We start from the raw sequence: 66,577 nt of genomic DNA, 5'->3' as shown, positions 1-66,577 counted from the left end.
TATGTGATAAAAAATAGTATTACAAGTGACAGCCAGCACGGTTTTACTTAGGACAGAAGTTGTCAAACCAACCTGATTTGTTTTTATGAAGAGGTGAGCAGAAGCTTAGACAGAGGGGTCGCTGTGGTATAGTGTACAGTATAGTTTGTAATTCGATTGAAAATTGGCTCAAGGACCGTATCCAGAGAGTTGTGCTCAATGATTCCTACTCTGTATGGTCCCCGGTTATACAATTAGGTCCAGAATTATTTGGACAGTGACACAATCTTCATTATTTGGGCTCTGCATTCCACCACATTGGATTTGAAATGAAACAACTGAAATGCAAGTGAAGTATAGACTTTCAGATTTAATTCAAGGGGTTGAACAAAAATATACTGTGAAACGTTTAGGAATTGCAACCATTTTTCTAAACAGAATCCTCATTTAGGGGGCTCAAAAGTAATTGGACAAATTAACATTACCATAAATAAAATAGTTTTTTTTAATACTTTGTAGAGAATTCTTTGCAGGCAATGACTGCTTGAAGTCTGGAACCCATGGTCATCACCAAACGCTGGGTTTGGTGATTCTTTGCCAGGCCTTTACTGCAGCTGTCTTCAGTTGTTTCTTGTTTGTGGGTCTTTCTGCCTTAGGTTTTGTCTTAAGCAAGTGAAATGCATGCTCGATGGGTTTGAGATCTGGTGATTTACTTGGCCATTGCAGAATATTCCACTTCTTTGCCTTAAAAAAAACTCCTGGATTGGTTTCACAGTATGTTTTGGGTCATTGTCCATCTGTACTGTGAAGCGACATCCAATAAACCTTGCTGCATTTGGTTGAATCTGTGTAGAAAGTATATCCCTGAACACTTCAGAATTCATCCGGCTGCTTCTGTCGTCAGTCATATCATCAATAAAATCTAGTGACCCAGTGCCTTTGGCATGTTTTACAGAGGATGTGGTGTGCTTTGGATCATGAGCCGTTCCAAGCCTTCTCCATACTTTCTTCCTCCCATCATTCTTGTTCAGGTTGATCTTAGTTTCATCTGTCCAAAGAATGCTGTTCCAGAACTGGGCTGGTTTCTTTAGATTTTGTTTGGCAAAGTCTAATCTGTACTTTCTATTTTTGTGGCTGATTAATGGTTTGCACCTTGTGTGAACCCTCTGTATTTTCTCTCATGAAGTCTTCTCTTTATGGTAAACTTAGATACTAATACACCTACTTCCAGGAGAACATTCTTCACTTGGATAGATGTTGTAAAGGGATTTTTATTCACCATGGAAAAGATCATCCTCCACTGTTGTCTTCCGTGGACGTGCAGGCCTTTTGGAGTTCACAAGATCACCAGTGCGCTCTGTTTTTTGTTTTGTTTTTTTCAAAATTGCACCAAACTGTTGATTTGGCCACTCCTAACATTTGTGCTATCTCTCTGATGGATTTCTTAATTTTTTTCAGCCTAACGATGGTCTGTTTCATTGCATTGAGAGCTTCTTTGACCTCATGTGGGTTCACAGCAACAGCTCCAAATGCAAATGCAACACCTGGAATCAACTCCAAACCTGCTTAATTGATGATTGATTAACGAGGGAATAGCCCATGCAGCCCATTAAATAGCTTTTGAGATAATTGAAAAAGAGGCAGCTACATATATTATAGACTGTAATTCCTAAACCCTTCCTCAAATTAGGATGTGAATACTTTCGAGTTAATGCTGAGAGTCTGCACTTTAAGCTCATATTGAGTATATACCGTAACTGTATATTCAATATGTTTTGGTAAACTGCTAAAATGCCAAAACTTGTGTCACTGTCCAAATAATTTTGGACCTAACTGTAAGTGGTGTACCCCAGGGTTCAGTGCTGGGACCACTATTTTTCAGCTTATTTATTAATGATATAAAGGATGGGATTAATAGCACTATTTCTATTTTTGCAGATGACACCAAGCTATGTAGTATTGTTCAGTCTATGGAAGATGTTCGTAAATTGCAAGCGGATTTGGACAAACTGAGTGTTTGGGCATCCACTTGGCAAATGAGGTTTAATGTAGATATATGTAAAGTTATGCATCTGTGTACTAACAACCTGCATGCATCATATGTCCTAGGGGGAGCTACACTGGGAGAGTCATTTGTTGACAAGGATCTGGGTGTACTTGTAAATCATAAACTAAATAACAGCATGCAATGTCAGACAGCTCCTTCTAAGGCCAGCAAGATATTGTCGTGTATTAAAAGAGGCATGGACTCACGGGACAGGGATGTAATATTACCACTTTACAAAGCATTAGTGAGGCCTCATCTAGAATATGAAGTTGAGTTCTGGGCTCCAGTTCATAGAAAGGATGCCCGGGAGATGAAAAAAATACAAAGAAGAGCAACGAAGCTAATAAGGGGCATGGAGAATCTAAGTTACAAGGAAAGATTAAAAGAATTAAACCTATTTAGCGTTAAAGAGAGACCACTAAGGAGGGACATGATTAATTTGTATAAATATATAAATCGCACATACAAAAAATATGGTGAAATCCTGTTCCATGTAAAACCCCCTCAAAAAAGAAGGGGGCACTCCCTCCGTCTGGAGAAAAAAAGGTTCAACCTGCAGAGGCGACAAGCCTTCTTTACTGTGAGAACTGTGAATCTATGGAATAGTCTACCGCAGGAGCTGGTCACAGCAGGGACAATAGATGGCCTTAAAAAAGGCTTAGATAATTTCCTAGAACAAAAAAAATATTAGCTCCTATGTCAATGTGTAGAATTTTTGTTTCATCCCTTCCCTTTTTCCCATCCCTTGGTTGATCTTGATGAACATATGTCTATTTTCGACCGTACTAACTATGTAACTATGTTACCAACAAATTTATTATAATTTCCGCCAGAAGGTGGCCAGGATCTGGTGTAGATTTCACTCTATGTGGTGTAGCAAGGCAGAGGTCCGTTCTGGGCCTATACCTGGCTGCCCACCGATCAGACTACTATTTTATGGGTGATGGGGGAATGGATGGCGCATGGCTGCAGTCCTTGCACCCCAAAAGTGGCCCATGGCCCGGTCGAAAGATATGACACATTCATTAACAGGCTTTTGCTTCCTAATAAATGTGTTGCACTTTACTCCTAGCAAATAAAAACGCCAGTCTTAATAAATTGCCCCCATTGTGTTTCTCTGATTTAATGACTATTTATTTCTAAATGCCAAAGGCAGATGTGCTTAGCTGAGCTAGGTCGAAAAAACCTCTGAGTAACTCATCAGTCCTATAGCCACCTTCACACTGCAGTATTTTGTTCAGTATTTTATATCAGTATTTGGAAGCCAAAACCGGAGTGAGTCCGAAACATGGAAGAAGTGCAAATCTTTCCATTATACTTTTTCATATAGATTTTTCATTGTCATTGTATATTAAGTAGCACCAAGAAGAGTTGCAACATTTCTGTCTCACACCCCATAACAGGTAAATCTTTTATTAACCCCCTCCAGACATTTGATGTAACTATAAAGGGAAAGTATGGAGTGGGTTCACAGGCTGACCGTGCTCCCTACCTAGCAGACACTTCACTGTAATAGCAGGATCAGAGATAACTGCGATCCAAGCCATTTAACCACTTAGATGTAGTCATCTCACCACCCTGTGACGTGATCGCGCGGTGAAGATGGTTATTATGGTAGCTTAAAGAGGCTCTGTCACCAGATTTTGCAACCCCTATCTGCTATTGCAGCAGATAGGCGCTGCAATGTAGATTACAGTAACGTTTTTATTTTTAAAAAACGAGCATTTTTGGCCAAGTTATGACCATTTTTGTATTTATGCAAATGAGGCTTGCAAAAGTACAACTGGGCGTGTTGAAAAGTAAAAGTACAAGTGGGCGTGTATTATGTGCGTACATCGGGGTGTGTTTACTACTTTTGCTAGCTGGGCGTTGTGATGAGAAGTATCATCCACTTCTCTTCAGAACGCCCAGCTTCTGGCAGTGCAGATCTGTGACGTCACTCACAGGTCCTGCATCGTGTCAGACGAGCGAGGACACATCGGCACCAGAGGCTACAGTTGATTCTGCAGCAGCATCAGCGTTTGCAGGTAAGTAGCTACATCGATTTACCTGCAAACGCCGATGCTGCTGCAGAATCATCTGTAGCCTCTGGTGCCGGCTCGTCTGACACGATGCAGGACCTGTGAGTGACGTCACAGCGTGATCTCTCGAGAACACGCTGTGTCTGCACTGCCAGAAGCTGGGCGTTCTGAAGAGAAGTGGATGATACTTCTCGTCAGAAAGCCCAGCTAGTAAAAGTAGTAAACACGCCCCGATGTAACGAACATAATACACGCCCAGTTGTACTTTTACTTTTCAACACGCACAGTTGTACTTTTGCAAGCCTCATTTGCATAAATACAAAAATGGCCATAACTTGGCCAAAAATGCTCGTTTTTTAAAAATAAAAACGTTACTGTAATCTACATTTCAGCGCCGATCTGCTGCAATAGCAGATAGGGGTTGCAAAATCTGGTGACAGAGCCTCTTTAATGAAGATTTGCCATTTTTGTCCTATTTAGCTATATATATAGCTATATATGCTATAAAAAAAAGTTCCCAATGTGAAAAAAAAGCTTTGCCCATTTTTTCTCTAAAGTAATGTAAAACCAATTCTAAATAAACATAATTGGTCTCGCTGCATCTGTTAAATTCTGAACGGTGAACACCATAATAAAATAAAAAACAATCGCAGAATTGATAGTTTTTTTTTTATCACTTCACCGCACCAAAAAATGGAATGAGAAGTGATCAAAAAGTCGTATGCACTTTAAAATGGTACCATTAAAAGCTACAGCTTGCCCCACAAAATTGAATCCTTCACACCGCTCCATTGATGGAAATATTACTCATTTAGGTTCTCAGAACATGGCAACACAAAAGGAATTGTTTTTTAACAAATTGCTTTTATTTTGTAAAAGTGATAAAAATATATATATAAATTTGGTATAGCAGTAATCGCATTGACCCGCAGAATAAAATTAACATGTAATTTTTCCACCCCACAAATAAGTTTTTTTCCAGTTTGTCAGTACATTATATGGCACAATAAATGGTGCCATTAAAAACTACAACTTGTTCCACAAAAAACAAGCTATTTACGGCTATATTCACTGAAAAATAAAAAAATTATGGCTCTTGGAATGCAGGTACGAAAAAAACAAAATGCAAAAAAAAAGAATGGCTGCGGAGGGGTTAATATATATATTTTTTTCCAATTCAAAATTTTTATTGTTTTCAATACAGACAGTTACAAAAACAGACAGAAGAATGGTGTCCTCATAAAAAAGGAACATGACAAATAGGGCGCAGCCCAAACAGTAGGGTAAACATAACATCCCATGAAGGGCACATACCACAACAGCCAGCTGGGCATCATAACGGGAGGGATTGATACTGAAAAGTAAACGGTAAGCAAAACAAAATAGTGTGCTATATGTTACTTCCCGTACATCTTGAAACGCCCAGGACATAGCATGTGAACATCAGCACAGGAAGCAAGTCACCCCTTACAATAGACACAAGAAAAAAGAAAACAACCAACCAAAATAAAATAGAAGACAGACAAGGTATGGGAAAAACCGGGGTAGTTTGCGGTGAGCCTGGACTCCAGCTCTGGATAACCATGGTTACGTAGAAGCAGGAAAAGGCAACCATATACTTAAGAACTTAAGAAACACCTGAGTGAGTCAAGCAAGCCAGCACTCCCCTCCACCCCCGTATGCAATCTCCTCACAGACTAAATCCCGTGGGGAGGCAGGGGCATCGGGCCTCAGGCTACTACAGTGTGGTAGGTGGGAGAGGAGAGAAAGGAAAGCCATGGAGACCATGTATGTATATATCGTGCAGAGGCCGCCGGGGTCTGAGCCAGGAAGTGTTCCATACGTTGTATTAAGGCAACCTCCTGAAACCAATCATCCAGGAGTGGTGGAGCCACCGTCTTCCACTTGCGGGGAATAACTGATTTAGCAGCCTGAAGGAGGTGCCTAATTAGGGAGCGCTTGTAGATGGATAGTGGCACAGGGAACATAAATAGAAGGGCCACCTCGGGGGATCTAGGAACAGAGACCCCCGAGACTTCCAGTATGATTTGAAGAATTGCCTCCCAAAAATTCCGTAGGGAGGGGCAACTCCACCAAATATGGGCCATGGAGCCCCCCGCCGCCCCACAACGCCAACACGTGTCAGGTACAGACGAGTACCATTTGTGTAAGGCAGAAGGGACCCAATACCACCTAGAGATCATTTTATAGCTGGGATCGTGTGGCAATCGAGGCTTTCTGGGACAAGTGAAAAGATCGTCTCCACTGTGCGTCAGTAAAGGTCATGTTCAATTCAGCCTCCCAAGCTTATAGAAGGATGGAAGGTGCGGGGATCGCTGGAAGAGGAGTAATTTATAGAGTATGGAGATGGTATGGGCAGGGGGCCGGGAGGAAACACACAAACCCTCAAAGTCCGTAAGTGGACGATGAAGGTGCGCCCGGCGTTTAGTAGCACCATAGAAATGTTTTAATTGGGCATGCTGAAATATATGGCGGGGGGAGGATGTTTCGACCGGACAAATAGCAGTTTAAGGGAGCAAAGAAGAATCGGAGAGGACCTGAGCGAAATACATGGGATTAGTGGAAGACCTGCCTAAGAAGGAGAGACGCGCCACCCCAGCAGGAAATGCTGGGTTGTCGGTAACAGGTAGCAGTGGGTCCACGTGCGAAACCCCCTTCCCAGAAGAGCGTAGCGCCAAGAGGGTATGAAAAACCACAAAGGAGTCAGGTCTCGGACTGTTCCCAGGCAGGGTCCACGGTAAGGTAGAAAGGGTACGAGCACAGAGCCCCTGGGCCAACTGAACCCAGAGTTTGGAATCACGATTATGAAAAAAGTCGAGAACACGGGCATGTATCGACACCAAGTAATAGAGGCGACAGTCCGGCAGACCAACCCCACCTGCGTCCCTGGAGCGAGTGAGAATTGTCTTACTCAGACGGGGACGACCCGTTGGCCAGATGAAGGATCCAAAACACTGTTGGATACGCAACCAATAAGAAGAGGGGACGGAGATGGGGATCGTCTGCAGGAGATACAACAACCTGGGGAGGAGTGACATTTTAATGATATTAATACGGCCAAACCAGGAGAATTCCTTTTTATGCCATGAAGCGAGATCAGTGCGGAACTTGCTTAGTAAAGGGGCAAAGTTATTAGCAAATAGCTGGGAGAGGTCAGAACTTATGCGCACTCCTAAATATGTGATACCTCTAGAAGGCCAAGAAAATGGGAAGTTACTTTGAAGGAGTGACAGTGTCGAGGGCGGAAGAGACACATTCAGAGCCTCGGACTTGGAAAAGTTAATCCTAAAGTTGGACCATGAACCAAAACGGGCCAGCTCGGACATCAACGATGGGAGAGATACATGCGGGTTCGTAAGATAGACCAAAAGGTCATCAGCAAATGCAGAGCACTTATATTCCGTCCCACCTATGAGAATACCCTTAATATTCGAGCTGCTCAGAATGGAGGCCATAAGATGCTCCATGACGAGGACGTACAGCAATGGAGAGAGAGGGCATCCCTGTCCGGTGCCATTATGAATGTTTATTTTTAATTGGGCAGATGGGGAGTGATAGAGGGCCATAATTTTACCTATGAAGGAGGGACCGAGACCTATTTGTTGGAGAGTCTGGTGAAGGGCGGGCCAGGATATTCTATCGAATGCCTTTTTGGCATCCAGGGACAGGATCATGAGAGGGATGTGATAGGACTGGGCATAATGAATAATATCTAGGGTTTTCAGGGTATTATCATGCGCTTCCCGGCCAGGCACAAAGCCCACCTGGTCAGCATGAATTAAATGGGGAAGATGCTTATTTAGCCGGTTAGCGAGCAGTTTGGCGTATATTTTAAAATCTACGTTGAGTAAGGAAATGGGGCGATAGCTGGAGCAGAGCTTCGGGTCCTTACCCGGTTTAGGGATGACCGTAACACGTAACATTACGTGTGCCAAGGTGAAACCCGTGGGGAACAAGACTGCAGGGGAGATGGAGTTAAAGGCGAGGAGAAGAAGCGGCGTCAAAGCCTTATAAAATTTGCCAGTATAGCCATCCGGTCCCGGACTCTCCCCCCCCCCGGGAAATCCTTAATAACTGCGAGGAGTTCCGATAAAGTAAAGTCAGCCTCCATCTCCTCAGTCACCGCACCAGATAAGGACGAGAGGGGAGAGAGATTCGACCCGGGGATGAAGAGCCCGCAGAGGGTGTAAGGTTGTAGAGATCAGAGTAAAAGGTATGAAAGCAATCTGCAATCTCGGGGGTCGCGTGGACGACCTGGCCAGAGGGGGATTTAATGTTTAGTATATGGGATTGGGCCAACTGAGCCTTTAACGCCCTGGCCAACATGCGTCCGCTTTTGTTCCCAAACTCATAAAACTTACTCTTACAAACTTGGAGGGCACTCTGCTGGGCCAAGTCTAACAGACGTCTAGCCTCTTGGCGGGCTCTCTGTAATTCCCGTAGGAGTGGGAGAGAAAGCGCATGCTTGTAAGCCAATTCAAGGGAGCACATTTTTTGGAGGGCAAGTTTTAGGGAGTGAGCCCGTTCCCTTTTAAGGCATGCGCCGTGTTTAATAAGAACCCCGCGGAGCACACATTTGAGCGCCTCCCACTGCATCATAGGAGAAGTGGTATCATGGGTGTGGTCGGACATAAAATTCTCAACCGTCTGCAACAGTTCAGTACCACAAACCCCATCAAGCAGCAGGGAGTCGTTAAGTCTCCAGGACCCGGGACCTTTAGTGAGAAAGGGGAGATGTAGGGTACAAAAACACTGGGGCATGGTCCGACCACAATATATTGCCTATAGATGTGGAAACCGCCCAAGGGAGGGCATGATGTTGGAGGAGGATGTAGTCCAAGCGACTGTAGGTACCATGCGGGTTAGAGTAGAAGCTTAAGTCTTTATCAGAGCGGTGTTGAAGACGCCAAACATCGCATAGTTGGAGTTGTGAGAGCGCACGCCGCACCCGTTTGATAGCGCCATAGGCAACACTGGAGCGACCAGTAGAATTATCTAGTGTAGGGTAAGATTAAAATCACCGCATAGCACCACAGTCCCCTGCACAACCGGTATGGCAGTGTCTATGAGCTGAAGGAGGAAAGGGACCTGACCAGTATTAGGGGTGTAGGCATTGATCACTGTGAACTCACGTCCACCAATGTTCAAGACTAGGATGACATATCTCGCGTCAGTGTCGGCTACGACATCAAGGACCTGATGGGTGAGGGATTTATGCAGAGCAGTGGCTACCCCACATGACTTGGAGTGTGGGTTGTTACTAAAGTGCCAGTGTGTATAAAATTTGTGTCTAATGGGCGGGGAGTGACCCTCCTTAAAGTGTGTTTCCTGGAAACAAGCAATGTGTACCTTATGCTTATGGAGATGGTGTAGAATCTGCGCTCTTTTCTCAGGTATATTCAACCCCTTCACATTGAAGGAGGCTACAGTGAGGTCAGCCATTAATGCTAGCGGAACCGCATGTTGAAGTAATCCGGAGAAAACAGGAGAGGCAGGAGTCCAGGATCACCACAAGGAAAGGGACAAGAAGAGCGGGGAACAATCTAGGCAAAGAAAAAATTGCATGAGAGAAAACCAAAAACAACAAAACAAAAGGCAGCAATACCGAAACTGCCGCATAAGCTAAACACATAAATATAAGGGACCATTGAGCGCCGACTGCGCTCTGAAGTGGTCCAGTACCTATGGGGGGGGGGAAATAACAGTTATTCATGAGAGCGACCCGCTCTCCCAGCATATAATAACAGAAGCATAAATATCACAGCTATTGTTATAGGTACAATGAGACTAGAGGGGAAGGCATATGGCAGCAGCAATAAACACAATTGCTAAGGCATAAAACAGATTAGGCATCTCACAATAAGAACTAAGTGGACTTGCAGGATCATAAAGAGAAAAAATCTTGGAAGGCACATCAAGTCCTGAGGTAGACACAGGAGGTTCCTGTAAGCCCAGATCCTCATGCCGAGGGGGCAGTGTCATTCAACGGACGTGTTCCCAGCCACATCCGCGACCGGGTCGTCTTCTAGGGCCTCTCGGGTGGGGGGGTGGCCCACCGTGGAATCCTGGCGCGATAAAGGAGGGCGTCCTAGCTGGGGTCCTCTGCCCGCAGAGGACAACAACGAGGGCCACTCTTGAATAGAAACAGACAGAAGGCCGAGTTCTCTGAGAAAGTCAGGCGGGTCAGTAGGAGACCTCAAAGTATAGGTATCGCCATCACGTCTGACCATGAGGGCAAAGGGGAAGTCCCATCTATAAATGATGCCTCGATTCCGGAGAACCTCCAAAAGGGGCTTCAGAGCTGCTCTTTGTGCCAAGGTGTGTCTGGATAAATCTGACAATATGCGTATCTGCGTCCCTTGGTGATAGATGGATGGTTGTCTGACTTTCTGCAGAATAGCATCTTTGATGGCATAGAAATGTATCCGGCAAATAACATCTCGGGGCCGTTGATCATCAAGACTCATTGGGTGGAGGGCCCTATGAGCTCGGTCAAGCTCAATATGGGTATTAGGCTGGCGTCCCAATAGGTTGTTGAAAATGGTGGACAGCGTGGAAAAAAGATCAGATGTTAGGACCGATTCAGGCAGACCCCGGATACGTATGTTGTTCCTCCGGTTGCGTTTCTCAATGTCGTCCAGATGTTGTTGCATGGTGAATAGTTGAGCGGAATGATGCTGCAGAGTGGATTGCACAGTGGCCAGTGTTGCATTGTCAGCGGCCCGGTCATGAACAAGGGTATCCACCCTAGTGGAAAGTGAGTGAAGTTCCGCTCAGAACTGAGAAAACTCCCGTTTACATTCGTCCACTATCTGTCTGGCGAAGGCAGTCATATCAGCCCTAGTGGGTAGCAATTGGGCCATCTGACGTATGTCCAAGAGAGTTGCTGGTCTATCTTCACAGGCAGCTCCAGATGAGAAGTCAGTATGATTTAATCCGGAAACAACCGGAATACCCTCCGGATTGTGAGCAGAGTCGTGGAGATGGTAGCTAGAGGAGAGACTGGCAAAGCCCTGCCGGTGAGCATGGGAGGAGGATGATGAGTGCTGATGGGACTGGATGGACCCTTTGGGCATTGAGGCCGAGGGGTTCTGGTGAGCGCGCGGGGGGCTACCCCAGGAGGAGTCAGAAGACCATGCAGGGGAGTCCCCCAATGGACCACTGTCCTGGGAAGGTCGGTGGGGCACGGGGGCCTGGGCACCACACACAAGGACATGGGGTCCAGGACCCCCATACTCACGATTAAGTCCCAGCAGCAGCGGTGTAGAGGCAGCCAGGAGATGACTGGCCGAACGGTGGAGCATCTCCATGGCCCCAGGGATGTCGCCGTCGGAGACCTCACATGCCCCAGCCCGGCGGATCCCAGGAGGTGCCCTGCTCTCACCAGGGGCCGTCCGAGGTACTTCCAGTCCAGGAGATGACGTCAGCAGTACTTCCGGGGTCGAAGGAACAACTTCCGGTCCTCGCTCCGTAGTGCAGCACATGGCGGCGGCCATCTTGGAGGGCCATGCGCGTGCCAGGACTCCTCAGCCCGCCCTCGACAGCGGCAGCGGCGACATCGGCAGCAGCAGTGGGATGCGGAGGGGTCCTCCCCGGCACGACCCCTCCAGGTAAGACGAGCCCGGGCCGGGAGGCAGTGCAGACAGGTCGGGGCGGACATCTTGGAGGGCCGCGGGATTGTCGGTCAGTCCATCAGGAGGCGAGACCGGCCGGGTCCGAGTAGCGGCACCGTCAGAGCCGGGAGCCGCCTCGCCGAGGTCACGGCGGCCATCTTGGGCGGCAGATCCACGGGGAACAGGGGGTTCCCGCATCCTCCTCACTCCCGCCCTGGAGCAAGAAATCAATGGACCCCACAGGTGACAACCAATGGGGTAGGGGGCCGTCAGGATGAGACGATGTGGAGCCCTCAGGGCATTGAATCGGCCCAGGTGGCCATCTTGACCTCGGGCCAGGCCTCGCAACTGCATAGGGGTCTGCTTCCCGAACAATGCCTCAATGTCAGTCTGGGGAGATGGAGGTTGAGTAGAGGAGGCCACTCGTCCTTTTTTTGTCGCCTTTCCCATCGTAAAAGCTGGATGGCAGCTGATTTAGGAGATGCTGATGGAGGAGCTCAGAGAGACACGTCTTCACACAATCATAGCTGGCCACGCCCCCCGGGGTTAATATATTTTAATCATTTTATATCTACTGTAAACTCAATTTCTTTTAAATCCTTTTTTTCATACCCTCTCTGTACATGACTTAATACTACTGTTAACGTTTATCAAAACATTATGTTCTAATTGCACATTAAAGAACAGATGTGGGTTTTTTTTATTTGATGTTTTAATATATTGGCATATTTTATCTAATTATATTTTCTATTTTCCCTAATGTTACTTTATCTATTTCTATTATTTTCTTACTGTGGGGGCAACCATCTTATTAGCATTTATATATGTGTCCCTGCACAACACATACACAGGTGCTATTCGACCCACACAGGGCATAGGAGAGTAGTGGCGGGAGCCAACCCTAATCTCCTAATCTGGAGCCATTGTAGATGTGAACTGCGCATGATCTGACATGCGCAGTTCACAGTGACCCACAGTGACCCTCCCTTCTAGGGGGAAGTCCAGCAGCATATTATTGAAGAGCGGAGGCCGCTACCGAAACAGCTATGCTGACTTCCTCTAGGTCTTCTGTGCACAGGTCCCGCCATGAACGTCCTACCACTATTCAGTCACTCATATAATGGCATTGCACAGTGGTAAGTCGTTTAAATGCACCCCCTCCCCTCCTTGCTAGTAGCCAAAAAATGGGAGAGGTGTTGGGTGTCCCTCTCACGGTTACAGCAACCGTGAGTCAGGTTGCTTTGCCTGATGCACCTTTCTGTAATTACGGGAAGGGCACCCTCTGGTGGCCAACATAGCAAAACAGTAAAAATTATTATTTCATTTTTAATATTTCCTACCTTGCAGAAAAAAAAAGAATACACCAAAAACGTAAAAAAGATATAATAAAAATAAATAACTTAATAAAAAAAAGTAACGTTTGCGACACATTCCTTTTAAGTGCTTACCATATTTTTCGGACTATAGGACGCACTGGAACATAAGACGCACCCATAATTTGTATCATAAAAGAGGAGAAATAGGGTTTTGTCTTTAACTACATTTCCTGGGTAATTTTCAGACATTAGGGTATATATACAGTACCACAGTGCTCCAATACAATGCCAGCCACAGTGTCCCAATACAATGCCAGCCACAGTGCGTCAATACAATGCCAACCAAAGTGCTCCAATGCCAGCCACAGTGCCTCAATACAATGTCAGCCACAGAGATACAGGATATTGGCACCTCTATCATTTCTAGGTTTTCGGAAGTATCATATTATAAGCTAAATGTTTCCAAGTCCATGATGTTACCAATATATATAGATCCGCAATTGAAACACAATTTGTCCACTTTTCATATGACGTGGGCAGAGTCAGGGTTGGTTTACTTGGAGATAAAACTGTACCCCTCGTTGCCTATCATTTTACAGGAAAATTACTTGGAGCTGCTTGCAGATATGAGATCAGAATGTAAGAGATTGAGTGCTTTCCAACTGTCCTGGATTGCTAGAATCAATTTAGTTAAAATGTTATTGCTTCCCAAATACTTATACTTTTGTAGGACTATTCCGCTGTTGATTCCTACTTCTATCTCGTCGCAAATTCAGAACTTATTTCTCAAGTTTATCTGGAATAACAAAAGAGCGAGAGTAGCTAAACATTTATTATTTCGCAAGGTTAGGGAGGGGGGTATGGGAGTTCCAGATGTGAAAGCATACAACATAGCTGCCATCATGTATCAATTGGGTTGGTTATGGAGTTCCCCTGCTTTGTCTCTTTGGTTCCAGTTGCATAATGAAATGTTTCCTCGCTCTTCTTTAGGCATTCTGCTGGCTGCATCTTATGTGGGGGTCGGTTTGCCTATAGTGACCTTACGTACCACCTCTGATTCATTGCGATGTTGAAAACTACAAGTATGTGCAAATCGCTGGGTGTATCTATCACATGAACATATACCGCTGTTGGCTTTTCAGTCCTTAATACCACATGTAGATCTGTTGACCTGGGAGATGTTGAGTATAAAGGCCCTTTCAGACCTGTATGAAGGGAAGCACCATGCGATCTTTTGAACAATTAATGTCAAAATATAGGAAATAGAGCAAGGTATATTCCAGCGCAAAAATAATTCTTTAGAAGATGAAGGGTTTAAAATGGAAACATGTTCCAATTTTATTTGGAATATAGTAAAACAGGGAAACAATGTCCCACGAAGAAAGGTGGATGTAAAAGGTATACGCTGCCAACGCGTTTCAGACGTCTTCCGCGTCCTTAATCATGGCTAAAGTGAGAGTGTGACAGCATGGTAGGGGTTTATAACCGGTCAGTGACAGGTGAAAGTTAATTGCGTCTCACAGTAATTGGTTTGGAGCGCACAGCGGGGAAAGTCCGCGCAATCCATGTCAGATAGATGTTTCTGGACATCAGGCAAAACTAGAACCTGTGATCGTACTAAATAAGATGGTTCCTCGTGAGTAATGCGTTTTGTCATGAATTACAATGTGTAACTATGTTAAATACCTTTAAAAAGAATTCAATAATATTATGTAACTGTTACTTTTTGACCGGATGTAAGCCCTTTCAAGTTATTAAAAAATATATACATATGAAAGACAAATATATAAATATAAGAACTTGTAGAAATATAGAATATATCGTAAAACTGTGTGAAAAATGTTTAAAAATATGAACATAGACCGATATTGACATTTTTCTTGAACATTTGTTTATATTTGTGTTTTGCATATTGCTCTGCCAGAGAGAGTATATGTATTGCATAGTCGAAGATATATGTTAATTTCTAGAATGAAACCACAGCAAGGATTGATGATAGCAAATAAGGTGTTCATTTTTATATTAATCACCAAATGGGGAACAAAACTTGAGACGTGCTTTATTTTATAGGGACAAAAGAGCGTCTTCATAGCCCATATTGCCCTGCAATGATATGTATTTATTTATATTTCTTTTATGGGGAAACTACAAAAACGTAGATGTAGTTCTCACCATGAATATATTTAAAGTAACTTTTGCTTGTGAGAAGGAAAAGAAAAAGGTAGAATTTAGCCAATATAGATTGGAGCTATGAGTTGGGTATATGTAATAGTAATATTTTAGTAATGAAACATAACTATGTTTATATTTTGTGGGGACAAAAGAGTGTCCTCCTAGCCCGTATTGCTTTATAATTATATATATTTATTTATTTTTCTTTTATGGGGAAACCACAGACCTATAGATGTAATTCTCGCCTTAAATATATTTAAACTGACATTTGGCTTACGAGAAAAAAGGGGTACATGTACCTTTTCAATGGCATAGCATGTCAAAGTATTGGTGGTTCTGTTGTGATAATTGATGAAGTGTTTGGCTGCACTAGATGTGTTAATAATATTGGGATTTCTAATATAACTTAGGTGTTCTAATACCCTGATTTTGAATTTGCGGCTTGTACAGCCTATGTATTTTAAGTTGCAAGCTGTACATTCTAAGATATAAATTATACCCTCACTATTACAATTAATGTAATTTTTGATGGAAAAATTAATTGTACCCATGGAATCAGTAAAGGTTTTTTTGGGGGAAACGTAGGAGCATATTTTGCACGGATATGTACCGCATTTGAAAAAACCCTTTTCTTCCAGCCAAGTGGTTTTACGTTCCTCTGGCTGTAACATGGAAGGAGACAGGGAGTTGCCTATGGTGGGAGCTTTACGAACCACAATCCTGCATCCGTCCCTCAGAATGTCTTCCAGTATCTGATCTTCCGTAAGAATTAGTGTTTAGAAATAATATTTTTTATTTCCTGAAATTGGTTACTATGTTGTAGTATTACAGTCGGTTTGTTTAAGTTGGGCACTATATGATGTTTTGTGTCAATGAGTTTTTATCTGAGAAGATGTATGTTTCTTCCCACCACGCCATTACCAGGTTGGCCAGAGAAGGCGAAAACTTGGCCCCCATGGAAACTCCTTTACGTTGTAGGCAAAACGTAACTGTAATACACAAATCAGTTATGAAACAGAACAACAAACAATTTCAAAAAGATTACATAACAGGGGATATCCTGATTGGATGCTCAAAAGAGCAATTTCAATCACCTCAAAAAAAAGCAGAGAAAATATACTCATTGACACCAAACATCATATAGTGCCCAACTTAAACAAACCGACTGTATTACTACAACATAGTAACCTATTTCGGGAAATAAAAAATATTATTTCTAAACACTTACCAATTCTTACGGAAGATCAGATACTGGAAGACATTCTGAGGGACGGATGCAGGATTGTGGCTCGTAAAGCTCCCACCATAGGCAACTCCTTGTCTCCTTCCATGTTACAGCCAGAGGAATGTAAAACCACTTGGTTTACCCTGGACCCTCTATCTCTGATGTTCCATATCTTTCCCGATCTTCCTCGTGTACCACAAGCCCTTCATGTATTTTTGCTGATTGCTAAAACATGCTTATTGGCACAATGGCTTACGCCCCTTATACCTCCACTTTCAGATCTAATGTACCAGATGAAGAAGGGTATACATATGGATAAGTTAGATATAGAGCGTACCCCGGAGGCCAAAGCTTCCAAATTTTTCCAGAAATGGAAGATCTTTATCTGCAAACACTATCAACAAAGCGAGATTGTGGAATTGATGGCACCATTTCATTACACGTCCTGGTATTTGACCAGAGCGGTTGCAGGGACGCTAGGTAACTTGGGGCCTCAGTGAAGGTCTACTGCAAGGAGAGGGGGTACACGAAGCTTGAAGATGTAGTTACATATGACTATTAGATCTGATGTCCTATTTTCGTCTATTGGTTTCTATTGAAGATTAATTGAAAACTGATGGGTCCTTGAGCTATGGTGGGGGGGGGGGGGGGGGTTACGCTTGATTGTTTAGTTACTTTGTTCTAATGTTATTTGTAACAACAAGTATCTTAATGCACATTTGTAATACTGTAAATGATGTAGAATACTGTATACTCTGTCATCTCCTATGCAATATGTTGCTGTTATTGTACATCTCCTTTTCTCATGTATCAATTTTGATATACTATATTTGTTTTTTTTGTAATAATGTTATAAAACTCAATAAAATTTGTTTACAAAAAAAAACAAAACACTTGGCTGGAAGAAAAGGGTTTTTTCAAGTGCGGTACAATTGTAATAGTGAGGGTATAATTTATATCTTAGAATGTACAGCTTGCAACTTAAAATACATAGGCTGTACAAGCCGCAAATTCAAAATCAGGGTATTAGAACACCTAAGTTATATTAGAAATCCCAGTATTATTAACACATCTAGTGCAGCCAAACACTTCATCAATTATCACCACAGAACCACCAATACTTTGACATGCTATGCCATTGAAAAGGTAAATGTACCCAAACGAGGAGGAAATTTAAAGCATAAGATACTGGGCATGGAAGCGTATTGGATCTATCGTCGACATCCCCATGGATTAAATTTGAAAAAAGAACTTATGTTTCATTATTAAAATATTACTATTATATATATCTAACTCATAGCTCCAATCTATATTTGCGAAATGTTACCCCCCCCCCCTTTTTTCTCGTAAGCCAAATGTCAATTTAAATATATTTAAGGCGAGAATTACATCTATAGGTCTGTGGTTTCCCCATAAAAGAAAAATAAATAAATATATATAATTATAAAGCAATACGGGCTAGGAGGACACTCTTTTGTCCCCACAAAATATAAACATAGTTATGTTTCATTACTAAAATATTACTATTACATATACCCAACTCATAGCTCCAATCTATATTGGCTAAATGCTACCTTTTTCTTTTCCTTCTCACAAGCAAAAGTTACTTTAAATATATTCATGGTGAGAACTACATCTACGTTTTTGTAGTTTCTCCATAAAAGAAAAATAAATACATATCATTGCAGGGCAATATGGGCTATGAAGACGCTCTTTTGTCCCTATAAAATAAAGCACGTCTCAAGTTTTGTTCCCCATTTGGTGATTAATATAAAAATGAACACCTTATTTGCTATCATCAATCCTTGCTGTGGTTTCATTCTAGAAATTAACATATATCTTCGACTATGCAATACATATACTCTCTCTGGCAGAGCAATATGCAAAACACAAATATAAACAAATGTTCAAGAAAAATGTCAATATCGGTCTATGTTCATATTTTTAAACATTTTTCACACAGTTTTACGATATATTCTATATTTCTACAAGTTCTTATATTTATATATTTGTCTTTCATATGTATATATTTTTTAATAACTTGAAAGGGCTTACATCCGGTCAAAAAGTAACAGTTACATAATATTATTGAATTCTTTTCAAAGATATTTAACATAGTTACACATTGTAATTCATGACAAAACGCATTACTCACGATGGACCATCTTATTTAGTACGATCACAGATTCTAGCTTTGCCTGATGTCCAGAAACATCTATCTGACATGGATTGCGTGGACTTTCCCCGTTGTGCGCTCCAAACCAATTACTGTGAGACGCAATTAACTTTCACCTGTCACTGACCGGTTATAAACCCCTACCATGCTGTCACACTCTCACTTCAGCCATGATTAAGGACGCGGAAGACGTCTGAAACGCGTTGGCAGCGTATACCTTTTACATCCACCTTTCTTCGTGGGACATTGTTTCCCTGTTTTACTATATTCCAAATAAAATTGGAACATGTTTCCATTTTAAACCCTTCATCTTCTAAAGAATTATTTTTGCGCTGGAATCTACCTTGCTCTATTTCCTGTCTACATATACCGTGTGCCGACACGACGATCCAGGCGCAGTCAGCAGCAGGACCCTGCCTAAGGTCAGCTGGTGGTTTTTCTTCACATATAATGTCGAAATATAGCTTGTCTAAAAAGATGTTCTACCAATGTCTCCAGATAAGACATATGCTTCAATCAATATCTGTACCTGCTAAACCTAGCACTCTTTCCTCCTTTCATAAATTTTTGTTTCAATGGCAAGGACACAGTAAGGGTCTGTCTTGTAGTTATGACCTTCTCCTGAATAGACAGAACGTAGGAAAGTCTGCGCACATGCTGAGATGGGAACGAGAGTTGGGAGCTACATTTTCTAATGAACAATGGTTGAAGGCCTCTAGTTGGATTATTAGGCATTCTAAATGTGTTAATCATATAGTACTCACCCATAAAATTCATCTTAGATGGTACCTGACTCCGTCAAGATTTGCTCATATTTATACAGGCAGTTCTAATTGCTGCTGGAGGGGATGTGGTTCCCGTGGCTACACTCTGCATATGTGGTGGTCCTGTCCCACGGTTGGAGTTTTATGGAAGGAGGTTTTTCGCCTAATTTTAGACCTTACAGGATTATCCTTTCCATATAGCCCGGAATTGGCCATCCTCGATATTGGATTGGAGGAAATTCCTATCAATTTTAGAGTACTCATGCAGCACATCTTTATTGCCGCTAGAATGGCTATTGCCAAAGCATGGAAGTCTCCCATATCTCCTTCCTTGTCAGGAGTGATAGGCAGGGTGAATGTTACCTGTCACCATGAAACCCTTCTATTACAAAATTCATCTGTCCATATAAGGAATTTACGTTCTTGGGAACTGTGGGTAAATTCAAAATATTATGTCTAAATCCCAATCTTTCTCTATAAGTGTACTGGCATATTTGATTGTATTTAGTATGTACATGGCACAGCATGGTTGTTTATGTGGTTGTATGTTGATGTATAGTTTTTTCCAACACATGTGAGTACTCCTTTCCATATGGGTCCGTGTTCTAGGACCAAAATATGTTTTATTTTGTTGAAAAATGTTGTAAAATTTCAATAAAAATCTATTGATTTAACATAGGAGGGGGCGTGGCTAGAAGGCCCTTGCAGATCAGTACCTGCACAGATTTACTGTGCTGTGTGACAAATGTTTATGTTATTCGCTTACTGAACAGTCAGATTTGAGAGAATTCTGTGTGTAAGATGTGACTGTTAGTGAGCAGATAACCCAGAGTTTTTTTTACACACGGCACAGGACACTCTGCTGCCATAACAGTGAACTGCCAGGAACTATGAATCATGGAGCTAAGTCTCATGCTTCTTCATAAACTGGCAGCTGTCTGCATTCGGAACTATTAGGGTATGTTCACACGAGGGCGTCCGTAACGGCTGAAATTACGGGGATGTTTCAGCCTGAAAACATCCCCGTAAATTCAGCCGTACCGGCATGTGCAGGCGCTTGAACGCCGCGTCAATTACGGCTGTAATTAGCGCTGCTATTCATTGGAGTCAATGAATAGCGGCTCCAATTACGGCCAAAGAAGTGACAGGTCACTTCTTCTACGCGGGCGTCTATTTACGCGCCGTCATTTGACAGCGGCGCGTAAATATACGCCTCGTGTGAACAGACAAACGTCTGCCCATTGCTTTCAATGGGCAGATGTTTGTCAGCGCTATTGAGGCGCTATTTTCGGGCGTAATTCGGGGCAAAAACGCCCGATTTACGTCCGTAAATAGGCCGTGTGAACATACCCTCAGACACACAAGAAGATTACAGCACAGTTTTTAGAACAAAAAGTGTCTAATAGTCTGAAAAATACGCTACTTTATTTATGTTTTACAACATACATTGTGCCTTGCTCCAATAATGGGACAAAGAATATACTTCTGGGCATATTACACAGAAAAGGGGGCAGGACCAGTGTGCCACAATAAATGTAATATACGCTATAAAGCTGGCATAAATTAAAGCGTAAATCTATGCCAGCTTCTTGTTTTCCCTATAGGGTGAACAAGGTAGCGGCCAGTTCTGGCCTCGTACCTTTCCCACCCGATCAGACTACTCCCCCTTTCCTATCGGACAATAAAAAAATGTATGCTCACCTCACCGTTTCTTCCATCCAGGAAGCGTCAGGACGTTGTATGTGATGCAGCACTCAGGATGTTGAATGCTGTGTCGCATATAAGGTCCTGACGCTTACCATCGTTCTGGCTATACTGGGAGCTCTAGTTTTATTCCGTACAAACTTATATGGCAGGGGTTAAACTAAATTTGTAAATTATCTCTGTACTGAGCTATATTTGTTCTGGTGCTGTATATACTGTATGTACACCACGTTCCAAATTATTATCAAATATTATTTTTCGCTGATTATCCTAAATAGTCGATGCAAATGACAGTCAGTATAATCTTCAAGCCATCAACCGTTGGAGTATAATGCGAATTTTATTGAACAAATCTCCTAATGATAACAGATTTTTTTTTAGAAGTAAAAAAACTCAAAATGCACTGTTTCAAATTATTATGCACAACAGAGCTCAAAACATTTTAAAGGTTGTAAAGAGAACTAAAATGGTAATTTGTTGAATTTGCAGCATCAGGAGGTCATATTTACAGAAATAAAAAGCTCTTTCAATCGAAAAAAACTTAACAGGCCAAGTTACATGTTAACATAGGACCCCTTCTTTGATATCACCTTCACAATTCTTTTTTTTTTTAAATATCTTTTTTATTATCAGTTTTCACATTTTCTTACAGACATTTCACGTAACAGTTACATCATGAGTGCGCAGCACTCTACTGTCATGGAATTAACTTTGAATTAAATTCAACATAACACATAAACATATAAACACATGAACATGGCATAATTGTCTATCTTCAGATGGACCGAAAGCATGACTTCCCCCAACCCCGACACGACCTAGGTCATCAATAAGTTTCTACTCATCCTTTTTCCCCCAGCTGATTCAGAGTTGCAACCCCCCTAAAGTGCCTGCCAAGAGCTGTGTACAATACCACTTTGTGTACTGGAAGGGCCTAACAATTTCCGCTATTTCGGCTGCTGTACATTGCGATTCTATGAATGTTTGCCACTTATCAAATAGCTTCTTGGTTCCCGTTTCCTTCCTCCTTTCCACCTCCACCCTCTCAAGAACCAATAACTGTTTCAGCCGCGACACAATCATTTCTAAACCCGGCATGTCTGCCTCTAGCCATTTACTCAGGAGGCATCTCAAGGCTACCAGTAGAATCGTGTGCACCAGCACGGGAGGTGATCTCACTCCTCGAGCACCCTCTTCCTCCGGCGGCCGCGCCTGATGGAATAGTAGCGCTTGCGGCGTCATTGGGAGATTCGTTTTCCAATGGTCCTCAATATATTTCTGTATCATCCCCCAAAATCGTTTAGTGTGTACACACCCCCATGCCACAAATTCGTCAGTGGTGTATTGCACTTGGGACAACTTGTAATGCAGTCAGGGAAAGATTGTGAAGGCAGAATATTAAAGCCATATATAGCTGCATGCATCAACTTAAAATAGGTTTCCCTCCAGCTCTCATTTATCACACTCTTCCGTACCGTCTCCCAACCCCCCAGTATGATCTCTCCTATACCTGGATCCTGAGTCCACCGTTTCCAGCTTTTAAAACTAATCCTTGATTGCGGCCGAACAAAACCATCTCTCAATGCTCCATACAGTCCCGAAATGGTCGCCCTCCCAGTTCTTGGACCCATGACCTCATCCAGAGTGTGCGAGGTAGCTTCCTTACTCACATCCCTGAGCCTGGAGGTGCAGAATGCTCGTACCTGAAGTACTTGCAAAAAATTGACCCTCCCTGCTATGTGTCTGAGTTTAGTGGTGATTTCCTCCCCAGTTAACCACCTCTTTTCCTCTGTGTGCATAAGATCCCCTGCATTGCCGATGCCTACCCTCCCCCATGAGGCAATTCCGTCCCCCTTGTCTATTCCCGGTAAGAACTCTGGATGTCCGCTTAACGGCATATATTTCGAGACCAGGTGAGGTAGCCCAAACTGTTTGCGTACCACTTTCCAAGCTAGAACTGTATCTCTCAATACAATGGAGGTTTTGAGACGGCACGGAAGAGAAGCAACTCTACAATGTAAGAAAGCTTTTAGGTTCCAGGGTGAGGCATACTCCCCTTCCAGATCTAAGTTGGAATAATTGCTTGTCTCATGAAGCCAATCTACTACATGGCGAAAAAGACAGACCACGTTATAACCTCTGACATTCGGAAAGTTCACACCCCCTTCTTGTTTACCCATCATGAGCTTGGTAAGTGCTATGCGCGGCCTTTTTCCTGCCCATATAAATTTAGTGAATGAAGCCGTCAGTTTCGAGACATCCACATGCTTCAATAATAGAGGAAGTGTTTGAAAGGGGTATAGCAATCTGAGGAAACTAACCATCTTAATCAGATGGCATCTTCCCAGGAGGGACAACGGCAATTGGCCCCATCTAGTGAGTTCCGCTTGTATTTTTTTAATTAACGGGGGATAATTTAGGCCATACAGAGTGTCTGGTGCCCTCCCTATTTTGATACCCAGATAAGTAATGCAGTGCTCAACCGGTGATATCCCGCAACCCAATGATTACCAAAAGGTCTTAGGCAATGGCCTGCCCAACTCCAGCAGTTCGCTCTTAGCTATGTTGACTTTATATCCCGAGCATTGCACAAATTCCTGTAAAAATTGAAAAACCTTCCCTAAATGCTCTTGAGGATTCGACATAAAAAGTATGACATCATCAGCGAACAGGGCTAATTTCACTGCACAAGACCCTACTTGAATGCCTCTGAACATATCCGATTCCTCCAGGTATCTAGCCATAGGTTCCAATGCCAGATTGAATAACAGGGGTGATAGGGGGCAACCCTGTCGTGTTCCTTTATGTAATTGGAAGGGATCTGATAGGAACCCTGAGGAGTGAACACGTGCTTGCGGGCTATTGTAGACTCCCTTCAGGAAGACCCGGAAGTCTCCCTGAATGTTCATTTTGTCTAGCACCATCCCCAGCCATTCCCATTGTATGTTATCAAAGGCTTTCTCTGCGTCTAGCGCTAAAAGTGCCGGCCTGGTACCTGGCTGGGGATCATGCCTGACTGTTTCTAGCACCGTCAACACCTTGTGTAGATTTGTCACTGCTGCCCTGCCCTTTACAAAGCCTACTTGGGACTTTCCCACCAGTATGGGTAGATACATAGCCAGCCGATTGGTCAAAATTTTTGTGAGTAATTTCTGATCTTGGTCTATCATCGAAATGGAACGGTACGACCCCGGGTCAAGAGGATTCTTCCCCTTCTTGGGTAGCACCTTTATATGCGCTACTTTAGCCTCTGCTGGTAAAGCCCCCGTGCTTAGTAAAATATTATAGTATGCCACCAAGGTAGGGCTGATTTCTTCTCTCAGAGATTTAAAAAACTCCCCTGTGAATCCATCCGGACCCGGGGCCTTTCCATTAGATAAGGTCTTAATGGCGCTCCAGACTTCCTCTAATGTAATCTCTGCGCTCAAGTGACCATTTTGCTCCTGGGTGAGCCCAGGCAACTTCACCTTCTCCAAAAATTCCCTCCCTTTTTGGAGATCTATGGGTGTTTCTGAGTAAAGGGCTTGGTAGTATTTACTTAATATGGTATTGATTTTTTTTGGGTCTGAGGTAGAAGTCCCATTTGACTCGTTAAGTGTTGATATGTGCGATGGTGCATACCTCCCTTTTGCTAATCGCGCTAATAATTTGCCCGCTTTATTGCCGAAACGCATTAAATCGGCATCAAATTGGGACCGGTAAATACTCTCTCTTTTGTCTAACCATTGATCAAACTGTCGCTTGGCTTCCCTCCTTTCCTCCCCCAATGGCAGTGATGGAGAGTGTAGAAATGCTGTGTATGCACACCGTAATCTGTCGCTCGCTGCCTTGTATCCTTCGGTCGTCTTACGTTTAAGATTAGACATATATTGCATGATTTTTCCTCGTATTACCGCTTTAGCTGTACGCCAATACAATGACGGTTCCGAGCAATGTGATACATTATCCCCATCAAATTCCATCCACCACCCCTTAAGCTTCTGTATAAAGCCCTCGTCCTTTGCCAGAAAGGCGGGAAACCTCCAGATAAAATCAGTTCCTCTAGCTACTGTGTCGGCCAAGGTAATAGTAACCGGAGCATGGTCCGAAATGACTAGATCTTCAATTGTCGCTTCACGTAAACGCCGCGATAATGCGTCACTAACTAGCAAGTAATCAATACGCGACCATGACTGATGAACATGGGAGAAATGTGTATACTCCCGCGCATCTGGGTGTAGACTCCTCCACGCATCTATTAGGGCCGTGTGTCTTAAAAAGTCGGGCAAGATCTTATCTCTATTTCTCTGCGAACTAGTCCCTGCGCTCCTATCTTCCTTTGAAGATCTTACAGTGTTAAGGTCTCCCCCTAGAATCAAAAACCTAGTGCGATCCTGCTGGAGTTGGGTTTCCAAATGACCAAAAAAACCAGTGTTAACCGTATTTGGGCCATACACATTATGAATACTGATGGTTTCCCCTGCATGCTCCATCACTAGATGGATCCAACGGCCCTCGTCATCCCGCTCCTGAGACACCAGTGTAAACACAAAATTTTTATGTACCAAAATTATAACTCCCGCCTTACCCTCCCTTGCCGACGAGCCAAAAACCTGCCCCACCCAGAATTTTTGCAAATACTTAAACTCCGGCTCGGTAAGGTGAGTTTCCTGCAATAGGGCCACATCTGGGTGCAATCTTTTCATGTGTCTTAAAAGTTTGGTCCGTTTCTGTGGGGATCTCAGCCCTTTAACGTTCCAAGAGACTATTTTCATGTTATTGGGCCATGTATAAGATGAGCTAAAGTGCCTAAAAGTCGTGCTAAGTTCGGGGATTCAGATCCGTCTTTTTCCAAGAGCCATGTATAAACATTAACAACATAACCAAAACCCGGCTTATAAGCCAGAACCAACAAGGCCAACCGGCCCTTATCTAACGAAACCCTCAAATCACCTGCGGCAAGGGTTAGCAGCCCCTTCATACCCACTGGTGTACGTGACTTCACTTTTTTCTGTTATGTCAGAACACGCCCCTCCCTCCCCCTCCCCCCCAGCCTGCACCTATGACTCCTTCCCTAAAGAAGTAACACCAGCCCTTGCCCCCTCATTACCTCTTTGTCGCCTGTGCACACTCTTATACATTTCCATATCATCAATTTTAACATCCTAGCGTCCATTTGGATTATATCTTCATGACTTTTATGCAAACAGACTTATCACATATCCACATGAATCTTGCTTCGCCTCAAGGTTTCCCTACCTCCTTTTCCCATATCTTCTATCACAATTTCCCCCAGTCTGCCATCTGTGACAGATACAGCTAATCCCTTGCGTGGAGGAGGCATTATCTCATTCCCGGTCAGTTCCACCCACAAGGAAAAATCTCAGAGCCTGATCTAACTCCCTCACTAATCTCCTGTAGTGAAAACGCAGGGAAATACCAGAGTGCATACATTTCAACCTTATAACATTGTAACATTATAACAATAGGCCAGCTGTTGACCGGTACAGAGTGCCATATACTACCGCCAAATATCTCCCTCAAAACTTTCAAATTATCTGTAAACTTATCTGTATCTGGTCGGAATCTGCAATTGGTCTACAGCGTCCACAAAATCATCATCACATCAGCTTAAATAAAATGTGCTGAAAATAAAATGTGCTGAAAAGCTCTTCGTCCTTCAATCAGGAGACGTGGATCGGGTGCGGTCCCGCGTACGCCTCTGCGGTTTCGGAGAGTCCCCTCCATTTCCGGCTCGGCCCCCCCGGGATCTTCCAGGTGTGGGCATTAAAGCTTCTGTCCAGGTTCGCTCCATATTTAGTCGGTTCCGTTTGGCTTCTCTCGACTTGCGATTCGGACTGTGTACTGGACTGTGACTCTCCTCTTGCTGTGGTCTGCGCCTACAAAGCTCCGTAAGTGCGTCCTCCGCTTCCTGTGGCGTGGTGAAAACCTTGTTCCGTCCATTCTCTTGAAACACCCGCAAGATTGCTGGGTACTGCAGGTTAAAACGTATTTTCGCTTGGAACAGCGCGGTGCAAATTTTGCTGAAAGCCCGCCTTCGTTTTGCAACTTCCGCCAAGAAATCCTCAAAAAGTAGCACTTTCATGCCCAGTATTTCCAAGGGACGCGATCTGCTGCGGAAAGCTTTCATAAGTGCCACCTTATCATTGTAATCCAACAGCTTAAAGATTACTTGTCTGGGACGAAGCGAACTGTGGTCGTCTGTTGCTGGGAGGTTTCTGGGGTCCGGCCCCACTCTGTGCACCCTCTCCACCCGGCAGGGACGGGGAAGACCTAAAGCTTCTGGCAATGTCCTCTCACACACTCGTTGCAAATCAGAAGATATCACCGCTTCTTTCAGCCCCACCAGTCGCAGGTTGCTCCTCCTGGAGCGGTTTTCCAGATCCTCCACCTTGTCCCCCAACTGCGTAGTAACAGACAGCACCCCTCTGAGTTTGGATTGCAGACGCTCATTTTCCTCCTCCAGCAGCGTCATACGCTGCTCTAACTCATCAGCTCTGATAGTGACTTGTGCCAGCTCCGCATGCACGCGGTTTAGGGAATCTTGCACCGTTTTTTCCAGCGCTTTTTGCAGGTCTGGCGCTATCTGTTTGGCTACTTCTCAGGCCAGGGCTACATAATCAATGGCTGCAGGAAGAGCGGACATTATGTGCTCTGTCGGGCTTGAAAGCTGGGACTGATGGTGCTGCAGCTCATCTTCCTGTGTGTATAGCAGGGTCGCAGTGGCGGGAAGCGCCGCCATCTTACCTCCCTTTACCACGGCCGCGGCTGAGTCTTCCATGGCTGGCTTCTGCGCGCTTCTGAGGAGGTACCTGTCCATACAGGCACCACCTGTGATGATTCCGTGTGCAGGGCTGGTGACTTCACCGCTGATTGTCGCCGCCGAAGCGACTATTATAAGCAAATAGGCTGGACGGGAGCGGGAGCTCAGTCACTCGCGTCCTGCATCTCCAGCGCCAGAACCGGAAGTCACCTTCACAATTCTTGCATCCATTAAACTTGTGAGTATTTGGAAAGTTTCTGCTTGAATATCTTTGCAGGATGTCAGAATAGCCTCCCAGAGCTTCTGTTTTGATGTGAACTGCCTCCCACCATCATAGATATTTTGCTTGAGGATGCTCCAAAGGTTCTCAATAGGGTTGAGGTCAGGGGAACATGGGGGCCACACCATGAGTTTCTCTCATTTTATGCCCATAGCAACTAATGACACAGAGGTATTCTTTGCAGCATGAGATGGTGCATTGTCATGCATGAAGATAATTTTGCTACGGAAGGCACGTTTCTTTTTGTACCACGGAAGAAAGTGGTCAGTCATAAACTCGACGTACTTTGCAGAGGTCATTTTCACACCGTTAGGGACCCTAAAGGGGCCTACCAGCTCTCTGCCCATGATTCCAGCCCAAAACATGACTCCGCCACCTCCTTGCTGACGTCGCAGCCTTGTTGGGACATGGTGGCCATTCACCAACCATCCACTACTCCATCCATCTGAACCATCCAGGGTTGCACAGCACTCATCAGTAAACAACACGGTTTGAAAATTAGTCTTCATGTATTTCTGAGCCCACTGCAACCGTTTCTGCTTGTGAGCATTGTTTAGGGGTGGGCGAATAATAGCTTTATGCACACTTGCAAACCTCTGGAGGATCCTACACCTTGAGCTTCGCGGGACTCCAGAGGCACCAGCGGCTTCAAATACCTGTTTGCTGCTTTGCAATGCCATTTTAGCAGCTGCTCTCCTAATCCTATTAATCTGGCAGAAACCTTCCTCATTATGCCTTTATCTGAACTAACCCGTCTGTGCTCTGAATCAGCCACAAATCTTTTCACAGTACGATGATCACGCTTAAGTTTTCTTGAAATATCCAATGTTTTCATACCTTGTCCAAGGTATTGCACTATTTCACGCTTTTCGGCAGCAGAGAGATCCTTTTTCTTTCCCATATTGCTTGAAACCTGTGGCCTGCTTAATAATGTAGAACGTCCTTCTTAAAGTAGTTTTCCTTTGATTAGGCACACCTGGCAAACTAATTATCACAGGTGTCTGAGATTGATTACAATGATCCAAAGAGCCCTAATACACAATACCATCCATGAGTTTCATTGAAAAACTAATAATTAAATGTTTATGACACTTAAATCCAATGTGCATAATAATTTGGAACACGGTGTAGTGTGGCAATCCACACTAAATCATTCTGGACAGGGAATGTCTTTATTTGGAGCCCACTTTAATGTAGGGGGTATTTGGAATATCGTAATTGTTTTATTTTATTATTAGAATCATTTTCAATGGCGCGATACACCACATAACACAGTGACACCCCCCCCCCGGTGTGTATGTCCTTGTCCGAAAAACGGAACCTGTTAAAAAATTTAATCCCACCCCTGTGTATAGCATGTGATGTATAAGGCATAAATACTCCATCCTTGTAACTATTAGGGTATGTGCACACACACTAATTACGTCCGTAATTGACGGACGTATTTCGGCCGCAAGTCCCGGACCGAACACAGTGCAGGGAGCCGGGCTCCTAGCATCATACTTATGTACGATGCTAGGAGTCCCTGCCTCGCTGCAGGACCACTGTCACGTACTGAAAACATGATTACAGTACGGGACAGTTGTCCTGCAGCGAGGCAGAGACTCCTAGCATCGTACATAAGTATGATGCTAGGAGCCCGGCACCCTGCACTGTGTTCGGTCCGGGACTTGCGGCCGAAATACGTCCGTCAATTACGGACGTAATTAGTGTGTGTGCACATACCCTTAGGGTATGTTCACACGCAAAATCAAAAACGGCTGAGAATGATGCAGCTGTTTTCAAGGGAATACAGCCTCTGATTTTCAGCCGCATATTTCGCCCAAAAAGTTTTTTGAGCCGTTTTTTGGAGCCATATTTGGAGCTGTTTTTCAATTGACCCTATGAAAAACCCAGCTCCAAAAACGGCTCAAGAGGTGACATGCTCCTTTTTTTTATGCAGCGTTTTTTTAAAAAGCGGCGTAAAAAAACACCGTCTGAACTAAACGCAGTTTTTCCCATTGAATTCAATGGGCCGATGTTTGTAGGAGTTTAGCTAGCGTTTTTCAAGGCGTATTCCGAAATACGCCTGAACACACTGCGTGTGAACATAACTTATTATTAACTTTGTTCTAATGGTGCTTTTATTCTGTAAACCTGTTCAGGACTGGGCTGCTTTGAGCCTTCAGGATCAGACATCGTTAAGCCATTTTTAGCACGCGTTAGTTAAACGGCTACAACTTTTGTATTTGTTGGAATAGCGAAGTGATTTTTGTGACATTTTCATGAACATTTTCACACTACACTTTACAGTGTAACTGGGGCTGCACATTTTATGAAGTTTAGGGCCATATATGCCCTGGGTAAAAGTTGGACTTGTCTCTGAAGAGTAACAATTTTGTGATAGGCAGTGACTTAATTGCCTTTTACACCAGCCAATGATCGGGGGGAGCAGAACGCTCGTTTGTCGGTTGATCACATCTTTAATTCAGCCCAAAAAGTAATCATTGTCGGCAGCACATTTTCCGGTGTAAACAGGGGATGTGCTGCAAACAATGATGCAAACTGTATGGGTACATCCCCATATTGACAATGATTGCACCATGTAAATGGAGCTACACGAGCGCCCATTGTTGTGCTAAATCGTCGATCGGTTACCAGCATATATCTGCCAGTGTAAAAGGGCCCTTATCCACCTTTACCTTTTGAAAAACAAACAAGCACGCTCAGCCAATCCGCGCATGTCTATAGTGGAGTTGACACAAAGACAGTGGCCTACCGTATAAGCCTTTGCCCAACAGCTATCTTATGGCCATGGCTAGCAGAAGGGATAGTTCAATTGAGAGCTTATGTTTATTATAAAGAATCCAAGAAAGTGTTTCTGCCATATTGTTTATTTTTTTCAAAAGTATAAAGACAGTGAATTAAACAGCTGGCCTGATATTAATTTACAAAAGTTCCGTATCACATTTTTTGGATTATTTTTCCATAAACTAGACATGCCACAGAAAACCATATTCAGGAATAAAATATGAAAAAAACAAACGAACAATTGCCCCGGGGCCTCTACCTTTCAGGGAGCTCCACTACCCACTCCTTAGTGGACCACGAGGAAACAAACATCCAGATTAGGGGGGGGGGGGGTGACTAAATACAATATGGCTATTTCCTCTCCAGATCCTGTTTCAAAGTACCAAGCACGAACTTAAAGTTCTCCTCACTGTGCCAGTGATCAGATCTCCACTTTGTATATTATGGTGTGGTTACAGAGGATCAGTTAACTTCTAAATGTGGCTGTTAAGGATCTGCCAGGCACAGCTTCTGTATCTACGCCCATAGGTAATCAGTCTGCGCCTGATTCTATGTCTGTGAGACTGACTCCATCTTCCACCACTCAGGATGGCAGGCTTAGGAGTGGGAGAGCCTATCACAGCCTGGCCAGACGGAGCTAGCTCCCGCCCTCTGTCTATTTATACCTGCCTTTCCTGTTCCTCCTTGCTTGTGATTCTTCTCGTTTGGTTTCCTGGCCCTGCTGCAGCTTCTTGAACTATTTGACCCTGCTCCATATTGACCCTGGCTTACTGACTACTCTCCTGCTCTGCGTTTGGTACCTCGTACACTCCTGGTTTGACTCGGCTTGTTCACTACTCTCCTGCTCTGTGTTTGGTACTTCGTACACTCCTGGTTTGACTCGGCTCGTTCACCACTCTTGTTGCTCACGGTGTTGCCGTGGGCAACTGCCCCTTTTCCCTTGCTTCTGTGTACCCTTGTCTGTTTGTCTGTCGTGCACTTATTGAGCATAGGGACCGTCGCCCAGTTGTACCCCGTCGCCTAGGGTGGGTCGTTGCAAGTAGGCAGGGACTGAGTGGCGGGTAGATTAGGGCTCACTTGTCTGTTTCCTTACCCCCATCATTACAGTCAAACGTGGGATTATGCAACTGCAACCAGGGAAGGCCTAAAACCAAATCGGACGATAATCCCTGCATCAACAGTACAGAGCACTGCTCCAAATGCATGGAGCCAACAAGGAGTTCAAAAACAGGGGTATGCTGTGTAAAATAACCATTAGCAAGAGGAGTGGAGTCGATACCCACTACCGGGACAGGTTTAGGCAAATCAATCAAAGGCATAGCTAGAGAAATAGCAAATTCCACAGACATGATATTAGCAGACCTACCACCAAAAGAGACCTGAAAGGGAAGCAAGATTTTATTACGTTTCATATTTACGGGAAATACCTGTGCGACCAAGCGCCCAAGTGACGCGTAAGTTTTCCGGCTGCTTATTCTTACGCATAGGACAGGTGTTCACTTGATGCTTGTCATCCCGACAATAGAAGCAGAGACCATCCTTCCTGCGGAACTCTGCGTTGTTGGGGGGACACGGAGGCCCCGAGTTGCATAGGTACCTCCGAGTCTTCCGTGGAAGAACGAAGCAACGGAACCTCGGGATGCATCATGGGGGAGTCAGAGGAGAAAACACAAACACGTTCACGTTGTCGTTCCCTGAGACGTCGGTCAAGTCGTACCGCTAAAGCCATAACCTGGTCTAGGGAGTCAGAAGAGGGATAGCTAACTAGCAGGTCTTTCAGGGCGTTCGACAGACCCAACCTAAACTGGCACCTTAAGGCAGGGTCATTCCACCGAGAAGCTACGCACCACTTCCTAAAGTCAGAGCAATACTCCTCCACAGGTCTCTTACCCTGACGTAAGGTCACCAGCTGACTCTCGGCAAAGGCAGTCCTGTCAGTCTCGTCATAAATGAGTCCGAGAGCAGAAAAGAAAAGATCAACGGAGGAAAGTTCAGGGGTATCAGGAGCCAAGGAGAAGGCCCATTCTTGGGGCCCTTCCTGGAGCCGGGACATAATTATACCCACCCGCTGACTCTCAGAAACTGAGGAGTGGGGCTTTAAGCGAAAATAGAGCTTACAACTCTCCCGAAAGGAGAGAAAAGTCTTCCGGTCCCCTGAGAACCGGTCAGGCAACTTGAGGTGGGGTTCAAGAGGTGAGGGGCACTACCATGGTAGCGTCAGGCTGGTTGACCCTCTGAGCCAGGGCCTGGACCTGTAAGGAGAGACCCTGCATTTGCTGAGCCAGGGTCTCAAGGGGGTCCATAGTAATGTGAGGGACCAGGGTAGACTAGGTATAAGGGCTTGTGATTATGTAATGATGGGGGTAAGGAAACAGACAAGTGAGCCCTAATCTACCCGACACTCAGTCCCTGCCTACTTGCAACAACCCGCCCTAGGCGACGTGGTACAACTGGGCGACGGTCCCTACGCTCAATAAGTGCACGACAGACAAGGGTACACAGAAGCAAGGGAAAAGGGGCAGTTGCCCAGTTGTACCACGTCGCCTAGGGCGGGTTGTTGCAAGTAGGCAGGGACTGAGTGTCGGGTAGATTAGGGCTCACTTGTCTGCTCACCATGAGCAACAAGAGTGGTGAACGAGCCGAGTCAAACCAGGAGTGTACGAAGTACCAAACGCAGAGCAGGAGAGTAATGAACAAGCCGAGTCAAACCAGGAGTGTACGAGGTACCAAACGCAGAGCAGGAGAGTAGTCAGTAAGCCAGGGTCAATATGGAGCAGGGTCAAATAGTTAAAGAAGCTGCGGCAGGGCCAGGAAACCAAACGAGAAGAATCACAAGCAAGGAGGAACAGGAAAGGCAGGTATAAATAGACAGAGGGCGGGAGCTAGCTCCGTCTGGCCAGGCTGTGATAGGCTCTCCCACTCCTAAGCCTGCCATCCTGAGTGGTGGAAGATGGAGTCAGTCTCACAGACATAGAAGCAGGTGCAGACTGATTACCTATGGGCGTAGATACAGAAGCTGTGCCTGGCAGATCCTTAGCAGTGGCACTATTATTTGAGATGATGAACCTTGAAAAAAAATAGGATTTCTCAATACTCTGTCACGAGATGTCTATAAGTGGCCACCTAATGGTTTAGATGTGGATTGCAGTCTGTTAAGGGTTTTGCTAGCATATTGTGATATTCTATTGAATTTGTTTAATGAGAAATTGGAGTCCTTACCAAATTCAAGCAAACGTAAGGGTGGACAAATCTGTATATGGTGGTGTTATATGGCCACTGTATGGTCCTATTATTTTGATGATGTTTCTGAGCTATTCTTTCAGCGAACATACTCTACTTTGCACCACTTCAATGCCAGTTAAAGCCTAAGATACAAGTAACCTGAGACAGACTGGTTGGTAGGGATATTCTTCCTGACAACCCCATATACAAGACTGTAGCTGTTAGTCAGGGTATATCTAGCAACCAGTTTGTTTCACGTGATTTAGCTGGATTGGCACCATGCTGATGCAGAGAAGTGGCAGTGGCCACACCGTGTCATTCTCTATTATGTTATTAATCAGATACTTTTAGGTAGAGAACCACTTTAACTATCTATTGCAGTCATCTGAAATACGTTCCAGGCACTTTAGGGCATATTTATCAATGCAATGACGCAATTTTTCATGCATAATTGCATTTAAAAAGATGGAGCTCATACTGACCACCATATTTATCAATGCCCACCTACCAAACTTTTGTATATGTTGGCAAAAAAGTGTGTGCAAATTTTAGATCATACTATATGCGAAAAGTGTTGATGAATTTCAGCAGGTGCGATCATAGCTGAGATCTATTCTTCAATGGTCTACACTATCATTTCATACTAGCATTACAGATAAAATGATGCCAGTATCAGTAAATGCACCCTAATGTCTAATCTCAAAAGAGTTTTGTTTTTTTTAACCCCGTCTTCAGGTAAGTAACTTAAAATGAATTTGGAAAGTTTATTAACTGATTATTCAATTTATATGGCCTTGATATCAGGGATGTAGCTATAGAAAATGTAACGGTATGTGGTGGAACATGTAGCTTCATGTGTCCCTCTGCTTGGTATTGAATGTATCTCAACAAGCTCTTCTCCTTTTACAAATAAAATCCAATTTTTCAACACAGCTTCGATCATTCCAAGGTCCGGATAAGGTTTCTCCACAGTGCTCAAGATTCGAGTAATAGTTGGGCTCATTCACTCCCCAGTTGCTGTAAATGAATGAGAACAATCAATCCATTCTCCAGGAATTAAGGAAAGTAACATAAGCCAATGGATTCCAAAGATTCAATCCAATAAAATGTCTGACCTGGTCTATCGCTCTTCTCATTGAGATACTGAATTTAGGATGAGGAGAAGCTTTCCCCAGTTTCAGTGTAATCAATGACTGATCATAGGGGAGTATAGATGATTCTGATGGTAAAATGTGTCTTTTGGGTGCCGATCAAGGAATAATTGCATACAGAGGTCTATATACTGTATGTGATGGCATGATCCTACCCTTTTTCTCATAAACAATGGTGGCCAAGGATCATGGTGGTTCTTGGTTGGTAAGAAGATGGACAAATCTTTCACTAGCTGCTGTAGGTGAACATTTTTTCAGAACTTTTTTAACTTCACCTTTACCCTTTTACTTTATGTCGAAGCCTTGGGTTTCTCATACAAATACAGGACTTACGTAAAGGTGACTTGTGTCCCATCCAGCCACTTCCAGATGTGAAGTTCTTGAGGGTCTCGCCTCAGTCCGATCCAGTATCTCTTGTTCGGCTTAAATAATTTCTTCAAAGAATCCTAGGAACATCAATAAATGTAAGAAGCTGAATTTGGTTTGGAAAGCTGGTGTTTATGTGAAGTTTTTCTATTCAAGGACCACTTTCTGACAATAGTCACCACAGGAACGAATACCTTCAAGATAAGTTTAGGCGTTTTATAATATTCACTTAAATGTTGATTCAATATGACCGCCACTAGGATTCAGGATGGAATTTATCTATTAGGCCATGTTCAGAGGTGGTGGAACTGCAGCGAATTTGTGGGGTAGATTTTGCACCGCAAATCCACGACAATGCACAGTACAATACGTTTGAGTGGGGTTGTCAAAACCACATCAACACATAGCAGAAAAATTATGCACAGAATTATAAGCATGCTGTGGACTTTAAATTCCTCAGAATGCACATTACGTTGCGGAAAAGCCATGTTTTTTTACTGCAGATTTCACCTTTTCAATGTATAGGGTAAAATCCACAGTGAATTTATATGTAACACACATGGATTTTGCTGTGAAATTGCTATGGATTTGCCAAGGATTAGCAGCAAAATCCACTGCGGATTTCTTCCGCTACATCAGGATGTAGCCTATGGGCAAATAAGACCACGTCTTTCTCTGGATCAACCAGGGTTAATTCCTGTAAAATTTATTTTATTGCCAGTCCCTGCACCCACCTAGTTTAATTTTATGGACATTTGTAATTTTTTAACCATATTAACACCTTGGAAAAATAAATACAACACTATGATGGCAGGGGCTCAAGAGCTGAGTTCATGCCATCACTTGCAGTTCTCGGGTCCTGTACAACCGACACGATAACTCAGATCCTGACCGTTTAACCCTTCAGAAGTTGTCACTGTCAATGAATTGGATGAATGTAGATATGGTGCAAGCTAAATTAAATAAATGTACACAAGGCCCCGGGACCAGATGGGTTACACCCTAGAGTTCTTAAGGAGCTTAGTTCAGTTATTTCTGTCCCCCTCTTCATAATATTTAGAGAGTCTCTCATGACTGGTATAGTGCCAAGGGACTGGCGCAGGGCAAATGTGGTGCCTATTTTCAAAAAGGGCTCTAGGTCTTCGCCGGGTAATTATAGACCAGTAAGCTTAACATCAATTGTGGGGAAAATGTTTGAGGGGCTATTGAGGGACTATATACAGAATTATGTGACAATAAATAGTATTATAAGTGATAGCCAGCACGATTTTACAAAGGACAGAAGCTGTCAAACCAACCTGATTTGTTTTTATGAAGAGGTAAGCAGAAGCCTAGACAGGGCCCCTCTGTCTAGGCTGTGGATATAGTGTTTTTGGACTTTGCAAAGGCATTTGACACTGTCCCTCATAGACATCTAATGGGTAAATTAAGGACTATAGGTTTAGAAAGTATAGTTTGTAATTGGATTGAGAATTGGCTCAAGGACCGTATCCAAAGAGTTGTGGTCAATGATTCCTACTCTGAATGGTCCCCAGTTATAAGTGGTGTACCCCAGGGTTCAGTGCTGGGACCACTATTATTCAACTTATTTATTAATGATATAGAGGATGGGATTAATAGCACTATTTCTATTTTTGCAGATGACACCAAGCTATGTAATATAGTTCAGACTATGGAAGATGTTTGTGAATTGCAAGCAGATTTAAACAAACTAAGTGTTTGGGCGTCCACTTGGCAAATTAAGTTTAATGTAGATAAATGTAAAGTTATGCATCTGGGTACGAACAACCTGCATGCATCATATGTCCTAGGGGGAGCTACATTGGGGGAGCCACTTGTTGAGAAGGATCTGGGTGTACTTGTAAATCATAAACTAAATAACAGCATGCAGTGTCAATCAGCTGCTTCAAAGGCCAGCAAAATATTGTCGTGTATCAAAAGAGGCATGGACTCGCGGGACAGGGATGTAATATTACCACTTTACAAAGCATTAGTGAGGCCTCATCTAGAATATGCAGTCCAGTTCTGGGCTCCAGTTCATAGAAAGGATGCCCTGGAGTTGGAAAAAATACAAAGAAGAGCAACGAAGCTAATAAGGGGCATGGAGAATCTAAGTTATGAGGAAAGATTAAAAGAACTAAACCTATTTAGCCTTGAGAAAAGACGACTAAGGCTGGGTTCACACGACCTATTTTCAGACGTAAACGAGGCGTATTATGCCTCGTTTTACGTCTGAAAATAGGGGTACAATACGTCGGCAAACATCTGCCCATTCATTTGAATGGGTTTGCCGACGTATTGTGCAGACGACCTGTAATTTACAGCGAGGCTGTTATGAAAAATGGGGGGGACCCCACGTCATTTTAAAAAAAGAATTTGAAAGAACGATATGGGGTCCCCCCCAATTTTCATAACCAACCAGATACAACACAGCAGCAGCAGCCTAGCATTACGAGGGTGGGAAGGGCCATTGTTTTTGGCCTTCCCCAGCCTAATAATACCAGCCTGCGGCCACCCCGGTGCCTGACCGTCACTACAGATGGTCGGGTACTAGTTCGTACCCGACTCTTCCCAGTACCCCTGGTGGCGGTGGGTACCCGGGTAATAATGGGGGTTAGTGTTAGCTTCTTCATGTCTAACATTAAACCCCGCCTTAGTAATGGACGTTGTCAATCAGCCAGCAGCTATTACTAAGGCAGTAATAATAAAGTTTAAAAAAATACAAGCACATAGAAAAAATATTTTATTGAAATAAAAATACACAACCCCCATTAACCATTTTATTGAGAATAAAAAAACGCTGTAATTGAAGTAGTCCTCGAATCCGAAGTAGTCCAACAACTGAACTTAGTAATAATTAGTAACACATAAAGAAGCGAAACAATTATTATTCTTACCTTTCCTGGGTCCAGCGCTGGAGCCGCAATGTCAGCGAGCTGGGCCCTATATCTAATCCAATCATGTGTGATACTGTCTGCTGAGCCACTGTATCTAATCCTATCATGTGTGATACTGTCTGCTGAGCCAATGCATCTAATCCAATCATGTGTGATACTGTCTGCTGGGCCCTATATCTAATCCAATCATGTGTGATACAGTCTGCTGCGCTACTGTATCTAATCCCATCATGTGTGATACTGTCTGCTGGGCCCTATCTCTAATCCTATCATGTGTAATACTGTCTGCTGGGCCTTATATCTAATCCTATCATGCGTGTTACTGTCTGCTGAGCCGCTGTATCTAATCCTATCATGTGTGATACTGTCTGCTGGGCCTTATATCTAATCCTATCTTGTGTGATACTGTCTGCTGAGCCGTTGTATCTAATCCTATCATGTGTGATAATGTCTGCTGAGCTGTGTATCTAATCCCATCATGTGTGAAACTGTCTGCTGGGCCTTATATCTAATCCTATCATGTGTAATACTGTCTGCTGGGCCTTATATCTAATCCTATCATGCGTGTTACTGTCTGCTGAGCAGCTGTATCTAATCCTATCATGTGTGATACTGTCTGCTGGGCCTTATATCTAATCCTATCATGTGTGATACTGTCTGCTGAGCCGTTGTATCTAATCCTATCATGTGTGATAATGTCTGCTGAGCTGTGTATCTAATCCCATCATGTGTGAAACTGTCTGCTGGGCCTTATATCTAATCCTATCATGTGTGATACTGTCTGCTGAGCCAGTTTATCTAATCCTATCATGTGTGATACTGTCTGCTGAGCCAGTGTATCTAATCCTATCATGTGTGATACTGTCTGCTGGGCCACTGTATCTAATCCTATCATGTGTGATACTGTTTGCTGAGCCAATGTATCTAATCCTATCCATAGTTGATAGGGTCGTAGTGCTATAGATATGCTATGCTGTCTCCTATACACACATACATTTTTTTGGGGAGGACACATATGTACTGGGGCTATTTCCCCTGACATTTTAAGCCCTTAGTGACGCCCCTGGCTGCTAGTGCTGCATTGTTGGGTCACTTAGGAGACCCAGCGATGCAGCTGAAAGCTGCGGACTGTCGGCCATGAGAAGTTTGCGGGGGGGCCCAATAAGAACTTTTGCATCGGGGCCCATGAACCTTTCGCTACGCCCCTGATCCCCCTATGATTGTGGGGTGCCAATTGATTGCTATGGCAGACTAGGGCCTAATAATAGTCCCCAGGTCTGCCATCTTACTGCACCTATTAGGCCCTGCCGTTCAGACATGTATAATAAACTGCAATACAAAGTGAACAACCGGTTGCATAGCCTAGCCTCCTAGTGAAACTGAAAAAATAAAACATTTTCAAAAAGATTTAATAAAATGTTTCAAAATATAAAAAAGACATAAACACATGACCGTGAAAAAAATTTGGATAGTGGCCCGATCTGAACTATTGCACTGGAGCCTAATCGAAGATCCTTTGATTCCGCCCATTTAACCCTTTAGATTCTGCGGTCAATCATGATCCCTGCATCTAAGGCGTTAGAATGAGGGAGGCGGCCCCCTCTGACGTGCCATCAGCACCATGCAATGCGATTGCTGGGTGCTAATAGTCGTCATAGCGGCCTGGTGGCCTAATAAAGGCCCTCAGGTCTGCCATCTTTGTACACCTTTTTATGGCTTAATAGGAGTCTGTCAAAATCGGTATATACTGTAATACATTAGTATTGCAGTATATAGTGCAAGCGATCCAAAGATCGCTAGTTCAAGTCTCCTAGGGGGACTTCTAAAAAAAACAGTTCAATAAAAAAAAGTTTAATGTACAAAATAAAATATAAAGGTTTAAAAAAAAAACCTTTTAACAGTTTTTTCACTTAAGTAATGTTAACAAAAATAAAAGCTAACATAACTGGTATTGCCGCGTCTGTAAAAGTCTGAACTATCACAATATAACGTTATTTAAACCACTCAGTGAACGCTGTAAAAAAAAAAAATGAAAACACCCAAATTGCTGTTTTTTAGTGACCTTAACTCCCCCAAAAAAATGTAATGAAAAGTGATCAAAAAGTCACATGTCATCCAAAATGGTACCAATAAAAGCTAAAGCTCGCCTCGCAAAAAAAATAAGCCGTCACACTGTTTAATCAACATAAAAATAAAAAAGGTATGGCTCTCAGAATATGGCGACACAAAATTATTTTTTTTAACAAATATTTTTTTTTATAAAAGTGGTAAAACATAAAAAAATAAAAATAATTTGATATCGCCATAATTGTATCAACCCGTAGAATATAGTGAACATGTCGTTTTTACTGTACGATGAACGATGTAAAAACGAAACCCCAAATCCTGTATTTTGCCTATTTTACCCCACAAATATTTATTTTCAGTTTCTTTCTAATAGCAAGAATAACTATAAGGTAAATGTTGTTTCCTGTATACAGCTCTTACCGATTGAGTCTTGTCCTTTATCATCACAAGCTCGGAGTTCACTTTGTAGCATTCATCTCGCGCCATATCCCAGGATAATATTTCTCCAGAGACATAATAACATGAGGAACCAATCATATTCCAGCCACCAGGGCACAGGGTACAAATATTCTCTATATGAATGGGGATATATATAGCAGTTAGACAGCAGTAGTGTGGGAATGGTGAATATATATTTTTTGTTTCTTGGTTATAACACCTCCAGTCAAACATACAACTTTTAGTTTGAGCAATGTTATCATATATCCCGCATCCTCCTCAAGTTATACTTATAGAATTTACATATCAAATACATGTGGGAAGATCACATTGGCGAAATCTCTTTACGGAAACAGAGTAGCTCAGCGAGTTACGCTGTTTCCGTAACTCCCGACCATGTAGTCAGGAAGTGGACAGGAGTCAGCTCGAGCACAAAAAACTAAAACCGGGTATAGGGGGCCCCATTCTAGAGATAGGTGCAGGTTCCAGATGTGGGACCCGCATTTATCTGACATTTATGACATATCCTGTGGATATCAAGTAAAATAGTCGAACAACAGCACACGTCTCCAGATGATCAAAGTGGTTTTATTGTCAAAACATCCACGACAAACAGGCAACGTTTCGACCCATAGTGAGTGTGGGGTCTTTGTCAAGCCTAACATTACATCTAAAAACATCATACTAAATAGGTGAATTCAAATAATCACATGGTACATTGCAGCCAGTGAGAATCGTGATCCCGGTCTCCCAGGTGAATCATACATTGGTCTTGATGACAACCAACAACTTGTTACATAATACAAAAAGTGTATAAATCCGACATACAATACATCTTCAATCCGTAGTAAGTATTTAAGACATCAATTGTTAATCTTGGAGTAGAAAACGAAGAAGGGAAGTCCACCACACTCCAGGTTCCAGCTCCGATCCCAGGACGCCACCGCGCATGCTCCGCAATCAGTGCATCGCAACGGCATAATAAAAACAGAAGTATTACAAAAACATCTCTTTCACGCAGGTGCCTATAGAGGGTATAATGTCCTCAATCTCACATTATGTGGTTCAGAAGTAACAGTCCACACAATGTGATAGCAATCACATGGGAAAAACGCTATAGAATGTAATCTCATGTTGTCAAGGACGCCATCACTACGTGACGACAAGTCACCTGTGTCCAGGCGTCCGCTACAAATGAGAGAGGGGTCCAATGTGGCCCCAACGTATGCCAACATCTTTATGTCCACTTTTGAGGAGGAGCATGTCTACACCTCCCCACACATGGGTCACATCCGCTGCTGGTGGAGATTCATTGATTACATTTTTGTCATCTGGGAGGGGGATAGATTGTGTTTAGATCAATTCTTGTTGGAGTTAAATAGCCATATTCCAGCACTGCAGTTCACTATGGTTTGCTCTGACCAGGAATTGCAGTTCTTGGATACATTGGTACAACTGAAAGATGGAGTATTCTCCACGGATTTATTTGTGAAAACCACAGACAGAAACAATCTCCTCTTATGTAACAGTAACCATCCTAGACACATGATAGAGTCTCTTCCATGGAGTCAACTGTTACAAGTTGATAGAATTGTATCACACACAACACAGAAACAAATTAGGTTGACACAGATGTGTAATAAATTTAAAAAGAGAGGTTACCCTAGAAATCTTGTACAGAAACATAGAGATAGACTAGATACTGATATCTTAGAATCTAAAACCAAGACTAAACAGGTTAAACGTATACCGTTTATTTCAACCTTTGGCAACCTGAGTGGCCATATGGCAACATTTTGCGAAAAAATTGGTCGATAGTATCGAAGGGACATAGTGAGATTGACACATTGAGTGTACCACCTATTATGTCCTATCGGAGGACCAAAAATATTAGAGATACATTGGTTAAATCAGATGTGGGCAGCAGAAAGAAGAACACACAACTATTGCTCTGCCCCCCTAAAAATGGAAATTTTCCGTGTTTAAATTGCTGCAATTGTAACAACATCCTGAAGGGTAACAAATTCCAGCACCCCTACACTGGGAAGACTTTTAACATCAGAAATAGGTTCACATGTAATTCAGATTTTGTCATGTACATGATCACATGCCCCTGCTCATTAATTTACATAGGAGAAACGACTATGCCCATCAAATTAAGAATTAATAAGCATAAGAGCACAATCAGGAAGAAAATGATTGAATTACCAATACCTAGACATTTTATTGAGAAAAACCACCAGTTGAATCAATTAAGATTAAGGATAATAGATTGTGTCCCAACACTTAGAAGGGGAGGGGATAGACAGAAATTACTAAAAAGGAAGGAATTACGTTGGATCTTTGAACTTGATACCTTAAACCCAAGAGGTTTGAATCTAGAATTTAAGATAACACCTGGACTCTGAAACTTCATTGCTGTTTTTAAAAAAAATGTATTACTATTGTACACTTTATGGGTGACCATCGAGATATGTTCATCTTCTTTTCCCCTTTTTTGAAATAATAAAAAAAGTTTTTTATAAAAATATCTTGGATATTAAGAAAAATTTTTTTGTATATCTTTTACAGTTGGGGACTACTCTGCTTGGAGGTTCGTTCACCACACACCAGCAGGCATACGACCAGGACGAGGACTATACATTTTTTCTCTTCTCTTGTTTATTGCGAGTGTTTGTGCATTCATTATGGAGAACATAGAGGTCTCAATGGGGACATTATAAGTGATGATCGATAATTTACTAGAAGTCTAGTGTATTATGCAGTATAAATATTCAATGTATTCCATCGAATGTATGTTACGAGCATTCCCTGTAATTATTTTCTGACCACTTTTGGTGATCTAATTCATATAGGCGATTTAACACAACTGATGACTTCAAGATCTTACCACTTTTTGACCCGTATAATTGGTTAGGTACAGGTTAAATTTACCTTTTCCATCTCTCATTTGTAGCGGACGCCTGGACACAGGTGACTTGTCATCACGTAGTGATGGCGTCCTTGACAACATGAGATTACATTCTATAGCGTTTTTCCCATTTGATTGCTATCACATTGTGTGGACTGTTACTTCTGAACCACATAATGTGAGATTGAGGACATTATACCCTCTATAGGCACCTGCGTGAAAGAGATGTTTTTGTAATACTTCTGTTTTTATTATGCCGTTGCGATGCACTGATTGCGGAGCATGCGCGGTGGCGTCCTGGGATCGGAGCTGGAACCTGGAGTGTGGTGGACTTCCCTTCTTCGTTTTCTACTCCCAGATTAACAATTGATGTCTTAAATACTTACTACGGATTGAAGATGTATTGTATGTCGGATTTATACACTTTTTGTATTATGTAACAAGTTGTTGGTTGTCATCAAGACCAATGTATGATTCACCTGGGAGACCGGGATCACAATTCTCACTGGCTGCAATGTACCATGTGATTATTTGAATTCACCTATTTAGTATGATGTTTTTAGATGTAATGTTAGGCTTGACAAAGACCCCACACTCACTATGGGTCGAAACGTTGCCTGTTTGTCGTGGATGTTTTGACAATAAAACCACTTTGATCATCTGGAGACGTGTGCTGTTGTTCGACTATTTTACTTGGAATTCTACAACATGCCGGAGTGGGTTTGCCTGGCTTGACAGCGTGCACTGCGCCAGACTCGGGATTTGTGCTGCTTCAAAACCTTTCATTTTGCTTCATATCCTGTGGATATGTCATAAATGTCCTACATGGGAATACCCCTTTAACTCTATGGTGGGAATTTACTAACCTTTCTATACGAGTTTTCTGGTGTAGAAAAGTCCCAAAAGGGTCCAAAATTTGCAATTTGCGGTACAAATTATGACTTTTGGCTTTCTCATGCCACCCTTGCCACATTGTAAGATGTAACGTGGCTTACCAAAAAGGGCGGGCCACCATGAGACAAAAATGTAAAACTGGCGTACATTTTAGCGTAGATTTCTCTCTGTGGGGTGTTACAAGGCAGAGGGGATTTACTAATTACTGCACGCAAATTTTCTGTCTAAAAATAATTGCACATTTTGGCACACACCTGTTTTGCCAAAAATATGCGACTTTTTACATTTTTATATTACGTCCGTCATTAAATGTGAGTCTCATAGAATTAAAATGAGAGACTCACTTCTGGTCTACACAGCAGATGCTGTAGGATGCCGTTAGACAGAGCGCAGGTCACGTGGTCTGATAAAAGAACCGAACGGAGGATGAAAATAGAAGATGTAGGTATTTTTAACCACTTGATCATGTAAGCAATCACATTTACAAACGGGGGCGCAAAATGTTTCTGGGAGGGTTTCTTTAAACCTGTCAACAGATCAGGCCAATTTACATTTGGCCTATCACCATCCTGCTCTGCTACAAAAAAAAAAGCAGCAAGTGGACTTTTTAATGTAAGAAAAAGTTCAGTTTTGCTAGAGGTTCAGTAAGGCCCTATTCACATGACAGGGTTTCCCGGACGTGTGACGGTCGTTCAAAAAACGTCCGTCACGGCCGCAGTTGGAACAATAGACCCCAAATGGGGCTATTCACACGACTGATTGTTTGACGGTCCGGGAAACCGGGCCGTCAAAAAATGGGACATGCCCTATTTTCGACCGTTCTCCCGGCTCCCATAGAAATCTATGGGGCCGGGTAATACATGGCCATCACTTGAATGTGTTCCAAGTGACGGCCGTGTCTTCCGTCGCTCGCTCACATGCAAAGTGCATGTGAGGAGGAAGAGGGTATTTTTATGCTCCCTGTAGGAGCGGAATCCCCGGCCACAGCTTCGGCAACGCTGTGGCTGGGGATTGGAGATTCCGCTCCAAGAGAAGTCCCTGACTTCACTGTCCATATATGGACACAGTGACGTCTGGGACTTCTGAAGCAGAATCCCCAGCGCTGTGGCCAGTGTTTCTGCTCCAGGAGACTATATGGACATTGAAGTCAGGGACTTCTCCTGGAACGGTGGCGCTATCTACAGAAAGGTAGGGAGGGGTGCTATGTAAAAGGGTCCTGTGTAGAACTACCTACAGGGAGCTGTGTGGCATTACCTACGGGGGACTGTTTGGCATTACCCACGGGGCGCTGTGTGGCACAACCTAGAGGGGGCTGTGTGGCATTACCTACAGGGGGCTGTGTGGCATTACCTACAGGGGGCTGTGTGGCATTATCTACAGGGGGCTGTGTGGCACTACTTACAGGGGGCTGTGTGGCACTACCTACAAGGGGGCTGTGTGGCACTACTTACATGGGGGCTGTGTGGCACTACCTACAAGTGGGTTAAGTAGAGGTCCCCCCTCCTGGTCCTGATCGCCTATTCATCTTCTTATACGCAGGTGTAGGTATACTACTTTGCATGTTGTTTTTACTTAGATTGCACTTTATATATATTCTCTATACTTATTTATGTGTTCATCTGTGCAAAGCGTACCATGCCTAGTACCTGCTCATTAATATGTATTCATGCACTTTAGCCATATATAGGTTGTGTCAGACCATTTTTACATCTGGGGGGCTACTCTGCTTTTACGTTCGGATTCCGTTTGTGTTCGAGGGTCCACAGCATTTTATTATGTCTAAGTGTTATATGTTGTCTCCATGTGTCTAATTGACTTTAATAAAGATTATTTGTATTTTTCCAAACACCTGGTCGTGACTTGTTTCTTTTTCTGGTTCACTACCTACAAGTGGCTGTGTGGCAATACCTACAGGGGGGCTGTGGCAGTATCTACAGAGGGCAGTGTGTGGCATTATCTACATAGGGAAGTGTGTGGCAAAAAAATTTACAAATGAAATTCATGCGTTTTTAAAATGGACAGGGAAAAAAATGGCCGTTAAAAACGGAAACATGGCCCTGAAATGGATCGGATGCAAAACGGACATTTTTATCGGCCGACACTCGGACCATAGCGTGTGAATAGAGCCTAAGCCTCCTAATCTAAAGAGGAGAATCTTGAAGATAGAAGCTATAGCAATCAATAAGAATTCAACAATACAATAAAATTATACTTCTAAGTTTGCAACTTACCCAATGTCTTGTTAATCTGCTTCATATTAGCGATGAGTATGTCTTGCAATTTCACTGCAACATAAAACCGAATTTGTTAACGTAGCTAGTAATTATGACAATACAGTGAAAACTTTCTAGAAGACCACCCATGATCTTGTCCAGAGTTTTCTGTAATGGGTTTTGAGTCCCTTACACCTTATGTAAGCGTGATGTTTTTAGGTCCAAAATGTTGTCCTAGTCATTTCTTAATATATCTTTATAGCTCCAATTCTCTGATAGACCTACAGTAAATGAAAAACCCTTGGCTGCCTGATGCCACCACTAGAGGGAGCTTGGGAGCTTACTGTAACCTGTATATACATTGAACTCTATAAAGAAAGAGTATGCAGAAAATTCTTGAGCTTCCCCTAGTGGTGGCTGCAGGGAGCTATGAGTTTGTCATTTAACTATGTCCATGTAGAAAAATCCTTCAGAAAAACAGAGCTCTGACGGCTATGAAGATAAATTAAAAAGTTCAAAAGCACAAACTTGGATTTATTTACGCTGCAAATAATAAATATGATGTTCAAGGGTGGACATTCACTTTAACTATATACATAAACACAGATTATAGAGTAAAATCATACAGACATTTGCTTACCCATGATATTACTGAGATCTGCCACTTTAGTCTTCAGATTGACCTGCTCCAGCATAGAATTATTCTGGAAACCTGGAGCTGCAGGTATTAGAGCATTGCTAATAAATTCCAATATTGTATGACATAACTAGTCTATAATATTCTAAGACGTGCTATAATTATGATATGCATCAATTAACGTTTACAACTAAAAAAAATCCTTAGCACACATGAGGACATTTCCAGAAAATTGGGTGTATATATACACACATGTGTAATTTTAGGACATTTTATGAAATGAGAATTTGGTTTCTATGGGTATTGTTATAGATATCCCTAATACAGGAATATTCTCCTTAAGGTTTTGGGAGGTTTTGGTACTCAAGAAGTATTAAATAAGGTGTCTAACATCAATGATATAACATAGAACTCATGCCCAGAGCAGAGGCGTGTAAACAGAATGCCACCATATGGTGCCTCCATGGGGCACTGTATTCTCCTCTTGATGCAATATTTCTAAGGAGAATGTCTCAGTAATAAGGCACCCTTATCAGATTCCATATGTCTTTATAAGAAATCGGAGATATTGGGAAATACAGTAATGTCCTATAGACATCTATATATTCCTTATTATAGCTTCGTAAAACTAGCAAGATATACAGCACCCCCTTCCGCCCAACAGATTTCAGTTGGCAAAAAACATTGTCATGACTCAAAAAGTTCAACATATTTCTAAGATAAATTTTTATATTTTTCACATTCTATAGCCAAGAAGTGTTAACAAACCAAAGCTGTGTTTCTGCTTTTATTTTTCCTAAAACAGTGCCACTTCTTTCCATGGGTTGTGTCTGGTATTACACATTTTCACTTGAATGGGGCAATTGAATAGGGTTGTTTCAGACCTTTTTTCTTTCCCTAATCTCAACACCCCCTTTAAATCTCACTAACCTTCTGACAAAAAAACTCCCCCTCCCCCATCAGATCAAAACTTGTTTTACAATACATATTTTTATTAATTGCTAGCATGTGCAGAGAAAAATATGGATATTCAGTAGAAGGCCTCAGGCCTTATTCACACGACCGTGATAAACGGCCGTTTACAGAACAATGATGTTCTATGGATGAATAATGGGCGTCAAAAAATAGGACATGACCCATTTTTGGCCTTTTTAACGGCCTGACGGCCCCCAAAGAAGTCAATAGATCCGTTTTAACAGCTGTCAACTAGCGACCAGACCAGAAGACAGTGTTGCATCGGTGAGTATGTGTCATTGCTTCGCCGCAGATCCCGTGAAGACGAGGGACCTTACCTGAAGAAGACAGCGCTGCATCAGTGAGTATGTAGGGCATTCATGTCGGCTTGTGTGGCATCATATACATCGGGGCTGTGTGGCATCATCTACAGGGGGGCTGTGTGGCATCTACAGGGGGCTGTGTGGCATCTACAGGGGGTCTGTGTGGCATCATATACAGAGAGGCTGTGTGGCATCATATACAGGGGGTCTGTGTGGCATCATATACAGGGAGGCTGTGTGGCATCATATACAGGGAGGCTGTGTTGCATCATATACAGGGAGGCTGTGTGGCATCATATACAGGGAGGCTGTGGCATATACAGGGGGGCTGGTGTGCCATCATATACAGGAGGTGTGTGGCATCATATACAGGGAGGTGTGTGACATCGTATACAGGAAGGTGTGTGGCATCATATACAGGGAGGTGTGTGGCATCATATACAGGGAGGCTGGTGTGCCATCATATACAGGAGGTGTGTGGCATCATAATCAGGAGGTGTGTGACATCGTATACAGGAAGGTGTGTGGCATCATATACAGGGAGGAGTGTGGCATATACAGGGAGGTGTGTGGCATATACAGTAGGTGTGGCATAATATAAAGGGGGGGTGTGGCATCATATACAGGGGCGGTGTGGCATCATATACAGGGGTACAGGAGGTGTGTGGCATCATATACAGGGAGGCTGTAAATAGTGTCTAGGTGAACTGAACATATGACCTTCCTTTGGGTGTTTTCAGGGGGCTGGGACAAAAAAAGCCTGACCAATGAAATTCAGCAGTTTTTTATAACGCCCATGAAAAACTGATGCAAAATGGATATTAAACGGCCATTAAAAATGGACAGACGGACTGGAAATGGATGAAAATTTAGAGACACACTGATGGAAACCGGACATGAAAAACTGACAGTTGACCAGTTTTTAATGGGCATTTTTTTTCACTGTCGTGTGAATATAGCCTTAGGCCTTATTCACACGACAGTGAAAAAAAACGTCCATTTAAAACTGATCAACTGTCAGTTTTTCATGGCCATTTTGCATCAGTTTGTCTCTAAATTTTCATCCATTTCAAGTCCATCTGTCCGTTTTTAATGGCCGTTTTACATCCATTTTGCATCAGTTTTTCATGGCCGTTAAAAAAAACTGATGAATTTCATTGGTCAGGCTTTTTTTGTCCCAACCCCCTGAAAACAACCAAAGGAAGGTCACATGTTCACCTAGACACTATTTACAGCCTCCCTGTAGATGATGCCACACGCCCCCTGTATATGATGCCACACGCCCCCTGTAGATGATGCCACACGCCCCCTGTAGATGATGCCACACGCCTCCCTGTAGATGATGCCACACGCCTCCCTGTAGATGATGCCACACGCCTCCCTGTAGATGATGCCACACGCCTCCCTGTAGATGATGCCACACGCCTCCCTGTAGATGATGCCACACGCCTCCCTGTAGATGATGCCACACGCCTCCCTGTAGATCGTGCCACACCAGCCTCCCTGTAGATCGTGCCACACCAGCCTCCCTGTAGATCGTGACACACCAGCCTCCCTGTAGATGCCACACCAGCCTCCCTGTAGATGCCACACCAGCCTGCCTGTAGATGCCACACCAGCCTGCCTGTAGATGCCACACCAGCCTCCCTGTAGATGCCACACCAGCCTCCCTGTAGATGCCACACCAGCCTGCCTGTAGATGCCACACCAGCCTGCCTATAGATCATGCAGCATACTCACGAGAGCAGCGCCGTCTCTCCTCTTCTTCACTTGTGGTCACTCATCTGCACGGGATCTGGCAAGGCAGCGCGACGGGGCGATGACGTCATCGAGGCGCCTTCAAACCCGAGTGACCACAGACGAGTGACCACACCTGAAGAAGCGCCGCAAACGTGAGTATGCCAACGATAGCCAGCAAGGGAACTAGTAGTTCCCTTGCCAATCCCTAACAGATCCGTTTTTAACGGTTGTTACATTTATTGACAGCCGTTAAAAACGGATCCATTGACTTCTATGGGGGCCGTCAGGCCGTTAAAACGGCCAAAAATAGGACATGTCCTATTTTTTGACGGCCATTATTCACGGGCCGTTAAAAAACGGCCGTGTGAATGCACCCATAGAATATCATTGTTCTGAAAACGGCCATGTGAAAGCCGTTAAAAGGACGGCCATCACATGGCCGTTTTTCACTGTCGTGTGAAAGAGGCCTTACTGTATATTCTGGGTAAACCACTTCAAAGTCGGTGATTTTAGAGGTGTCATTATGCTGAGATTCCCAGTAAAGAACACTACAGTGAAAAAAATGGCCATTAAAAACTGATCAACTGTCAGTTTTTCATGGCGATTTTGCAACAGTGTGTCTCCAAATTTTCATCCATTTCCAGTCCGTCTGTCTGTTTTTAATGGCCGTTTGTCAGCCGTTTGCCATCCAAACTGATGGATTTAATTTGTTGGTTTTATTGTCCAAACCCCCTGATAGCACCAGTGTCCCCTGCAGATAGTGTCACACACCAATAAAGTGCCACAGTGCGCATGTAGATAGCGCCACACCCCTTGTAGATAGCACCCCCCATAGATAGCACCAACCCCCAATGTAGATAGCACCCCCCATTGTAGAAAGCACCTCCCCCCGTAAATTGCACCACCCCCCATGTAGGTAGTGCCACTGTAGATCCGTGTAGGTTCCACTCCTAGAGGTAGCCCCTGACATCAATGTCCATATATGGGCAGTGACATCAAAGGCTTTCCCAAGACGGGATTCTGCTCATAGACGGGGCCCCTGACGTCTCTGTCTATATATGGACAGTGACATCAGGAGAGCGGAATCTCCTGTCAGAGCGGGCCGGGGATTCTGCTCCAGGAGTAACCCCTTGACATTACTGTCGATATACTGATAGTGATGCCAAGGGCTTCTCCAGGAGCCGAATACCCTGCCACAGCAGACCAGGGATTCCACTCCAGGAGTAACCCCTTGACGTCACTGTCCATATATGGATAGTGACGCTGAATTGCTTCTCCAGGAGTGGAATCCACTATTGTTCTGAAAACGGCCGTGTGACGGCTGTTACAAAAACAACCATCACACGGACGTTTTTCACAGTCATGTGAATGTAGCCTAACAGACTATGAACACTTTTGCAACAATTTAAAAAATAACTAACTTTACAAAGTGTTTTGATTAAAAATCTCCTACCGTTTTGTGTTTATAGCTCCTATGCAGGCCTATTGGTCTCCTTTGTTATAGATCCCAAACAAATCCAGTGTAGTCAGATCCTACAGTCATGTATAACTCCACTGCATCCGCCCTCTCTTCTTCCTAACCTTCAGACAGTCGTAGAGGAGGCAGAGGGAGTGGAGTAACACATGACTGCAGGATCAGACTACACAGTATTTGTTTGTGGTCTAAAATCATGGAGATACTTATTCTAAAATTCAATAGACGCCAAGTCATGAAGTTATAAAGGACAAAAATCTAGCACCCATTAGTCTGAATGAATATCCCAATGGTGAATTGTTCAGACAAATCTAAAAACTGGGTTAAGCGGCAAGTGTTGTGTCGACAGACTCACTGGTACGGGCTGCAGATTGCCTTCAAAAGATTTCTGGTGATTGTTACAACCCCAGGGGCGTACCTATGAAAAGTTTTGCAGGCCAAGTACATCGAAGATCTGGTAACAAGATGAAGGGGGTTGCCAAAGCCTAAGATTTCGGAAGTCATAGGCACCAACCAATATTCCAGGAACCACTTCACATACTGTACATTAAAAAATGCTGTCCAATCTACATGCAGGATTTTATAGAGCAGGAGGTGCTGAGCAAATTGATATATAGTTTTGTTGGAAAACATTCAGTATAACTTGTAATTTATTGATTGAAATCTCTGTGATCGAAATGCTTTTTCTAAGCTTAGTAGTCTAGTTGGCGGTCCCACTATTGCCATCCTTTCCTATAAGGTTAATGATTAGGACCACCTATTGGACTCCCAAGCCAAGAATGAGCAGGGATTTAAATGAATAAAATACAAGTTATACTGAATATTTTCCCACAAAACTATATATCAATCTGATCAGCTCCTCCTGCTCTATTACAGGATGTCCGCAGATCTGCTTGTTCAATGTGACAGGTTCCCTATAATCTAGTTCCCTGCATATTGGGTAGATGGATGGTTACTGTATACATGTGATATTACCAGTTTTCTCTAAGCTTGTGACTTTTTCTGAGATAGTGATGTCTGTAAATAAGAAAAGGAAAATCATCACAATTACATTTAGAAAAACTTCCATATAATACATGTTAACATACATGAAATGAATACAAAAAGTATTTATCTAAACAGTATTTTGTATTATATTGTTCAGTACACCGGGAAGCTCAGCTTCAATAATACTGGGAAGTGTAACATCCTCATATTTAAACGGGTCCACTTTGACTATACAGTTTATGTTAGAAGGGTCTCCTGATGATCAGCTGATTACAGGATGTCCCGTATCCTGCACTTAATATAACATAGTGTATTCGTTTTCAGCAGAGGTGTACACAGAAATCAAAGCGCCCAATAGGAAAGCTCAGAATGGGCATTATGCCCCAATGAGATCCCCCTCACATACCATTTATTCATTTATTCATTTTTTTGTTAATATTCATTATTCTGATTTTAGGTCCAAAATTCTGTGCTGATTCATTTTATTATATATATCTTTATAGGGTCGGAGCTGTGTTTTTAAGTCATAAGGTTAACCAATAAAATATTGTCTGCCTACAACCTTTAGCTTGGGGCAGCTAACTGGATTTCCACAAATAGTATTCTAGGGTAAAGCCATCTAACAAACTGACCATCCAAGAACAATGATAATGAGCAATATCTGCTTAGTTCCTTTTACTCACAATGTAAGAATAGGAACCCAATGGTGACCACTAAGGCGATGAGGATGATGATCATCAACCCTGACAGCACCACCAACCTGCATCTTCCAGATCTCTGCTTATTTCTACTTGACACAACTGAAATAGAAAGACGGGCCTGCATGTATTATGAATGCTTTTGTGGGATTACGTTGAAAATGAATATATTGAGTTACCTTCTAAGTTTGGGAATGTATCATTAGCCGGAACTGATGACATTTTCACATATATTAAAATAACAAAAAAAAACAAAAATGATTATTAGTAAAATCAACAATTTTTCTTGCCAGAATACTTTAAAGGTGACAAAAAGCATATAAGTAGACCATAACTAACAGTCCATTGTGAATTAGTGCTACTGTTACATAGAATATAGTTTCCAATATCATTTATCATGTATTAAAGTGCAAGAACTGCACCACAATGCAAAAAAAATAAAAAGACGGAAGAAAATAATGAGATGAAGGAGGAGAAAGGAAAGTAGAAGAAAGTGAATGAAAAGAAGGTGAAACAGAAAGTGAAGGAGAGGAACGTGAATGCCAAAGAGGTGACGGAGAAGAAGGTAAATGAGAAGGAGGTGAGGAAGGAAAAGCTAAATGAGAAGGAGGTGGGGAAAGAGAATAAGGTAAATGAGAAGGAGGTGAGGAAGGAGAAGAAGATACATCAGAAGGAAGTGAGGAAGGAGAATGTAAATAGGAAGGAGAAGAAGGTAAATAGGAAGGAGGTGAGGAAGGAGAAGAAGGTAAATAGGAAGAATGTGAGGTAGAAGATGAAGGAAAAGAAGGAGAATTAGAAAAAGTAGAAGAATGTTAGAAAAAAAAGGTAAAGAAGGTGAATAAGTAGAAGGTGAAGAAGAACATGAAAAAAGAAAAGGAGGATGTTCAATAGAAAAGGTAGAAGAAAAGCCTTCAGTGATAATGTGATATATCTGACAGCCACAAACACCACTGTTTTTCATATTGACTCCCAATGACTAGGTCATTCATTACCTGTTATAGCTGAAAATGCTGCATTAACTGCTCCTGAGGAAAAATCAAGACCTGAAAATAGAGAAAGATTTATGTCTAGATTTTCTTCTGTCTTCTCACTTTTAATCACAGTTACTCTCTCTAGTTATGGTTATGTAGAAGGTCTATATTGTGATAGCAAAAGTATATAAAATCTGCTTCATATAAAACTATCCTCCAGTGCTCCCAATAATCATCTATGCTTTATATCCTCACCTATAGATGGTGGCTGAAACCTTGGCGTTTCGTTTGGAATATTTCCTACAGATACAGAAAATGAATGTGAATGACGCAGATTAACAGAACATATGACACAACATTATATATATTCAATATACACTGTGAAATCTGCATTTTATTAGATTTAAGATTCACCCAGGTTGATAGGCCCTCTATTGGGATCACTGGTCTCTATGCAAGTATCCATCCTAGTTCCTACCTCCTAAACCTTCGATATTCCCTGCTGTCCTGGACGGAGCCATCTCCAGGTGATTATGGGCTCTTTGGCAACAGTGGGCCCCCTATCTACCTCCCCTTTGGCTTGACAAGTGTAAATAATGTTTACCAGAGAACACCATGAACCCTGGCATCTGCCAAGGTTATCTTGGTGCTGACACCAGTCCTGGGTGTAGCTTAAAGGGTAACTATACTTTAAAAAAACGAATCACATGTCTTAGTGACATGTCAGAAATTTTTATTCGGTAGTTGTCCGAGCACTGAGAACCCCGCCAACCGCTTAAAATGAAGCGGCAGAAGCGCTCGGGGGAGCTGAGCCGCTTGATTTCTGATCGGCTTTTCTCTGAAATCTGAGCAATTGGTGTACAAGCTCAATATAATGTCTATGAGCACGTACACCAACTGCTTGCCTTTCCGATAAAAGCCAATCAAAAACGAAGCGGCTCACCGCCCAAGCGCTTCTGTCACTTTGTTTTAGCGATTGGTGGGGTCTTAGTGCTCGAACCTCCCCTATAAAAACTTTGGACGTGTCACTATGACATGTCAGAAGTTTTTTGAAGGTTTAGTTACTCTTTAACAAACAATAAAGCAATAAAAGTACTAACCTGCTGAAAAGAGAGAATATAATTGACATGTGAACTGCTCCATTTTTGTCCCAAATTTTGATAGGTGGTCGAGATGAATATACAGTTTTCACATGCCAACAGATCTGTCACAGTCAGTAAGCATGGAACATGTAAATAACCGTTGAACAGGGACTTGATGTTAAACCACTGGACTCTAGAACCAAGGTACAAAACCACTAGGGATTTGGTACTAAAGCATTGGAAACCAGAGATAGGGCACTAAACCGCTTGAACAATGGGCAGCGGACATTATCTATATGGCTGGCATGGATGTCACCACCAGGGTAGCAGGCATAGCATCTGCTATAGGGCAGTAAATCCTGCTTTTTTTACTATAAAATTAGGAAATAAATCCTTTACCCCCTGTAGAAACATGTAATGATTAAAAAAAAATAAAAAAAAAAATATCTGAGTTGGTTGGAAACTTTGCATAGGTATGTCTCTACTGTATGTAATGCCTCACTGCTCAGCTTCCCTTTGCCTAGGAACCACTTATAGCTTAACCCAGACATGGCCATCAATTGTCTATATCCACTGCTAGTTACACAACTTTTAGGCCAACATACACTGATCATAGACATTATTGTTAGGTTGTTAATGTCAACAGTAATCAGTCCAAAAAGTTCCAAAAACATCCATATTTATATGGAGCATTGAGGCACCACTTATCTCTTGGATAATGATAGGTTAGAACAGATAAAGTACCATAGACATTAGGTTGTCTACAGACCTCAACAGTTTGACAGCATTCAAGGACACGGACGAGAATTACACTCGTCTGAATGAGCCCTTAATCATGTGTTATACATACACTGGAAAACATTCTGATAACACAGGGTCAAAAACTAAGCTTTTCTTCACTCGGGGCAAAGACTTCGGGTCCTCTTACACGGCCCGACAAAGGGCTGTGAAAACGAGCGCCGATCAACAAGACAGCTTGTTGATCGGCGTTTGTTTGCTCCTTTCACTATGGGCTATGTATGAGTATGAGCGCTCATTCCTACGATCGCTCGTCTCCATATACATCTATCATGTCGGCAGCACATCTCCCTGTTTACACACGGAGATGTGCAGCTGACAACGATAATATTTTAGTCTATATAAACGATACAATCATCTGATAAACAAGCGTTTGCAAGTTCATTGGCTAATTGTTGCCCTGTTTAACGGCAATTATCGGGAAAGTCCGTTCTGAGAATGCTCGTTTTCCCAATAATTGGCCCATGTAAAAGAGCCTTAAGTTCGGTTTCCTAAGCCCTGTATCTAAATATCTAAGGCAGAGTTGCGTATTGGCACCGCCATGGAACCCATAACTAAGGACAAATGTCCTGCGAGTCTCTCCCCCCAGCAACACCCCACAATAACAGAATGAATAAAGAGAAAAAATTTAAACAAGGCCATTGTGAAGTAAAAAAATATTAGCCAAAAGTAGACAGTTCATGACTTACGTTTTTCGGGAGGCATCCAAACAAGTGGAGGTTGTTTAGCAGGCATCTCCATACCTATAGTTTAGTGAACATGTGTTACTTTTTATTGGAGTAATTTTCTAGGAGACATCTTACTAAAGCATCCTGCCTCCAAAGCTTGGAATATGTTATCCTTCCGTACAGCCCCCCCCCCCCCCCCCCCCCAAGTCAAGATCGATCTATTTGCTGCTGATTATTCCAAATCAATAAGCTGTTTGATCTGAAAAGATAAGGAATACAACCTAAAATTGGGTAAAGCAAACCCTCCCTCTATCACTGGGCGGCATTCAGATGTAGCCATCTGTATCTTGACTTTTAACGCATTAAATACACAGTGACAAGAAACATTAACTTGACTTTTTAAATGGCTTTTGTTGTGTGATATCACGCTGCAACAAGTTATCAGAGTTAAGCTAAAGATGGCTACATCCGCAATTTAATACAAGTTTTCTTGCCCCACCATATTAGATCATTAAAGGGGTTGTCCACGACCGGACAATTGATGACCTATCCACAGATCAGTATATGATCTGTGGGGGTCCGACACTTGAACCTCGCACCGATCAGCTACTCCGACTGCCTCTGGGCATCGAAAGTCTATGTCGGAAGCAGATGGCTCCGGTCACGGAATAGCGGCAGGGCTGCAGCTCTGCTCCTATTCAAGTGAATAGGAGCAGAGCTGCAGTTCTGTAGAATGGCCACTATGCGGTGGTCAGAGCCATCTGCTTCCGGCTCCAACTATTGCATTCCTTTCAAAACATCCGGTGCCTGGAGGCAGTCGGAGCAGCTGGTCGGTGCGTGGTCCGGGTGTCCAAACCGCACCGATCATATACTGAGGACCTATCCTCTGGAAAGGTCATCAGTTGTCCGGTCGTGGACAACCCCTTTAACAATTGATTCCAGCATGTTAAAAATCTTACCCGGAATCCACACTGGGGAATTGCCAAATGTATATGGTAATATAACCAGTCTGATTAGGGCACGATGATTCCAAGTCTTTACCTTACTTCTTAAAATACCCATTAGGAGGAAAATATTTAAAGATGTGTAATTCTCAAGTTTTTTTTTAAATGACAATGCCCAAATAACTAATCTGATCCACAATTTGGAGATCTCCTTGCACTTGATTTACTGAATCTACACTCGAAAAGGGAAGGAACATTGATTTGGACCTGTTGATCTGGTTACCCGACAGAGCTTCAAACTACTGATACACACGAATGACATGCTCCACGTCTGACGAATGCCTAATATACAGGAGCATGTCGTCCGCGTACAAGGACATTTTTTCCTCCTCACCCCGAACAGAAACCCTAATACCTGGGTCTGCCCTTATCTTCAATGCAAGACATTCAATAACAATTGCAAATAAAAAAGGGGATAAAGGACATCAATGTTGGGTACTTCTATATTATACAAAAAAAGGTGAATTTATCTTACACCCACCTGGGCCCGGGCAGTCATATACATGAGCATGATCCAGGAGACAACATTTTCTCCAAACCTCAGGAGAATTGCCCACAAGAACTTCCAATTGACTGAATCAAACTCTCTTACTGGTTGAGAGAAGTCCACCCTCCAACCCATAATTATCTCTGATACGCAAATTAGTAAAAACTTTATGCAAGTTGTAATTGATGGCTATATCCAGAATAAATCCTGTCTGGTCTGGATAGATGATATCCTCAAGAACAGAGGCCAACCAATTCTCCAGGACCTTAGGTACCAATTTGATATCACAATTTAAGAGAGAAATCGGACGGTATGATGATACAAGGAGTGGATATTTGTCTTTCTTTAAGATAATACAAATTAGAGTATCATTCATGGATTCTGGGAGATCCCTGCCCTGAACGCATCTTCGATGGTTACCAAGAACTCCCCCAGAATCTGCTCTTGAAAAAAATTCATATGGAACCCCATCCAGACCAGGGGACTTATCCTACGCGCTTGTTTAATAGCTACCTCAAATTCGTCACTTGACAGAGGTACCTCCAGAGCTTCCCTCCAAAACCTCTGAGATTCTAGGAAACACTATCTTGTCCAGGTAGGATTTCACTAGTTCAAGTATCCACAGATGTATACACGTCTTTATAGAAAGAGGCAAATTCCTCTGCAATTCGGACAGCGTCTGGAATAATTTCGGCCTAGCTTCCGCAACTATTTTCGACTGCCCCCTCTGATTTTTCGCACAAGATGACAAAAAATTTCCCACTCTACCCCCTTCCAAACAATACTCACCTGAGATAATCACATTTTTCTCAAATGATCCTTGCCTTCCTCATACCTTTTTTCTGAAGCATGCCATGCCGCTACCGCGTCATCTGATGGAGGAAGCATGCTAAATCAATTCTTGAGAGGGATTCCAAAGTCTTGAACTGGGACGTATCTGGGTGAAAAATGCTCCATGTATCAGACCATCCGATCTCCAAATAAAGCCCTAGAGAATGGCTAGGACTCAAAGGGGAGCTCCTGTCCCGATTTTTTACCTCGTCTGGAACCTTATTAAAGACCCCAATTAATAGGAAAGGAAATCCAGGTTTTTTAACCAGAAAAGGGGCAATCTAATTCAGAACTAAATAAGCAAAAGGTGGAGGGACACACCGAACCTAATACCATGTCCACCCCATCAAAGCTCCCATTACACAAATCTTCCCGCATCATCCAGTGGGGCCTCATAAATCTGGACCACAATGCTCTTATGGACCAAAATATTCACTCCTCTAGAAAAGGATGAATAGACGGAGTGGTACATATAACAAACCCACTCCCAGCATAGTGCACCGGATTTTGCAGGAAGAAGATAGGTCTCCTGCAGACAGATTACCGCAGGTAAATAATTTTGGATTAAATTAAATACTGACAACCTTTTAAGTTTAATGCCCAACCCCCTAATGTTCCATGATATGATTCCCATACTTTCCAGGTAGAAAACGTAAAAAAAACAAAAACTCATACCCTCCTCCCCTCCCTTATTTGCCAGGTCTAGCCTCCCCTACCTTATCCCCGTACAGCCCACCAGCTAACAGTATATTTTTTTCCAGGGAACTCCTACACCTAGCATTGCTCCTCCACCGCCTACCCCAAAACTCCACATTAAAATACCACATTTTGTATATCTACACAGCCTGCATAATATATGATGTGCATATGCACCATCCTGCTTTTCTACCATGCATTACCAAACCACGTTTTTATCCACCATTATATCACCTAGACAAACAACCCCCCATCTCGTTATAACAGTCCATCCGAACAGCAAATAATTCCTCTCAGTACTTATGGAAGAACCCTTAGAGTCCATCCAGGTGATTGCCTACTCAGAAGAGGAAAAAAAACAGGATCGCCCCTCGTATATCACCCGTATCTTTGCTGGGAATAGCAAGGAATATTGTAACTTTGCTTTTCTCAGAAGTTTCTTAATTTCAATGAACTTAAGCCTATTTTTAGGGGAAGCCAGTGAGTAATCCGGAAAAAGCATTATCTGAGCTCCATTTACCACCATATTGTACCATGAACGTGCGTTTCTTAGGATTATGTCCCAATCTCCTTCACATAACAGCTTGACCAAAATAGGTCTTGGGGCCTTGCCTACAGGTCTGGGTTTAAACGGGACTCTATGAGCGCTTTCCACAGCAAAGTCTTTGGACAACAATTTTCTCCTTCTTTCCCCTCAGGGAATCCCATACAACGAATGTTCGCTCTCTTGGATCTATCCTTTAAGTCCGCCAATTTATTAGTAGATTCTTTAACGTCTCTCTCCAAAACGGCAACATTGGATTTCAAATTAATCACCATATCCTCAAGAGAAGAGATTCTTTCCTCCATGCTCGCTCTTATCTTAAAAAGATCATGTTTAATAAGACTCATATCCGCCTGTACTCCCCCTATTTGGACAGATAAACCCGCCCTGGTCCCCTCCAAATTTTTAAGAATCTTCATAGTTGGAGTCTCAGACAATGGGCCATAATGTCCGCCATCTCCATGCACTCTCCCTGACTCCTCTCCTGTTAGACTATAATGCTCCTCCAGGTTGCCAGAGGTCACGGGTGGGGGAGGACAAGAATTTGAAGATGCAGCTTTACCTCCAGAACCCCACTATATATTTTGCTCGTGGTGTGTAATCCTTATTCTGTTTCTTTGGAGGCATTTCAGTACCAGATATATAACCCAGCCGGATCAACAGAGAGAATGGACCACTCTCCAATAAATACGAATGCTCTCAACCCCTCCTGGTCTTGAAATCCTTGTGCCAAACTTAGTACCAGTGTATGAGCATACAGACATGCGGGCCTTTGCAGGAAAGACAGAAGAGGCAGCGGACAAGCTGCAAGATTCATCAGGCAGGAGAGCCAGGGAACCGGAATTGCTTAAAGCCGGCGTTTGTCACTATCTAGCACGCAGTGCTTTTCAAGCCAGCGTACCAGCTACATCGGGCAGGGGAAGCAAGGACCAGGGTGCCGTGTAGCGCAGGATGGAGGAGGCCAGAGGGGGGCGGTTCCGACCACATCCGGTCAGATGCCGCACTCCTACAGATCCACCACTTCACACACTTTCACTCTGACTCTCAACCTCCACCATACATCGGTCAACAGTATATCTCACTCCTTTAGCTGTGGTCTAAAGGGTTCTCTCGTTGTAGAAACAACATTTTGTACACAGCATAACATGAACACTATGCAAGTAGGAACAAATAAACTACTGTGCCATTTCATAGGTAGTCAGTCCATTTAAAGAAACAGGCAAATATTTCCAGAGGATACATCCTTAGTCCATATGTAATGGAGAGTATAAGGTTGACCCTCCTTACATTGGGGCCTACTAACAATGTAGCATTTTAGCCCAGAAACTATAAATTACGCCTCTAAATATTCAATCTCCTGGAAAGCATATAAATGGCTTTGCCCACATAGAAGGAAGTGACTGCGACAAACTGCTCAGATTACCCATAATTTATTATTTAAAGAGTATAATCCCACTAGTTTAGGCAATATTTTAATTATAAAAGTAGAAGAATTGAGTTTATCAACGAGTATACATTACATTTTAAAGGCAGGTCAACTTTGACAGCATTCTTAATTCTTCGAGTGTTCCTGGAGGGCACAACCGGTGCCAGGTCACAAGGATTGGTATTCTCATAATCGTCGTCATCATCATCATCATTATCGTCATCTTTACTTGGAGTGTAGACTGAGCACAAAGACAAAATATAGATTAAGTCAATGATACACATTTTATTGTATAATATATGAAAACAGTGTGAGACTGAGGCTCCCCGGGGCCCACCAGAGGATGATTCTGAAGACCACCCTCCAACTTTATGCAACCTGTGCCAATCCACTTTTAATTGTATTGTTAATGTTTGTTGTTATTGTACACATTGGACATATCATCACTAAAGGTCTAATAGGTTATTTGTGGATCAACCCTTAAAGGGGTATTCCAATCTCCACAGTTTTTTCCCCCTCATATTAATAATATATTTAAAGGGATCCTGTCACCGGCATTTTAGCTATAAAGCCAGCAATACCTGGTGAAAGTGGGTGAAAAATCATTGTCATCTAAGCTATAAATATGTTCTAAGTAAGCTCTGTAGCTTTAGTATTTCGTTTTTCAGTGGTCCCACGTCGTATGCAAATGAGCAGAAAAGAGTCAAATCTTCATCTGAAAAGAGTCAGATTTCCATTCCTCCAGCATCTCAGAGTGGACTCCACCTCCTTCTTTTTGATTGATAGCTCCTTAGCCAGTCAGGGCCGGACAGGTGGTGGCAGTGGGCGTGGTTAAGAAGCTGCATCCCAGAGGGAAAAATAATTACCATAAAAGGCGGGAAAAGTTTAAACGACTATATTTACTGACAGAGGACTTCAGGAAAGAAGAGAACATCAATGAACTCTGGACAGCTGCGGCCATTGAGGGGTCAGGTGAGTTTAACAGGTAAGATGTTGATGACAGGATCCCTTTAAAGAGAAACACATATGACGCATAAAAGCTTTGTCCTTACCAACATTTATCATATTAAACTGGTAGGTATTTAGGAAGTTAAAATTGAAATAAACAGTGTGTATCTGCCGGTGTATATAGTGCTACTAGTGATTTCCCCGTAAACCAAGAAAATACGAGGGCATGGATTAGCCTGGGCACCCTTGGAAGAAATCCAATGAACACACAAACAGACAGACCGACACGTAAAACCCGGGCAGCGCAGGGTACTTTTTCTAGTTACTAATATGTTTAAAGAGAAACACATATGGCACATAAAACCTTTGTTTTTACTAACATTTATCATATTAATTTTAGCCTTGGCCGCTCTGCGTTCCCTGGTTTATGCTGGTTTGTGGGGGTACGCTTCTCCTGCACATAGGCAATCTTCCTTTTACATGCTCGCTCCCGATGCTGAGACTGCCCCCTTGTTACAACCAGTCATGGTTCCCACGATCCCCCTCTCTGAGTTCTAGCATCTTTTCACATATCCTCAGTTTATCTCCTGGTTGTGCTGGCTGTGTGAGCTCGCCCCTCCATAAGCTCAGTCTCCTGCATCACCGTCTTGGCTCTGAGACAACTGCCAGAACATGGATCAGTAAGGATTGTGCTTGTCCCAAAATCCACACTATTATCTCTATATTTACATATAAAGATAGCATTGTGTTGGAGAAAGCACACTTTTTACACATCTGCATTCTTTTTTTTTTCCTTTTTTCTGTTCCGTCATACAAGAAAAAGGAAGTGCCAGGTCAGTTGCATGACGGACACCAATGGCGCCCAATGGAACCCATTGATTTTTCTCCATCATCCGTCATTTTATCTGAAAAATAGCGCAACATGCTGAGCTATTTCTTTGGCATTTTTTACCAGAGGCTTCTAAGGAAGCCTCCGATGCAGATGTGAGCTTAGCCTTGCAGCTCTGACAATGGCTTAGTTGCTACCTTCCAGAGTGCAGCATTACAGGACGGCTCCAGGGCTACTGCACATTCCCAGGGGCCGTCCTATTGATGTTAGGGATCTGCCAGGTACTTCATCTAGCTATACTCCTGGGATTAATCAATCCACACCTGAGGCCAGACCTGCTCGACTGACACCATCTCCCACCAACCAGGGTGGCAGGCTCAGGAGTGGGAGAGCCTATCGCGGCCTGGTCTCTCGGAGTTAGCTCCGCCCCCTGCCCTTTATTACCTGCCCTGTGCTCTCCCTCAGTGCTTGTAATTCTTTTGGATTCCTGGCCCCACTGCTGCTTGCTCCAGCCTGCTTCTGCCGTGCTTCTGCCTTGCTGCAGTTCTGCTTGACCTGCTTGCTTGCCCTGGCTTGCTTCTGTCTCCGTGCCTGCTCGGGTGTACTCACTTCGTCCTGGTCCTGACTGTTCGTTCGCCGCCCCGTTTCCTCGTGGCGTTCCGTGGCTACTGCCCCTTCCCTTGCGTGTTCCCTGTTTGTCTTCCTGTGCACTTAGCCAGCGTAGGGACCGCCGCCCAGTTGTACCTCGTCGCCTAGGGCGGGTCGTTGCAAGTAGGCAGGGACAGGGCGGTGGGTAGATTAGGGCTCACTTTCCCTTCACCTCCTTCCTGCCATTACATAATTACAAGCCCTTACCTAGTCTACCATTTCTCCTACGCTGACGCTATCATGGACCCCCTTGAGACCCTGACCCAGCAGATGCAGGGCCTCTCCCTACAGGTCCAGGCCCTGGCCCAAAGGGTCAATCAGGGTGACGCTGCTTTAGTAGTACCCCTCACCTCACCTCTAGAACCCGACCTCAAGTTACCTGACCGGTTTTCAGGGGACCGTAAGACGTTTCTCTCCTTCCGGGAGAGTTGCAGACTGTATTTCCGCCTAAAGCCCCACTCCTCAGGTTCCGAGAACCAGCGGGTGGGTATCATCATATCCCGACTCCAGGAAGGGCCCCAAGAGTGGGCCTTCTCCTTGGCTCCTGACGCCCCTGAACTTTCCTCTGTTGATCGTTTTTTCTCTGCCCTCGGACTCATTTACGACGAGACTGACAGGACTGCTTTAGCCGAGAGTCAGCTGGTGACCTTACGTCAGGGTAGGAGACCGGTTGAGGAATACTGTTCTGATTTTAGGAAGTGGTGCGTAGCTTCTCAGTGGAACGATCCGGCCCTAAGGTGCCAGTTTAGGTTAGGATTATCTGACGCCCTGAAGGATCTGCTGGTTAGCTACCCCTCGCCTGACTCCCTTGACCAGGTTATGGCCCTAGCAGTACGACTTGACCGACGTCTCAGGGAACGTCAGCTAGAACGCTTCAGTGTGCTCCCCTCTGACTTTTCTGCGATTCCCCCCGAGGTCCCGTCTCCTCGCCCCTCCACGGAGGACTCGGAGGTACCTATGCAACTCGGGGCCTCCATGTCCCCTCGACAACGTAGGGAGTTTCGCAGAATGAATGGTCTCTGCTTCTACTGTGGGGACGACAAGCATCTACTGAACACCTGTCCCAGGCGCAAGAATAAGAAGCCGGAAAACTTCCGCGCCTAAGTGATCATCGGGGAGGTCACTTGGGCGCACAGGTATTTCCCGTTAATGTGAAACGCAATAAAATTTTGCTTCCCTTTCAGGTCTCGTTTGCTGGCCGGTCTGCCACGGGCAGTGCTTTCGTGGATTCTGGCTCATCTGCTAATATCATGTCTGTGGAATTTGCTATGTCTCTAAAGATGCCTTGTATTGATTTACCTTATCCCATCCCTGTAGTAGGAATCGACTCAACCCCCCTTGCTAATGGTTATTTTACTCAGCATACTCCTGTTTTTGAACTCCTGGTTGGCTCCATGCATTTGGAGCAGTGCTCTGTACTGGTGATGCAGGGATTATCGTCTGATCTGGTATTAGGTCTTCCCTGGTTGCAGTTGCATAATCCCACATTTGATTGGAATACTGGGGATCTCACCAAATGGGGTAATGAATGTCTTATGTCATGTCTTTCTGTTAACTCTATTTCTCCCCGGGAGGAGGTAAACACGCTTCCTGAGTTTGTTCAGGACTTCGCCGATGTGTTTTCTAAGGAGGCCTCCGAGGTGTTGCCCCCCCATAGAGATTACGATTGCGCTATCGATTTGGTGCCTGGTGCCAAGCTTCCTAAGGGTAGGATATTTAATCTTTCATGTCCTGAACGTGAAGCGATGAGGGTGTATATCCAAGAATGCCTGGCCAAGGGTTTCATTCGCCCCTCGACTTCT

The 66,577-nt window shown here is 43.3% G+C and overlaps 1 protein-coding gene across 1 annotated transcript; it reads right to left on the bottom strand.

Annotated features, from left to right (window-relative positions):
* Positions 1-34,909: 34,909 nt before the first annotated feature.
* LOC142750512 (C-type lectin domain family 4 member G-like) lies at positions 34,910-63,415 on the bottom strand. The gene is made up of 13 exons (XM_075859515.1): positions 63,403-63,415; positions 62,445-62,591; positions 55,915-55,917; positions 55,070-55,114; positions 54,836-54,886; positions 54,023-54,073; positions 53,829-53,945; positions 53,134-53,175; positions 47,671-47,748; positions 47,049-47,102; positions 40,995-41,146; positions 35,578-35,690; positions 34,910-35,110 (listed from the first exon to the last, which is right to left on the bottom strand). The coding sequence occupies exons 1-13, from the start codon at positions 63,413-63,415 to the stop codon at positions 34,978-34,980; spliced, it is 999 nt and encodes a 332-aa protein (XP_075715630.1). The 3' UTR covers positions 34,910-34,977.
* Between the last annotated feature and the right edge of the window lie 3,162 nt (positions 63,416-66,577).

The sequence above is a fragment of the Rhinoderma darwinii genome, chromosome 3 (assembly GCF_050947455.1).
Source record: "Rhinoderma darwinii isolate aRhiDar2 chromosome 3, aRhiDar2.hap1, whole genome shotgun sequence".
Lineage (NCBI taxonomy): Eukaryota > Metazoa > Chordata > Amphibia > Anura > Rhinodermatidae > Rhinoderma > Rhinoderma darwinii.
This window is presented reverse-complemented; position numbering and strand designations above follow the sequence as displayed.

Coding starts and splice junctions, on each gene's coding strand:
- LOC142750512 (XM_075859515.1), bottom strand. Junction 53,176..53,828: donor TGGGTTCCTATTCTTACATT/GTGAGTAAAAGG, acceptor TCTTATTTACAG/ACATCACTATCTCAGAAAAA. Junction 35,691..40,994: donor TAAAGGACAAGACTCAATCG/GTAAGAGCTGTA, acceptor TGATGTTCCTAG/GATTCTTTGAAGAAATTATT.